Genomic DNA, 70563 nt, shown 5'->3' with positions numbered 1-70563 from the left:
AAAGTTAGACATGTAGGCCTAGCAATTTACCATGGCAATGCGTTCCTCTTCCAATCCTAACAATGTTGCCAATGAATGTAACAACATTGCCCTTGTGGGCACAAGACTGTGTTAGCCCACTGAGATAAAGCCTAGGCATTCACTCAGGAAGCTAACACAAGTCTTCAAGTCTCAGGCAGAGTTACTCATCATACAAGTGTGGTTTACAGAACCATGTCCCGTTACACCTCACTACTAGATTGCAAATTTTATGATATACAATACTGCCCCAGTGAATCTCTCTCCCTAATCACTGACTGACCACCAAGGGGTTTGTTTATGCCAGAGTCTGAGATCTCTCATGCAGAAACTTAAAAAACGCATGATTAAAAACCAAGTTCAAGGAAAGCTAAAATATCCTGTTGAGAGACTAAATCAAAATCCACAGTGAGAGAACATGGTAAGCATGCAACTTAACCTGCTGCAGTAGATTTTATTTTTGATTGCTTTGAATTAATGTGCCAAAACGCATCACCCACTTGAATTTTAAGTTTATTTCTTAAATCCTGGCCTTCCTTTCTAAGCTACCACATGAGCCTCCACATGCATGCTCATTAAAGGAGCATCTCTGGACAGTCTGCCAACTATTGAGATTATTAAGGGGATGGAGAAGGATCAACCCCCCCCATTCTACCCTAGTGCGAACTGTCCCATCATCACTGTACAGTCGTGGCCAAAAGTGTTGAGAATGACACAAATATTAATTTCCACAAAGTTTGCTGTTTCAGTGTCTTTAGATATTTTTGTCAGATGTTACTATGGAATACTGAAGTATAATTACAAGCATTTCATAAGTGTCAAAGGCTTTTATTGACAATTACATGAAATTGATGCAAAGAGTCTATATTTGCAGTGTTGACCCTTCTTTTTCAAGACCTCTGCAATCCGCCCTGGCATGCTGTCAATTAACTTCTGGGCCACATCCTGACTGATGGCAGTCCATTCTTGCATAACCAATGCTTGGAGTTTGTCAGAATTTGTGGGTTTTTGTTTGTCCACCCGCCTCTTGAGGATTGACCACAAGTTCTCAATGGGATTAAGGTCTGGGGAGTTTCCTGGCCATGGACCCAAAATATTGATGTTTTCTTGCCCGAGCCACTTAGTTTACACTTTTGCCGGAAAAGGCATTGTTCATCACCAAACTGTTCCTGGATGGTTGGGAGAAGTTGCTCTCGGAGGATGTGTTGGTACCATTCTTTATTCATGGCTGTGTTCTTAGGCAAAATGGTGAGTGAGCCCACTCCCTTGGCTGATAAGCAACCCCACACATGAATGGTCTCAGGATGCTTTACTGTTGGCATGACACAGGACTGATGGTGGTGCTCATCTTGTCTTCTCTGGACAAGCTTTTTTCCAGATAACCCAAACAATCGGAAAGGGGATTCATCAGAGAAAATGACTTTACCCCAGTCCTGAGCAGTCCAATCCCTGTACCTTTTGCAGAATATCAGTCTGTCCCTGATGTTTTTCCTGGAGAGAAGTGTCTTCTGTGCTGCCCTTCTTGACACCAGGCCATCCCGCAAAAGCCTTCGCCTCACTGTGCATGCAGATGCACTCACACCTGCCTGCTGCCATTCCTGAGCATGCTCTGTACTGGTGGTGCCCCGATCCCGCAGCTGAATCAACTTTAGGAGACGGTCCTGGCGCTTGCTGGACTTTTTTGGGCACCCTGAAGCCTTCTTCACAACAATTGAACCGCAGCAATTTAAGTTTTTAATGATCCGATAAATGGTTGATTTAGGTGCAATCTTACTGGCATCAATATCCTTGCCTGTGAAGCCCTTTTTGTGCAAAGCAATGATGATGGCACGTGTTTCCTTGCAGGTAACCATGATTGACAGAGGGACAACAATGATTCCCTGCACCACCCTCCTTTTGAAGCTTCCAGTCTGTTATTCGAACTCAATCAGCATGACAGAGTGATCTCCATCCTTATCCTTGTCAACACTCACACTTGTGTTAATGAGAGAATCACTGACATGATGTCAGCTGGTCCTTTTGTGGCTTGGCTGAAATGCAGTGGAAATGTTTTTTGTAGATTCAGTTCATTTGCATGGCAAAGAGGGACTTTGCAATTAATTGCAATTCATCTTATCACTCTTCATAACATTCTGGAGTATATGCAAATTGCCATCATACAAACTAAGGCAGCAGACTTTGTGAAAATTAATATTTGTGTCATTCTCAAAACTTTTGGCCACGACTGTACTGCCTAATACCTGTGAAATTAGCCCTCCATTCACCACTCTGACAAGAGGCAGGGCCATATCTTGCCATGTAAGACATGGCTCTTATTGCTCAAATTCGAATAATCTTGAGTAAATATTGATATGTGACATTTGTGCAATGTGCTCAATATGTTTTCAATACATCAACAGTATAATATACTGAGATATCAACCATATATCCCACCTATAGTTTACTATGGTGCACCCCACTCTATTTTAATATGAGAGCTTTCACTATGCAAACTTCAATATAAATACAATAAAACTTGAAACCATAGGAAAACACAACCCAATTCACAAATATTGACTTATAAACCACTATGAGATTGAATCAAATGTGAGTCACTGTGCCTATCAATAAACACTGTAAGGTGTTTAAATGTGGTAGGTTCTTATGACAGTCCCACTGAAATGCATGGTGCAATGATGTCTTGCAACAAATAATCCTACCACACCATAGTATGGCAGTGCAAATTCAGGGTCCTCCAAGGAAAAGGCACATTTTCTTACGGATGTCCTTGGTTCGGGCAGCTCGCCATCCTTTGTGGAACAAAATCCCCAAAACCTGACCTGTTTTACAAACAGGATCACACAATATATATACCATGAGTATCTTTTCACATAAATATTAATATAGTGCTTGGCTTTAATCTCTTACAGGAATAAGAAAATACAATTTAGTCAAAATGCTTTACACTTTAACTACAGCACCAGGCTCACGGGGACAGGACAATAGACTAGCCGGGCAAATGGTAAATACTAGTGCTTACAGCTATACACCATTTCTTATAAAGTAATTTATGATAATAGCTAATCACATTTTATAAAAGTATGAAGACTAAAATAGTTTGTCATGCATGATCAGCATGATCACTAACGTTTGCTATTTCAATTGATCGATAGCTAAGCTAGTCTAAATGTTAACAGCTTGTATTTATGCTTGGTTCAGTATGAACACGCACAAATTGCTAGCAATAGCTTAGTTAGCCGAATTGCTAGCAGCTCGTTCTCCTTATGAAAACTCACCAAATCCTGGCTTCAATCTTTCCCTCAACCCCTTCACATCATGTTCGGATAGATAAGTGAGTGTTAATATCCAGTTTTCTCTTTTTAGTTAAGTTTTATACAACTTCTCATGACGATTTGAAAGTTCGTTTTTCTTCCATAGAATGGCGGTAGCTCTTCACGTTCCGTTCCAGCTCCTTTTCAACATGTTGGCGGCCACTGGTGTAGAACGTGAGGTTAGGAGAGGGACTAACATAGAATATAAACTGCTTTTCGTGCAGCTTCTGACAACTGATTTGTAATAGCTGTCAACTTTTAAACATATCACTATATAATATAATATGATTGGTTACTGGAATCTCACTAGTAACGATTAGTATTCAACATTAGTTGACCTGCGCTACCTGCTGTTTGGGGTTGTAGGCTGGGTTTCTGTATAAGCACTTTGTGATATCTGCTGATGTAAAAAGGGCTTTATAAATAAATGTGATTTGATTTGAGAAAGAGAGACAACACTGTAAATAACCAATAATATAATATTTGAAATGTCTATATAATTTTGAAACTTTTGTGAGTGTTCTGTTTACTGTTAATTTCTGGTTGTTTATTTCTTGGCATTGCTTTGGCAATGTAAACATCCAATGAAGCTTTTTAAATTGAGAGAAGAGAAAAAGAGAGAGAGAGAGAGAGAGAGAGAGAGAGATGTTTATCTCCAGTATTATGATTGCTTGTCTGGATTCCTGGCTCCTGGCCATTGCCGATTTAAATGTGTGACCTTCTGGACAATACTTACTAAAAAAACAATATCCCACATCAGCACATCCTACGACTACGTTGGTTGGCCTAAGCACGTGACTAAGGAGGACAATATTGAAGTCACTCATCTATGTTCTAATTCTATAATTCTAAATCATAATTCCATTTTGAAATATGACGATCAGATGAGCTACATAATCATTCAGACTTGGTCATGAACATGCATAAACCCTCACACATGGACACATGGATGTCATGCACGGTCTTGCATCAACACCTTAAGCAAGGCTGTGGAATGAACCGTGTGTGTGTCTTGCTGTCTGGGTTGCAGATACGGCAGAAAGAGAAGGCTGAGATTAATGTATTTCCTTAGTTAGCCGCTGAAGGTAATGAGCCATGTGAATGACAGAGAAGAGTGGGTATATTTACAATGTTTTAGACTGGTAGGGATGGTCTCAGATTCCATGTGAGGTGAGAACGCAGCGCTGAAGCTGTCTGAATGAATCCACCTATGGAAAAACAAAGGAGATGATGACTCAACAATCAATACCCAGATGGGCTGACTAAAGAGCCTTTCAGCCTAAAAGAGACAGAACTATGGATTCAGGACCTCTGTAGCTCAGGGGTCCTCTGTAGCTCAGTTGGTAGAGCATGCCAGGATAGCGGGTATGATTCCCAGGACCACCTGTATGTAAAATGTATGCATTTATGACAGTACGTCGCTTTGGATAAAAGCATCTGCTAAATGGCACATCATATTAGGACTGAGGAGTTGGCTCATTGCCACATGCCACGCCTTCGAGATATTGGCTTGAGTCGTTCTCCACCCCAGCAGAAGCCAATTGCTTTTCTCTTTCAGTGTTGGTCAACTTATAAATTGGTTTTGTTTCAGTATCCACATCTCTTAGACTGACGTTTGTCAGTGGTGGTGAGAAGACTTGGTTTTTACAGTCTGTGTTATCTCAATACTCTGCATTTGTCATGGAAACTGTCTGATACAAGGTACATGCAGTTGAAGGCAAAGTTTACATTCACCTTAGCCAAATACATTTTAAGTTCTGCCCACAAATGTTCTATGGCATTGAGGTCAGGGCTTTGTGATGGCCACTCCAATACCTTGACTTTGTTGTCCTTAAGCCATTTTGCCACATCTTTGGAAGTATGCCTGGGTCATTGTCCATTTGGAAAACCCATTTGCGACCAAGCTTTAACTTTCTGACTGATGTCTTGAGATGTTGCTTCAATATGTCCACATAATTTTCCTTATCATGATGCCATCTAGTTTGTGAAGTGCACCATTCCCTCCTGCAGCAAAGCACCCCCACAACATGATGCTGCCACCCCCGTGCTTCACGGTTGGGATGGTATTTTTCGGCTTGCAAGCTTCCCCCTTTTTCCTCCAAACATAACAATGGTTATTATGGCCAAACAGTTCTATTTTTGTTTCATCAGACCAGACGACATTTCTCAAAAAAAGTATGATCTTTGTCCCCCTGTGCAGTTGCAAACTATCGTCTGGCTTTTTATGGCGGTTTTGGAGCAGTGGCTTCCTCCTTGCTGAGCGGCCTTTCAGGTTATGTCAATATAGGACTTGTTTTACTGTGGATATAGATACTTTTGTACCTGTTTCCTTCAGCATCTTCACAAGGTCCTTTGCTGTTGTTCTGGGATTGATTTGCACTTTTTGCACAAAAGTAATTTCATCTCTAGGTGACAGAACGCATCTCCTTCCTGAGCGGTTTGACAGCTACGTGGTCCCATGGTGTTGATACTGGCATACTATTGTTTGTACAGATGAACGTGGTACCTTCAGGCGTTTGGAAATTGCTCCCAAGGATGAACCAGACTTGTGGAGGTCTTGGCTGATTTCTTTAAAATTTCCCATAATGTCAAGCAAAGAGGTACTGAGTTTGAAGGTAGGCCTTGAAATACATCCACAGGTACACCTCCGATTGACTCAAATTATGTCAATTAGCCTATCAGAAGATTCTAAAGCCATGACATCATTTTTTGGAATTTTCCAAGCTGTTTAAAGCCACAGTCTACTTAGTGTATGTAAACTTCTGACCCACTGGAATTGTCATACAGTGAATTATAAGTTAAATAATCTGTCTGTATTCAATTGTTGGAAAAATGACTTGTGTCATGCACAAAGTAGATGTCCTAACCGACTTGCCAAAACTCTAGTTTGTTAACAAGATATTTGTGGAGTGGTTGAAAAACAAGTTTTAATGACTCCAACCTAAGTGTATGTAAACTTCCGACTTCAACTGTAAGTGAGAACTGCCTCTGTAACTACTTTAAAACCCATTACATAAGAGGTGATTATGGGAACACCCAAAACCCTGAATTGTGGCAAAATTGGCATTGGTTGACCTTTGGTATGAAACATAGTGATTTGTAAAAGAAAATCTAAAAATAAAAGCTGGACATCTGACAAGAACATTTCAGATCACTGGGGGCCTGATGGGTTAGATAAATTAGTTGTTTACCAGGCCAACTGAAGCATGCTTACTACTACAAATGTCACGACGTTATTAATGGCATTGTTCAGTGCAAGCATTCTCTCATTCCTCTTATGATGTGTGGGAATAGTTAGGCTGCCCTGCTCTTGAACCTATATAAATACAAATCTTTAACACAAAACCTTGGGAGGAAGATCCATGCATCTACTATATAAGAGTCAAGTCAACAAGAATGGCTTCTATCTTCAAGTACAATTGAGTAGTTTTGGAAATTGTTAATGCGGTGTTGGAGGTGCCAAATGGGTCATGTCTGACAAACCTCAAGCCACTTCTTATCGTGTCCCTGTGTACTCAAATATCTCTCTCATACAGACTAAAATCCCACTCATTTACCATGCCTGCTCTTTTATACCAGCTGTTTCATATATCTGAAAGGGGTAGGAGGTAAAAAAAAAAAAAACATGGTAAATTAAAAGCCACCTAAAGACCTAAACGGTCTGTGAACATTTTATATCTTCTTTTTTTGCAGGTAAATTCATTAACACTAACATTGTTTAACACCACCCTAATTTGAAATGCAAATAGCCCCCATGGTTTAAAGCTCCCCCACAACCCTCCCAGTTTGCCAGTTACCCACTGATATGTATAAAATATGACTTCCACATGTTGTTGTGTTACAGCATTAATTTAAAAATGATTAAATTGAGATTTGGTGTCACTGATCTAGACACAATAACCCATAGTGGATTTGTTTTTTGAAATGTTTTACAAATACATTTTTTTTAAAATGACTAAATAAGTACAGTTGTAAAAACTTGCTTAAGATGTCAAATAGTAGTGGTTACCATGATTTTTGAATGACTACCCGATCTCTGTACCACACACATACAATTATCTATAAGGTACCTCATTTGCGAAGTGAATTTCAAGCACAGATTCAACCAGGTAATACAGGTAATATAGCACATATAGCACATCTTCTGTCTGAAATGGGTAAAATTGTTGAAACTTTCTGTACTATTCAAAGCGTTTGCATTTTTTTAACTAAGCTATTTGTTTTGAAAGCATTTGTCTGTATTATGTCACATGTTTTGCAGTTGTATCTTTTTGAGGCATCAGTGGCTTCCTGCCCCTCAGGTGTCACGGGCCACTGGGTGTCTGTAGCCACACCATCACCCTGGTAGTAGTCTGCTCCATAGTAGTAGTTGTAATAATCAGTTTCTGATGCCTCGCGAAAGACACCTATTAGAAGATGGGTGAAGATGAAAAAAAAGCAGGCACTGAATACCCCTTTGTGCATGGCGAAGTTATCAATTAAGTTTGTGATGGTGTATCAATACACCCAGTCACCACAAAGATACTGCAAAAAAATGTGCCAAATAAATTAACTTTTTGCCCTGAATACAAAGCGTTATGTTTGGAGCAAATCTAACACAACACATCAGAGTACCACTCTTAATATTTTCAAGCATGGTGGTTGCTGCATCATGGCATGGGTATGCTTGTCATCGACAAGGACTAGTTATTTAGGATAAAAATAAATGTAATAGCGCTAAGCACAGGCAAAATCAGCTTTCCAACAGACAAATTCACCTTTCAGCAGGACAATAACCTAATACTCAAAGCCAAATGTACACTGGAGTTGCTTACCAAGACGTCATTGAATCTTCCTGAGTGGTCTAGTAACAGTTATGACTTAAATCAGCTTGAAAAATCTATGGCAAAAAAAAATTTCTCCCACTTTTGACATTACAGAGCAATGCGTGTGGATCATTGACAAAAAGGACAAATAAATCCATTTCAATCCCACTTTGCAACATAACAAAATGTGTAAAAAGTAAAGGGCCATGAATACTTTCTGAAGGCAAGAAAGTGGTAAATAAGGGGCTGTTTGAAAGGGGGTCATATGAACATTGCCTTATATGTTTTACAGGTAATATAGCACATCTTTTTTCTGCACTATTCAAAGCGTTCGCATTCTGGACTTAATATATTGTACAAGCACTGAAGTCTAACATTCAATTTCTCTCAACTTGTTCATGCGGTATTGGAGGTACCAAATTGTGTTATGGCTGACATACTGTACCTCAAGCCACTTCATATCGTGTCCCTGTGTATTCAAATAGTTTAAACTTCATTGTACAACAACAAGCACTGAAACAATATTTTTTATGTGACTCACTTTTACAGTATCCCTCCATCATCGAGGGACTGACTGTCACGACTTCCGCCAAGTCGGCTCCTCTCCTTGTTCGGGCGGCGTTCGGCGGTCGACGTCACCGGCTTTCTAGCCATCGCCGCTCCATTGTCATGTATCCATTTGTTTTGTTCCCTGCACACCTGGTTTTCATTCCCCAGTCAATCTACATGTATTTATTCCTCTGTTCCCCTTCATGTCTTTGTGTAAGATTGTTTGTGTTACGTGTGTATTGTTGGCGCGCCAAACTGGCTTGTTTTTTCACGAATATGTTTATTGTTAAACAAAATTATTGTGACTGTTTTGCACTTTTGCCTAAATAAAGTGTGCGCCTGTTCAAAAATCTCTGCTCTCCTGCACCTGATTTCGCTACCAGTACGCACACAGCTGACACTGACCCAACTCTAATTCCAGGAGGGGAGGGCTGTGATTGTTTAGACCATCATAGTCTGGCCTGGAGGAGACACTCATACACTCCATGGTCTTTTCAATCTTTCTCCAGTGGTAGCCTTTGGTCAGAGAGTTCAATAGCAACACCATCTAAAAACTAATCTTTGGAGTAATCAAGGCACTTTCTCCATCTGTTTCCTCAGATTTCCCTATTAAGTCTGGTAGAGTTCTCCTGCTCAGATTTCTCCACTTCTGCTTTGAAGGCCTGAGCACCTGGCCCCCCAGGTGTTGGCATGTGCGTCGCACACACAATCCTACACAGGCCTTAATTACAAAGACAAGTTCATGATCCAGTTGGAGCCACTTGAAATTAAAACAGTCATAAAAAAACACACCATGCCCACACAATCTGACCCATAATCACATTAACACAGAAACGCTATGTTCCTCTCTTCTCAGAGAGGCAGCGACTCAGATTTTCTGCCGTCTTTTTTTGGCAGGACACGCTCTAGGCTCTTGTCAATGTCACAAATCTAGCACAAGCCAAAAAAGATGGTGGGCTTTAAACTCTAGTGTTAATTAAGAATAAGATTTGCGTGTGCTTGTTTAAACACCAGGGGGTTGAACCTATAAAGCAAGAAAAGGACACAGGAGATCAGACTAATGTTACATTTTTAAGCTGTTATTTGTTCAAGGTGTTTTATGCTGAAATGGGATTTGGAGAAATGAGACATAGCCATTGAAATCCGACAATCAACATCAAAAACACATTTGACTTCTTGATTCTTCATATGGCAAGCTCAAATGGTCTCAGTAAAAATGAAGCACCAGCACCATCACAAGCACATTGGGCAACAAATCTGTACCAATTTGACTTACATTTAAGTTATTTTAGTATACTCTGGTACAGATTCCTTTTGATATTGTAGAGGGCCAGGTAAAAGTGATAGCATGAAGAAAGTACAAGCCAAGCACTTCAAAGGTGAGGTGGTCCTACTACTACTAAGAAGTATCCTCAAAAGAAGCATTATCTTCCTTCTCAAAGGGAGGCAGTGAAGTGTTTTGCTAGTCAAAAGTTTATGGCCTCATTATCATCTTCAGCTGAAGGAGAGTGGTTATCTTCACTTCCCAGTAGCCAAGCACAGAGACAGCATAAAACAATTAGGAGTGTATTACTAGTGTACTGAGATAGGAAAACAACTATTATGAATATGCTCATAACACTAAGGGTTTGGCCGTGAGTTTAATGCTCACTGTTAAAAAGAAACCGCCTAAGAGAACAGTCTAATGACCCACTTAAGAGCCTAGTTCTAAATCTTCATTTTAACCATGGAGTCACTCATTCAATAAAAAGTATTTTATAAATGGTCAAATTTTTCCTAACCGTACAATGAACACATAATGAGGTGAAACTATTCATGTTTAAAAAAGTTCAGAAGGAAGAAAAGCTGGACCCTCCATCTCTACTACAAGCAAGTATTTCACTGCCCTCAAGTGGCAGCAAAAGGCAACTTATTTTGAGTTCAAATCAGCTCCAGACACCTATAGAACTGCCCAAAATGAAGCTAATGAACAACATGTTACATCAGCCTAATTCAAAGTTTGAAGCCCTTATTGGGTTGGGTAGATTTGGTATTCACTACCCAAAACAGCTGGAATACAATTACACACACTGAAATGATTCAGCAATAAACCCAGCTTAGTATCAGTCCATGTCTACTGCCTGATGTAAGTTGCAAAATTCCTGAAACTTTCATTAAATTCCCTGTTACCAAAATCCCAGTTGGAGGATTTCAGGAATCAGGAGGGAATACGCAAGAAATCCGGAATCCTCCAACCAAGATTCCTAGAAAACCAGGGAAATTATTTAAAGTTCACAGAATTTTGCAGCCTTATGACTGGTCTTTGCAGTCAGATCAGTCTAGCAGTTTGTCAATAAAGTCGCACTAACATTGATGCCCGACAGATCAACCAATCTCAACTCATTAAAATGTTTCACATTACAATATTTTGAATGTGGACTGGGACATGATGTCACGTTCTGACCTTTATTTCCTTTGTTTTGTATTTATTTAGTATGGTCAGGGCGTGAGTTGGGTGGGCAGTCTATGTTTGATTTTCTATGATTTGGGGATTTCTATGTTTCGGCCTAGTATGGTTCTCAATCAGAGGCAGGTGTCATTAGTTGTCTCTGATTGAGAATCATACTTAGGTAGCCTGGGTTGCACTGTTTGTTTGTGGGTGATTGTCTATGTTAGTGGCTTGTGTCAGCACAGATCTCATTTGTAGCGTCACGGTCGTCATTGGTTTATTGTTTTTGTATAGTGTTGCAGTGTTCAGTACTTTCTCGAATTAAATATTCACTATGAACACATACCAAGCCGCATTTTGGTCCTCTGATCCTTCTCGCCTCTCCTCTTCAGATGAAGAGGAGGAAGACCGTGACACATGAAGTAATAACCATGTAGATGTAAACAGCAGGAAGTAATAACCATGTAGATACTTGTGTTTGTAATATGTAATAAAATGATTAATCATAAAAGTCAGTACCAAATCTCAGGACATAAAATGATGCCAGGAATTCACTGAATGTTTCACCTTAAACCCTAAAATATTGGGTAATAATATGAGTTTAAATCACCATACGTGATACACAGAACAAGAACAGAGTAGACAAAAGTCAGACACAGCAGAGTTAAATTCATTTTTATTGATGAATGACTTATGGCTTTCACTCCGACTTGAATAAAAAACAGTCTCCTCTCAAACTGGACTTTGTGAGTACTGCTAAATCTGTTCAACATTTTCATGAAGGAAATTTGAGTTTGGCGAGAATCGTGGGAAAGACCCCCTCCCCCACCCTCCCTTCGGAAAATCAGATCACACCTTCATTCTGCTCCCCCCCGCCTGTAGGCAGAAACGTAAAAAGGAAGCACCCGTGGTAAGGACTGTTCAACGTTGGTCTGAACAATCGGAATCAAAATTGTTTTGATCACGTGGACTGGGAAATGTTCCGGGTCGCCTCTGAGAATAGTATCGACGTATACAGACTCAGTGACAGGGTTCATCAGAATGTAGAGGATGTAGCTCTCACTGTGACGATTAGAACTTATCCAAACCAAAAACTGTGGATAGATGGCAGCTTTCACCCAAAACTGAAAGTGCGAACCGCCACATTTAAAGGTTCCGAACAGTCATTCTGATTCCCATGTAAAATAAGCCTTTTGACTGACTAAAACATCACCCATAATCATTTGGCATGTGTCTTGTGATGCAGTTCACAGCAGCACTGACGGATGTGTTGATATGAAAACAGCGCCAGAGTTTTGAACGACTCTTTCCCCCTTTTGTTCCATGCTGACTGAAGACCTATCTAGCCAGTAACTCCAAACACAGATGAATGGCGAGACATATAATTACAGAATCTTTGCCATGGATGAATAGTGTAAAATTAAAATTATATTTGTTGACACCCTACAGTGAAATTTTGGCACCCGTAGAGTAGCTATCTAGCTATATAAACCCAGACCCTCCGCAAACACGCCTTCTCTGATGTTGGTTACAAGGCGGTACTTATTTAAATTAGGTAAGGGAATATCATGTCACTATTGGTGTATTAAAATGAGAGTTAGGGTGATGTCACCCTATCCCCTTAATAATCCAGCCTCCTGAATCCAAGTGTTTGACATGGGGGAGGGGACCAGTAACTTTATGATCAAACTTTATCAATGAGGAAGCAATAGTAATTTTTCATACTTTGGTCATCATACTTTATTTGATCTGGTTTCATCCAAATATCATCAAACTTCATGAAAAACATGATTTTGACTGTTTGTGACCTTTAATCATGGCAGGGTGACTGGGAACATGGACGTGTACAAAAAGACTAACTACGAGCTCCATAAGGCAATCAAAGAGGCAAAACGACAGTACAGGGACAAAGTGGTTGCAATTCAACAGCTCAGACACGAGACGTATGTGTCAGGGACTCCAGTAAATTACGGATTCTAAAGGAAAAGGCAGCCACGTTGCGGACCCCGGCGCCTCACTCCCGGACAAGCTAAACACCTTCCCTTGCCCATTTTGAGGAAAACAACATTGAGCCACCGACGCGGGGCCCCCTGATGCTCACAAGGACAATGTGTGTTCTTAAGAGACCACTGCAAAATGATCAGTTTATCTGGTTTTACTATTTATAGGTCTGTGTTTGGGTAATATGAACATTTTTGTTTTATTCTATAAACTACTGACAGCATTTCTCCCAAATTCCAAATAAAAATATTGTCATTTAGGTCATTTATTTGCAGAAAATGACAACTGGTCAAAATAACAAAAAAGATGCAGTGTTGTCAGACCTCGAATAATGCAAAGAAAATAAGTTTATATTCATTCTTAAACAACACAATACTAATGTTTTAACTTAGGAAGAGTTCAGAAATCAATATTTGGTGGAATAACCCTGATTTTCAATCACAGCTTTCATGCAACTTGGCATGGGGTTCAGGTCTGGAGACTGGGCTGGCCATGACAGGGTCTTGATCTGGTGTTCTCCATCCACACCTTGATTGACCTGGCTGTGTGGCATGAAGCATTATCCTGCTGGATCCTCCACCAAAGTTCACAGTGAGTGCGAGACCTGGAAAGGCCTACAAGCCACAGTGTCTCGCACCCACTGTGAAATTTGGTGGAGGATCGGTGATGACCTTCAGCAAGACTGGAATCGGACAGATTTGTCTTTGTGAAGGACGCATGAGTCAAGCCACGTACAAGGTTGTCCTGGAAGAAATCTAGCTTCCTTCTGCTCTGACAATGTTCCCCAACTCTGAGGATTGTTTTTTCCAGAGAAACTGATCATTTTGCAGTGGTCTCTTAATTTTTTCCAGATCTGTATTTATATTAGGATCTCTGACATGGCTCCTTCTGATACTTTTTTATGTGTGTATCGTTGTTGTTTTTGTATTGCTAGGTATTACTGCTCTGTAGGAGATAGAAACACAAGCATTTCTCTGCACCTGCGATAACATCTTCAAATCTGTGTACTCAACCAAAAAACTTTGATTTGATTTGAGATGAATTGAACATGGCATTATCCAGGATACAATGTGCACCAGTCTGTCTATGTGGTCTAAAACTGGATTTAAAAGCTTCTGTTCCTGTTCTGGATCTGCTTCCAGCAGTTCTGACCTACATTCCTAATCTACATTTAAAGAGCTTTAATTAATGCAATTGGATTCATGCAAACCATGCAAGTCATAATTGAAATTAAATGTAAGTAATTAAAGCTTATAATGTCTCAAACATAATAATCTGATCTTCATGCACAAGTGCCATGCGTGTATAGCCGTGGTAAAAATGGTAAAAGTATGCAAGGGAGTTAATTTTTCCACAAGCCTTTTTCTCATGACAAATGAATTCAACTGTAAACACACTCGCTAGCTAGCATACTCGAGCCAGTAGCACACCGGACAACTAATTGAAATGTTTAAGCCTGTCTTCTCGTCTTAACGGAAAAACACTTAAGCCTACTTGAGTTGTAAGGTAGCCTACCTAATTTGCTGAATGAAGGACAGCAAATGCCATTTGAGTTGAGCCACGACTCGTGCCACCGAAACAGGTGTGACTTTCTCATCAATAGGCCTACAACTATTCACTGTTTACTTCCTTTTAACAGGGTGTAATTGACTTAATATTGGTATTGGTATACAGTTCAGCATTAGAAAGCTCAAATTCTTTCCCTTTTAACTATTACATCCTCTGTGTTTGATTTGTGAGCTTAAACTTGATATGATGGGCAGGCGTCTGTTAAACATGAAACAAAGTAGTAGACTAATGAATACGCTATTTGCCTTCATCAAAATATTATTTTTGTTGCATATTTTAGTCTGGATCTTGCCCAGGTTTAGGGGGGTTGTAACCAATGATGTATACAAACCCTAGATTGTTGATGCTATGTATTGGCCAGTGACATATATATATGTTTAGCTCACAAAATATAATTTAAGAGCATGCATTAAGGTGACTGTAATAGTATAAATGTGGCAAAAACAAATTTACGCAGTGGGCCTAAGACCTGATAAAGATATACCACCGTTCAAAAGTTTGGGGTCACTTAGAAATGTCCTTGTTTTGAAAGAACATTTAAATAATTGTCAATTAAAATAACATCAAATTGATCATAAATACAGTGTAGACATTGTGAAAGGTGTAAATTATTATTGTAGCTGGAAACAGATGCCTCACAAGTCCTCAACTGGCAGCTTCATTAAATAGTACCCGCAAAACACCAGTCTCAACGTCAACAGTGAAGAGGTGACTCCGGGATGCTGGCCTTCTAGGCAGAGTTCCTCTGTCCAGTGTCTGTGTTATTTTGCCCATCTTAATCTTTTATTTTTAATTGTTCAGTCTGAGATATGGCTTTTTCTTTGCAACTCTGCCTAGAAGGCCAGCATCTCGTAGTCGCCTCTTCACTGTTGACGTTGAGACTGGTGTTTTGTGGGTACTATTTAATGAAGCTGACAGTTGAGGACTTGTGAGGCGTCTGTTTCTCTAACTACACACTCTAATGTACTTGTCCTCTTGCTCAGTTGTGCACCGGGGCCTCCCACTCCTCTTTCTATTCTGGTTAGTGCCAGTTTGCGCTGTTCTGTGAAGGAAGTAGTACACAGCGCTGTACGAGATCTTCAGTTTCTTGGCAATTTCTCGCATGGAATAGCCTTCATTTCTCAGAACAAGAATAGACTGACGAGTTTCAGAAGAAAGTGCTTTGTTTCTGGCCATTTTGAGCCTGTAATCGAACCCACAAATGCTGATGCTCCAGATACTGAACTAGTCTAAAGAAGGCCAGTTTTACTGCTTCTTTAATCAGGACAATGGTTCTCAGCTATCCTAACATAATTGCAAAAGGGTTTTCTAATGATCAATTAGTCTTTTAAAATGATAAACTTGGATTAGCTAACACAATGTACCATGGGAACACAGGAGTGATGGTTGCTGATAATAGGTCTCTGTACGCCTATGTAGATATTCCATTAAAAAAAATCTGCCGTTTCCACCTACAATAGACATTGTTAATGTTGTAAATGACTACACTGTATTTCTGATCAACTTGATGTTATTTTAATTGACAATTCTTTAAATGTTCTTTCAAAACAAGGACATTTCTAAATGAACAAACCTTTGAACAGTAGTGTGTATTTTTCTGGTTGAAAGTCAGGATGTCTTATAACCAGATCACAACCAGAATAAGAGGTATTTTCTTTTATTTTGGTTGACGTCTGGTTTATGGGTCAAATCTGATGGAATTACTGACCAGTTACCTAAATGCTACACAATTTATAGACACTAATCTATATAAACATGTGCATAGTGTTTGTGGGCCATGCACCAGGGCTTCCTTTAGCCGGTAATAGCCGGCTTTTTTTTGGATTAAAAAAAGAAAAAGCCGATAAATACAATTGGCACCGACCAATTGTCCAGAAGAAAAAATTATATTGCAAAATAATGCTTTTTAGCCAATTCATTGATGGGAATACCAGTCGATGGAAATACATTTGACAGGTTATGCTTATCAGTCTATAAATTAATTAGCATATTTTCTGCTAATTAAATTGGCGCGTGTGTACAGTATATTCGTTATGTATCTTATTTATCACATGAGTAAAGCATACAGATACAGAGCCTTCGAACGAAAAATCTGTCAAGACAGCGGGAGAGCTGCTGCTTCAGCATCTCAAACAGCAAATGCACACTGAAGGCCGACTTCATCAACGTGTCACACACCACTTTGCAATGAGCCGGAGGCAGTATGCATTATGAAAACATATACTTAATTGTTTGAAACCTGACTGTTTTACTACATATTATGAGGCATGTCTTACCTTGTTTCTAAGTGGCCTAGCCAAAATCTGACCATATCTGTAAAGGCAATTATTTTATATCAACTTCATTTAATTGTCCGGTGGTCAAAGGCACAATCTAATCATATTGTCAACCCATGCTAGTTGTTGCATATTAGATCTCCCTGCTTTCTACATTTTTAACAGATATTTTCATCCCTGTCACATGAAACCGCTCGCATGTGTGGTGCACTTTTACAATGTTGTTTTCCATTAAATTGCATTATGGAATGAACATTCGTGCGTAGCCTACTGCCTTGTGCGCATTGCTGTGCTTATAATGTGAAGAAATAATAGTTAATCAACATTTTAAGCTAAATCAGACTCATTGCTTTTTAATGTTTATTTAATTATTTTTTGCTTAGGCCTACTGGTTGTATGCATTTGGGATCTATCATCTCACAACTGTCCTAGAGTCTGTTAGGAATTGGCTATTTCTTTCTCAACAAACTGACCAATAAAATAGGTCAACTTTTCTGTTGTTCTGTTGCATGTTCTGTTGATATTAATTACCATAATTGAAATGTGATTTCGGAGAACCGTGTGTGGATGCCCTGATCAGGTTACGCACCCAATGCATCTAGGTCCGGTAAATTCAAATGCTGCCGGTCTAATGTCCAGTGCCACATTTTCTTAAAGGAAACTCTGCCATGCACCCATTGGATATAAGACACTAGAACCTTTACAATTATTCAAATCTTATTTTTCAGCAGGTTTTGCATGACTCGGCTTAACACAGTTGGCAAACAATAGCTGGCAGAGTGCACCAAATTGGGTTAGGGTCTCATGGCATAGTGTACCCAGTCAACACACTGGGCTCGAGCCTATTCCGTTTGACACTCAGGGGACTAGGGATGGACTCGGACTCAAGGAGCTTCATGCGGGCCGAGCACTTCCCGATTCCGGTAGAATCATATTACTCTGGTCTCCGCATTGATGCGAGTAACCAGTCTTGTTCAGTACATTGCAATAGATCCGGATATCTCAAGCACACTGGTAAAAACACTGGAGTTGAAGTAATTAACATTTACCAACAGATGGCATCACCGTGCCATTTTACACCTATACCTTCTTCCCATTTATAAAATAGGACAGGAGCTGTCAATTCCTTAACAAAACAAACCTAGTAATAATTTCCAACATGAACAGAATACAGATTAAGTATTTTTGGTGGCTGGGACAGACACCCGTAGCTTGAAAAGACAGGGGGCTTGTCTGCGAGGACACTTGGTTCGCGCACAGGCGTGTCACCTGACTGTCTAAGGGGAGCATTGATGGGCGAGGGAGCGGCCGACCTGTGATCACCTGGCTCTTCGCCCAGTACCTCAGGCCCCATGTGACTTGCTGGGGTTCTGTCTTTTGTCATGCGACCCCTATGACCATCAGGGTTCTGAGTAGGTGTAGGCTCCGCAATCCGAAGGTCAACCCTGTTACGATGGTACAGTGATCCATTCACTTTGACCAAGTAGGAGTATGGTGCCAATTTCTGTACACAGGATCCGAGTCTCCAGAGGCCTGTCCGGTCCCCTGGTAGTGGCTTCATTCGCACCGTTTCACCCACCCTGAGCTCAGGTAAGTCTTTTGTTGATTTGTTATAGATGAACTTGGAGACCTGTCTTCTGTGAAGTAGCTTCAACAGCACATCTGTCACCACACATGGCTCCAAGAGAGTGCTGGCTACTGGCAGAGCTGCCAGCAGCCAGTGTCATGAGGCGCTGGGCCGGGCTGCTATCCATGCCTTCTGTCGGGGTATTGCGCCACTGCAGGATTGCTTTCCAGGCATCTTTGCCCTCTCGCAGAGCTTTTTTGCAGAGGTTCTTTGCGATTTTGAATGCCGACTCCGCCTTCCCATTAGGTTTTGGGTGTCGTGGTGATGAGGTGACGTGCTCGAATTCCCATTCTGCAGCAAATTCTCAGAACTCAAATTCAGAGAATTGGGGTCCATTATCTGAAATTACCCTATCTGGATGACTATAACTGGCAAACTGAGCCTTGCAGCGTTTGATCGTTGTCTCTGCTGTTGTCTCTGCTTGAGGTTGTAGTTTTGTAGGGCCAGTAGCATGCTCTGCAGTCATTTCAGGGCATTCAGGAGAGGCTTGCTGAATATAGCAATAAGGGGCTTGTGATCTGTCTCTGTGGTAATGTTGTCGCTCCCGTACAGGTAGTGGTGTAAGCGTTGGCTTGCAAACACAATGCTGAGGCACTCCTTCTCTATCTGGGCATAGTTCTGCTCTGTTGGAGTCAGTGCCCTAGGGGCGAATGCCACAGGCTGGCCATCCTGCTTGCCTCAAAATATGTAGTGAAACGTTCAGGTTCCAAACAATGAAGTATATGTTTTCATAATGCATACTGCCTCCAGCTCATTGCAAAGTGGTGTGTGACACGTTGATGAATTTGGGGCATTTCCAAGACAGCCTTCACTTTCTCAGGATCCACCTTCAATCCGGTGGAGGACAAGATGTGCCCATGAAAGCGGATCTCTGGCACTTTAAACTGAAGCTTTTTTATGCTTAGCCTTAGCTTGACCTGTCTGCATCTGTCCATCAGGGCCAGCAGCTTGGCGTCATGGTCACATTCTGCCTCCTCATCACTGTCCTCATAGCTCACTACGAGGATATCAATCTGTCATGGGTTCCACGCCACTGAGTCCCACCAACAGCTCGTGCTGTTTCCGCTGATACACCTCTGGAGCCACGGAGACACCAAACGGGAACTTCAACCACCTCTTCCAGCCCCAGGGTGTCCAAAAGGCAGTCATGTAGCTGCTGGGCTCGTTGAGCTTGTACTGCAGGAAGGCATCTCTGGCGTCCAAGAGCGTGAAGACTCTGGCCTTCGGGAGCTTGTAAAGAACATCCTCCAACGTGGGCATAATGTAATGTGAACGTTGCAGCCTGACTACCTTTTTCAGGAGTAGTGCCATTTGACCACTAACCATGATTATCTAATGGATAATCATGGTTAATGGTTCATCTATGTCTTTACAGTTCCTGAAACATGTCAATGACCTTATGCCTGGCCTCTACTGCAGTGCTTAGCCACCCACTCAGTTACCAGGGACCTATTCTGCCACATCCCAAGGAAAGGAGAGAGAACCACCCCTCCTTAAATCTATAGCCATCGACTATGATACACGCTAAGAAAAAAAGAACGTAAAATGGTTCTTCGGTAGACCCTACAGTAGAACCCTTTAAAGAATCCCTTTTTGGTTCCAGGTTATAACCCTTTTGGTTCTAGGTAGAACCCTTACCTGGAAACAAAAAGGGTTATCCAATGGAGACAGCCAAAGAACCCTTTTGGTTCTAGGTAGAACAGCCAAAGAACCCTTTTGGTTCTAGGTAGAACAGCCAAAGAACCCTTTTTGAAGCCTTTTTTCTACTGTAATCTGATCTTCAATGTGGACAGAGGAGAAAGGGCCTTTGCTATCACTCGTGTGCACACTAGTGCAGTTGCTAAGTTAAATGTGAGCAGTTGAGACATTTAACATAGACAATGAGACATTTTTTGTAGATTCTGACTGTTAAATATACAGCATTTTACCGTGCGTTACTGTTCTGTGGTGTCTTGCATGTCTACATTATGCCAATAGGTAATTTATTTTCTTCTTTTTGATGCTTACAGTAAGTGTCATGAAAAGCCAGAAAACTCAGGAGGTTGATTTGTTGTGGGCCCTCTGGACTGCCGTGATAAAGCTGATTCTCTTCACAGCAGATCTGACTCATTGCACCACTCTTGAAGAAGGCCACTACGCTCACGTTCGCCTTCTGTGCTCAGAGTTCCTTGATGAGGATCTACCCCATCATACCATTCATCATTAATACAAAAAGCAATGGGCCTTTATATACTCTGTGTCCCAGTCTTTCTATGCATGTAATGTCTGTGGGAGAATCTTGAAACAATTACTGTATGCAGATGTGCAAAATATTGTGATGTAGATTTGTTTTTGCCATTGCTTGATCTAATGGGGGTGGCAGGTAGCCTAGTGGTTAGAGCGTTGAGCCAGTAGCCAAAAGGTTGCTGGATCAAATCCCCGAGGTTACAAGGTAAAACTCTGTCTTTCTGCCCCTGAACAAAGTAGTTAACACACTGTAGGCCGTCATTGTAAATAAAAATTTGTTCTTAACTGACTTGCCTAGTTAAGAATATGTTGCAGATTTCAACTTTCATTGGTGCCTATGGAAACAAATAGAAAGGTAACAAACAATGTATTCAATTTCCAACTTTATCCTCTGCAATACTTTTTTGCAGCAGGTGGGCATTATCAGGTTATGATGAGGTCTTAACTATGACCACATAATATATAATATAGTGGTCAGAGTTGACAATTATGGAAATAATTATCGCCAACTGCTCGCATGGTGGTCAGAAAAAATATAGAATATTCTGGTCAGTAAAAAGTTGTTCAAAAAACAACGTCCATTTCAACCAGTTTGTGACCAGAAGAAGACGTCTTTTCAACCAAGTTTTGCCCACTGGGTGGTCTTTTGAACATTTTAGTGTCTATAGCTACTATGATATAAATGGAGCTATGGATTTGCTATGACAGCAAAATTCAGATTTTTTCTCTCAACTCCATAAGAGGAAAAGTGAAGTTATATTAATAAATATTCAATTAGCTACTGGGCATTGACTTGAATTTTTTTTTTACAAAACATAGAGCAACAAATTGAATTCCAGAGAATCATAGAGCTGTCACTCGCTGATCGGTTTCACCTGTCTTGTGCTTGTCTCCACCCCCCATCAAGTGTATCCCATTTTCCCCCATTATCCCATGTACCTATATTTGCGTCCACTGTTGGTCTGTTGCCAGTTCCTCTTGTCAAGTCTTACCAGCATGTTTTCCCGTATCTCTAGTTTCTGTTTTCTAGTCCTCCTGGTTCTGACCATTCTGCCTGCCCTGACCCTGAGCCTGCCTGCCATTCTGTCCCTAATTGAAGCTGCCTTGGATTACTGACCTCTGCCTGCCCTGGACCTTCCGTTTGCCTGCCCCATTTTGTAATAAACATCTGAGATTTGAACTGTCTGCATCTGGGTCTATCCTGAGTTGTGGTAGGAGCAACAAATTTAATTCCAGAGAATCATAGAGCAACAAATTTAATTCCAGAGAATCATAGAGCAACAAATTGAATTCCAGAGAATCATAGAGCAACAAATTCAATTCCAGAGAATCAGAGCAACAAATTGAATTCCAGAGAATCATAGAGCAACGAATTGAATTCCAGAGAATCATAGAGCAACGAATTGAATTCCAGAGATTCATAGAGCAACGAATTGAATTCCAGAGAATCATAGAGCAATGAATTGAATTCCAAAGAATCATAGAGCAACGAATTGAATTCCAGAGAATCATAGAGCAACAAATTGAATTCCAGAGAATCATTGAGCAACAAATTTAATTCCAGAGAATCATCGAGCAACAAATTTAATTCCAGAGAATCATAGAGCAACAAATTTAATTCCAGAGAATCATAGAGCAACAAATTGAATTCCAGAGAATCATAGAGCAACAAATTCAATTCCAGAGAATCAGAGCAACGAATTCAATTCCAGAGAATCATAGAGCAACGAATTGAATTCCAGAGAATCATAGAGCAACGAATTGAATTCCAGAGATTCATAGAGCAACGAATTGAATTCCAGAGAATCATAGAGCAATGAATTGAATTCCAAAGAATCATAGAGCAACGAATTGAATTCCAGAGAATCATAGAGCAACAAATTGAATTCCAGAGAATCATTGAGCAACAAATTGAATTCCAGAGAATCATAGAGCAACAAATTGTATTCCAGAGAATCATAGAGCAATGAATTGAATTCCAGAGAATCATAGAGCAACAAATTGAATTCCAGAGAATCATCGAGCAACGAATTCAATTCCAGAGAATCATAGAGCAACGAATTGAATTCCAGAGAATCATAGAGCAACGAATTGAATTCCAGAGAATCATAGAGCAACAAATTGAATTCCAGAGAATCATAGAGCAACGAATTGAATTCCAGAGAATCATAGAGCAACAAATTGAATTCCAGAGAATCATAGAGCAACAAATTGAATTCCAGAGAATCATAGAGCAACAAATTGAATTCCAGAGAATCATAGAGCAATGAATTGAATTCCAGAGAATCATAGAGCAACAAATTGAATTCCAGAGAATCATAGAGCAACGAATTGAATTCCAGAGAATCATAGAGCAACAAATTTAATTCCAGAGAATCATAGAGCAACGAATTGAATTCCAGAGAATCATAGAGCAACGAATTGAATTCCAGAGAATCATAGAGCAACAAATTGAATTCCAGAGAATCATAGAGCAACAAATTGAATTCCAGAGAATCATAGAGAAATAAATGTAATTCCAGAGAGAAAAAACTCCAACACTGGGAGCTGATATGCAATTGGAGTAAGCTCTAAGAGCTTCAAGCTCGAACCCAAAGCATTTATAATGGGGTCTGTAGTGCTTTAGACTAGAGACAGAGCTCAAACCAAAAGCATTTATAATGGGGTCTGTAGTTCTTTAGACTAGAGACAGTGCTCGAACCCAAAGCATTTATAATGTGGTCTGTAGTTCTTTAGACTAGAGACAGAGCTCTTGTTTTCACCTCTAAAAGGTAATTGCCACAGGCAGCTATTTTTGCTAATCCCTTACAACACATTACATTCGATAAAAGTAGTGTTTAGAGTAAGTTTCTGTAAACTAAGGCTTTTGATAATGAACAGAATTACTATTTTTGGTATTCTGAATCGTATACTGTATTCTTTCTCCAAGTAACTCAACATTTCTTCCAACTCCAAAGTTAACTTCTCTAACTGTGTATTGAGGGATACAGTACTTTTCTCTCTACCTAAACTCACCCAGACACTGACGTTTTCTTTCCGCATCTTAATCCCCACAGGGATTTGGTGAGACCTGAATCAGAGGGAGAGAAAGACAGTGAAAGAGAACAATGGTTTGGGAAGAAAACATCCTAAACTTACCCCGTAGTCCTTACAGCTGCCTCTGTCTGGGAGCCCCACCTAGCAAGTCCACATCGTGACAAGACTGGGTCGGGGCCACCTCGGACACGCACCCTGATAGATAAGCCAGGTGACAAAAGCAAGCAGTTAAAATACGATAGAGAAGTACCTACATCACTCCTCCTGGAAGTCATCTGAAATTAATCAGATTCTTTTGTTGATTCCTTTTTGTTTTTTGGAACCACAGGGTTGAGAATTAAAACGGTTTGGTCGTGAATTTCTAAAGTTAGGTGTAGCTAGTGCATTGGCACCATTTGGTTGTTGAATCTTTTGTAGCATGGTAATAATCTATTGTATTTGGCTTCTGGTTGAGTGATCATTTGGTTCTAATTGCAAAATTGCATTGCATTTCAAATTGAGCATAAAATATATATTCTGTATATCATGTTATCCAGTGTTTATCAATTAATTTGAAATTAGCAACATTCAGATCCTTATTCAGAGATAAGGGTGCTTGTGTGAGCCAAAGTTTGATGAATTTACATAGGACTTCCATTTCATAGTCATATACAGCATCAACAAGACAACTCTCAAAATCTTACATACAAGAGATAACAGGGCAAAATACATGTGGAACAATATACAGTACCAGACAAAAGTTTGGACACACCTACTCATTCAACGTTTTTTCTTTCTACATTGTAGAATAATAGTGAAGACATCAAAACAATGAAATAACTCATATGGAATCATTGCAGTAAGCAAAAAAAGTTTTCAACAAATATATTTTTGATTCTTCAAAGTAACCTTGACAACAGCTTTGCACAGTCTTGGCATTCTCTCAACCAGCTTCAAGAGGAATGCTTTTCCAAGTCTTGAAGGAGTTCTCACATATGCTGAGCACTTGTTGGCTGCTTTTCCTTCACTCTGCGGTCCAACTCATCCCAAACCATCTCAATTGGGTTGAGGTCGGGTGATTGTGGAGGCCAGATCATCTGATGCAGCACTCCATCTCTCTCCTTCTTGGTCAAATAGCCCTTACACAGCCTGGAGGTGTGTTGGATCATTTCCTGCTGAAAATCAAATGATAGTCCAACTAAACCCAAACCAGATGAGATGCCGTAGTGCTGCAGAATGCTGTGGTAGCCATGCTGGTTAGTGTGCCTTGAATTCTAAATAAATCACAGACAGTGTCACCAGCAAAGCACCTCCACGCTTCACGGTGGGAACCACACATGCGGAGATCATTGGAACCAAAAATCTCAAATTTGGACTCATCAGACCAAAGGACAGATTTCCACCGGTCTAATGTCCATTGCTCGTGTTTCTTGGTCCAAGCAAGTCTCTTGTTCTTATTGGAGTCGTTTATTAATGGTTTCTTTACAGCAATTCGACCATGAAGGCCTGATTCACTCGGTCTCCTCTGAACAGTTGATGTTGAGATGTGTCTGATACTTGAACTCTGTGAAGCATTTATTTGGGCTGCAATTTCTGAGGCTGGTAACTCTAATGAACTTATCCTATGCAGCAGAGGTAACTCTGGGTCTTCCTTTCCTGTGGTGGTCCTCATGAGAGCCAGTTTCATCATAGCACTTGATGGTTTTTGAAAAAACTTGAAGAAACTTTCAAGGTTCTTGATATTTTCCGCAATGACTGACCTTCATGTCTTAAAGTAATGATGAACTGTCGTTTCTCTTTACTTATTTGAGCTGTCCTTGCCATAATATAGACTTGGTATTTTACTAAATAGGGCTATATTTTGTATACCATGTCACAAAAAAACGAATTGGCTCAAATGCATTAAGAATGAACAATTCCATAAATTAACTTTTAACAAGTCACACTTGTTAAAATACATTTTGATTTGTTTAACACTTTTTTTGGTTACTACATGATTCCATATGTGTTATTTCATAGTGTCGATGACTTCACTATTATTCTACAATGTAGAAAACAGTAAAAATAATGAAAAACCCTTGAATGAGTGGGTGTGTCCAAACTTTTGACTGGTACTCTATAGGTATACAAATTTCACATAAAAATGCCTGGGGCCATCATGTATTTCTTTTAGCATAAGATAACACTTGCGCAGACGCACATTAGGGTACGGGTCAAAACTATACGATACGGAACGGTGGAGGGCTGATATGTCAGGAATAACACTGAGTAAAAATTCAAAGCCCACTCCAGGATATGACTCAGGATATGAGAGTAGCCTGAGATCTCCATTGAAAAGATAAATAAATAAGCATATCCAATAGATTGCCTCACAGTTGAATCAAACAGCAAAAGGTACAGCAACAGGATTTACTCTGGGGTTGGGTACGGTCAGATACTTAGCTACTTTTCATTTTACTTTTGAAATGTATTAGCATTGCTAGCTGTGAATGAGAGGACGTGAGTATCCAGCCTGGAGCGCTGTAAGCTGGATAATCAATTATAATAAATGTATTATGTAATATATAATACATTTCATTTTTGAACATTCAACTCTATATTAATAATGAACAGAATGTGATTATATTATCACAGTTGTCTCTCTTATAAAAGTCGACCATCAACTGTATTAGGAGAGAAAAAACTCATACCAGACGCCATTGTATTGAAAACACTAACACATCAAATATCACTATTCACTAAACTCCAACATGGTGATAAACACTAGACAAGTGGTCCTATTCTAAACAAAACCTGTTCTGTCTATAATACACCAGTAACTGGCTTTATTCCGTCCAGCTAAATCAGCATGGAACTCTGTGCCCGATAGTCTGTCAGAAAACAGCTATCCTATCAGGGAAGTAATGTGAGTGTATAAACAGATGACTTAGTTCTTGGTTGTTGGTTCAACTCCAAGGCGAATTGTAATTTCTGTGCCCTTAAACTGATTATGTTTGGCAAATTTGAATAGATGTATATCTGAATAAGCCCGAGACAGGGTGCCAGAGTAGAGACAATGAACAGTGATCATGAAGTCCATATGTACTTCCAAAGATCCATTATGGGGCAACAGTATCCAATCTGTCAGTACAAACAGACTAGCCAATCGTGTGGTCCTTCCACGAGACGTTCAGTAGACATAAGATTCCAATTGCATTAGTCCTCCAGATTCCAAATGGTGAGCAGGAAAACATTTATCTCTATCTTCAGATTTGTTTTGCCAAATTTAGACATGAGCATTTGGAACATGAGGCCATGATAGGTCTATAAAGCAGGATTGTCCCAAGTGCAGGAACGTAGTTGAATGTTGGCTTTAATTCACTCTTTTCAGGTGAACCCAAACAAAAGAAATGGCTGACGCAGCACTTACACATTATCACAGGATAGTCTGTCTTTTTCATCTGCCCTCTTCTATGAATCTCATTCAGGATGGCAGTGAGCTTTTGACGTTCAACAATCAAGTGATATGCTAATACAGCATATACACACAGACTGATCCTTTTTCATCTGCCCCCTTTTTGTTTTTATTAAGGACAGCAGTGAACTTTTGACTTTCAACAAAAGGTGACACCTAATCTGCATAACCTGTACCTACAATATGTCTTTGGTCTCTGGCAAGGTAGCCTAATAAAGGCAGCGCTAGTTTGGGGAAGCTTTGTGACTGTAGTCCTCATACGAGGAGAGCTCTATTTTCTATGTTCTGCTCAGTAAACACACCACTGCATTATCTGTGTTCACGCATAAACCTCTAAGTATTTTCCATTTACCTTACCACAATTTATTTTACTAGAGGTGTTTAACAGAAAACTAATTTAGTCATTTTCAACATGAGTTAACATCAGATACCAGCTGATGTAATAAAACGGGTGCATTATTTTACTGAGCAAAACAAGTGAAGTGGGCTGAGGCCCCTCAGCAGAGGAGAGTAGCGCCAGTTTAGCGGTGAAGAGGTAAACCAGGCTCACCCTTCTTTGGGGAAGAACACAGCAGAGAATAGATGTGTTCCTCACTCACTCAACCCGCTGCCGTTCTCGCGTCTTCACCTGGGGTAGTTCGGAATAAAAGGAGAAACTTAAACAAACAAAACACAAAATAAAACTGTTAAGTTGTAATAAAATGGGAGAGTAGCTAAATAAGAAATCAAAAGGATAAAAAAAATATCTGAAAAATATGCTGTACTATTTACATTGCCGGGAAATGGAGGGGCCAGGAAATAGCACATTTGCGTGAATTGCCAGGTGTACTGTGTAAATGTTTTGATGTCACTTTACACTATTTGGTGTAAAGATGCCCAAATTGGAATAGCAAAACATCAGTCAAATAATTATATGATCTTAATAAAAGCAGTTGCTTTGTGTCTTTCATAAAAAAAATCAGATCACTCACATTCAAGGCCAAACATGGAGGTCAAAATTAGTCTAATCATGACACGACTTGACACAACTGAATTTGAAATTGCTGATAATTGAATGAAGTATGGTTGAGTTTTATTGAAATGTAACAAGAACATTTTTATAAATACAAACACATCAAAGAGCAAATTGTCTTGGCGATTAAGGTTTTGCCAGACCCATTATCTAAAAGGGCAAATTTGAGAGAGCTGTAGTAATACGTTTAGAAAAACACAGTTTGTCTACTTCTACGAATGCTTAACATACAACTTTTACGTAACTATTCCGGTACATGAAAAAGTGCAATTTTCCTCTCCTTTTTCCCCCACCTCTGCAACAAAACTGAAAATAAAGCTTTCAGTTTAAAGCCTTTATGTACAAGCAAAGTCCTATGCCTACCTATCAGAAATCTGGGAGGGAAAATGTCCAATGGGGAGAGGGGTCTGGGAATGGGTTGCTGGCCAATCACTGAACGATTCTCATGATTGCAAATGCTTTCTCAAAGAATTTTTCTCTTCTTTTTTTTTATGATCGTCCAATTTTTCCTGTAAATGCCAGCTTAAAAAAACTAAACAAAAAAATCTTAAATTTAAAAAAATAATAAAATAATGGTTAAAAAATGTCCCAAGTAGCCACAAGCAAAGCAAAAAAGGATTAGCACAAATTATTAAGCAAGCTTATGTATGTACATTCATATTTTGCTCCATATTGGTACTGTAGTGCAACAAATCCATATTTCTAATGTTATTTATGCATTTTGATTCATTTTTTATTTGGTTTCTATTTCTTTTGAATGTGAAGGGTGATATATACACACAGCCAATCAAAGGTTGCTGTCAAAGCCCAATCCGTTCATGTTTTGTCTACTTCCATTGGTGCCCATAAGAATCTTGGTAAAACTCCTGGTTGTCATTATTGTAACCATAGTTACCAGAGTAGTCGCCACCTTGTTGCAGGGGTTGCTGGGCAATGGGTTGGGAGCCCCAGTTCTGGTTGTTGGTCTGCCGGCGCTTGGAGTCCGGTTGGTTGTAACCGTCAGCCTTCCTCTTCCCGCCCAAGTTGTCCCCGCGGTTTCCCCTGGCCCCTCTGATGCCGCGGCCCCTCTGCTGGGGCGGACCTCCCCGGCTCCCACGGCTTCCCCTCGGTACACCCATAGGAGCCCCCCTTTGGACGTAGCCACCTCTGCCACGAGGGGGTGGTGCTCCTCGGCCTCTAGGGGGAGGGGGGGCACCTCGACTCACCCTGCCCCCCCTTCCTCTCGGCACGTAGACATCATCGTATCCCCCGTAGTAAGGGTCGTCGTAGCCACCTCGGTAGTCATGGTAGTCGTAACCACCCCCGTAGTAATCATCGTAGTAGTCCTCGTAACCGTAGTAGTCTGGAGGGTAGGCATAGCCACCTCTCCCACCTCGGCCCCTGCCTCGCATGGGAGGCGGCATGCGTGGAGCAGGATAATAGTAGTAATCATCATATCTGTGACAACAACAAAGCAAACAGGGACATACGAAATAAGACAAATGGCAAAAAAATATCATAATACAGTCATACCAGCCACTCCAAGCGGACTGGGCGTGGCTAGGTGCGGTCAACCTCTACTCACCCTGTGGTCCTAGTTGGCTGTCTCTGGGCCTGCCGCTCTTTCCTCTTCCTGTCCGGAGGCTTTGCCAGAACAATCTCTATCTCCTCGCCTTCCAATTCTTTGCCATTCATTTGTTGCATTGCCTAAACAGTGATGGGTTTCCCCAAGTGAATATCCCAGAGATTCTCTACAAGCACAAGGCAAACACATAGCATGCATACTCCAAGGAGGTGTAGAAGACGCCAGTACTCACCTTCACGGCAGCATCTCTGTCCTCAAAGTGCACAAAGGCATAGTCTTTCAGCTTCTTGACCCGCTCCAACTTCCCAAACTGGGAGAACGTTTTCTCTAGGAGCTCCTCTGTCACCGGTGTGGCCAAGTTCCTCACAAACAGCACCTTTACCTGGTGGAAGACCAACACAGTGAGTTTAGAAGTTGTTCTCTGGCATAGAATGGCCAGTTCTCTCAGTGTAATGTTTCTACATGAAAGATATCTGGGTATTTCCTCTACTCCCCAGTATCTGTGATTTAACATCCTTTGCTGTAGTCAGACACTAGCTTGACGGGGGGGGGGGGGGACGGGGGGGGGGGATCTTCAGGACTTTACCTTTGCCATAATCTCTGGGTCCGGTTCGTCTACTGGATCCGCCCACTCAACAGTAACAGGGTTCCCCCACACCTTCACCTTGCCACTCATGAGGCGGCGACGGGCCTGGGCCGCAGTTTTGTGGTCCTCGTATTCTAAGAAGCAGAAGCCTCTGTTCTTCTTTTTATCATCTGGCTGGTGGTAGAGTATCACCTCCACGAGGCCCTCTGGTGGAGGCACACATACGTGCATGGTCAAAAAGAATCACAGGAAAGGCCTCCATTACACTGATTATATAATATGAGTGTAATATGATAGACAAGGACATGAGGTCACCGGTAAGAATAGATTCATGAAATCATTTGGGATGAATGTCAGAACACACAGGGCTGCACCAACTAATATACGGTATGAAGATAGGGAAAGAATAGCAGATCTTTATATCTAGGTGGGGTAGCCAGGTATTCAAGCATGAATCAGATAACTTAAAAACTTGTTGAAAATCTCTATGAAAGTATGTAAGAATCTCCAATTTCCTTGTACTTGTCAGCCGATGTTTCAAATATAAAACCGTATTTAAATTGAGGGCACCAAAAAATATGATATAACAATGGTAATGATTTTCTCTAACCTGTGACTTTGCTGAAATCTTCCAATATGCTTTCTCTTGTCTTGTTCTTTGGAATTGACCCAACAAACAGCCGATTGTTTGCGACAGAGATGCAGACACCCAGGTATTTGCCCGACCGGATTTCATAATTATCACACTAGAACAAAAAGATAAACAAAAAGTGTTCTCCAAATTGACCCCCACACAGATAAGTCATGCCGTTACACTTCCCAGATAACTCTGGCATGATGAGACACAGTGACCGACCTGTCTACAACGTTCATGGCTAGCGAAGCAAACACCATAAATTACCAAGTCATGCTCTTTACTTGTGGCGATTAAAAGGGGAAATCTTACAAGCTTGACGGCCTCTAGGGCAGCATCTTTATTGCAGAAGGTGATGAAGGCATATCCTCTGTTCTGACCCGAAAGGAGGGGGTCCATCATTAGACGCAGGTCCCAAATGGGCCCGGCTTTCTCAAACAGAGGCACCAGCTCATCCTCATACAAGTCTCTGGGGATCTTGCCAACAAATACCTGCATTGATAAGATCAAATTGGCAAATTACAAGCATACTGTGTAGCTTTGATTGTATTCAATGCATTTTTGACTTGGACAAGATGGAGCACTCTAGGAACTTAAGAGGTCGATTTGTGAAAAGGCATATTAGATAATATCATAACTTTAAAGGCTGAGTTAGATGTTTCAGAAGCTTGTAGATTCATTACTTACCAACAACAGCTGCAAATCCCAATAAAACTACATCACGTTTTAAAGTTGACTTTCCTTCCTTTGTCTACCTATACTAAAAATGTTGTGGTTCAAAGTGAGGTATTTATTTAGTTCCAATAGCACCAATGTTTGCTAGCAAGTTTCTAACTGCATTGTGGCATTAACTAACCATTAATTATTTACATATAACAGATTTTAATTTGCATATATTTGTGGACGAAAATCTGACTTATTGCACCTTAAAAGTATTGAACCATAATAAAATTGCATTCATTTCCATAAGGTTGCGAATGTTTTTTTCAACAGCCCAAAATTGAGAGGAGGACACCTCCTTAACAGCCAATAACCTGCATGAGAAGACTGACAGACAATAGAAAATAGGTTGTGCTTCTTGCCTCTGTTCCGATTCCAGGCTGGGCCCCTGAGTACACCTCGTCAGGTGGAGGCCCCCCATACTTCCTCTGTCCTGTGGTGACGTCCAAAGTGTAACCTGTTCTTTCCAGAAGAGCCTAAACAGTATCAACGACAGATACATTCTCTCAGAGACCTTTAGAGCCTAAACAGTATCAACCACAGATACATTCACTCAGAGACCTTTAGAGCCTAAACAGTATCAACCACAGATACATTCACTCAGAGACCTTTAGAGCCTAAACAGTATCAACCACAGATACATTCACTCAGAGACCTTTAGTCCATATGTCCATCATTGTTAAAACATAAGCTTATGGAACTTAATGAGAAAAGAAGAAACAATTTGTTCACCTTTATCTTAGTCTCATCAGGACCCTTTGTGGATTCTTGAACTTTACTTCCTTGCTTTTCTCGCTGTCGGTATGTCTTCATCACACCACAGAGAAATGCACTTTTGTTCTGAGAGAGGACCAATAGCGTTTAGTGTAAATCACTTGTATACCTTGTTGTGTCTTTGTATGACTACTCTTGAGCGACAGTGTGGACAGGACCACTCACCTGCACATGTGACAGGTCACTCTCCCTGAACTGCTGTAACACTGACAGGGCTCCCTCCTCATTGAACTCCCTCAGGGCGTCGATGGCTCTCTCATCCAGGTCAGCGTAAGCCACCAGTCCTGGGATGCATACACACAACCATACAACACACAGACAGAGAGACAGAGACAGAGTGAGACAGAGAGAGAGAGAATTCTATTTAGGCGGAGTCTGCGGATCCGTAGGTAATCACCATGCCCCCTTGTTTTTTTTGCCCTGAGAGCTGAAGATCCAATTTACGTTCTTTCGCATGTATTAATTTACGGACACATTTTTTTTTTAACAGTTGCTGCTCAACCTCAACCTTCAAATTTCTCTCTTTACCCACCCTCTTATGAACCCTCAACCAATTGTATCTACATGATCATGTAGGCTACGTCTATGCCTCATATTTCTGAACATGCGGCTATTAGAATGAACATAAAAAAAAATAATAAAAAGTAGGCTAATTTAGGGTGTAGGCTACAACCTTCTCTGTCTGTTGAAACTAAGGATAATGCCGTAGCACAAGCAGGGGCGCAGTTTACACAACGCATTGGGGCAAAACAATCTGCGTTTTAGTCACGCGTGTACATTTCTGATAATGTCATCTTTATAGTTATGCTTCCATAATGTAGCCTGAGAAGCTAAACAAAAATAACACTGCTACTTTGACTGCTTGTCTGCCCCCTGCTTTGCAAATGTTTGCAGTGATGGTGAAAAAAATAACATTAAATCGCTATATTGACTGCGTGTCTGTGTCTTGCTCCTGGTTGAGATGCTGTCTAAATTGTCGCATGTACAGCCTCCTGAAAAAAGAACATAAAATCGTTACTTAGACTGCCTTTTTGTGTTGTGCTTATGTTTGCAATAACCTACTGTTACAACAGACAAAATGTTTTGTTGTACAATAAGTCAATCATGTCTATTGTACAACATGTCCAAGTCTGTAGACTACACCAGGCAAAGATGTCCGATCATCGACGCGGAGAGGAAGGGGCAGCGGCAACATAAAATAAATCTACATAGAGCATCCTGTACATGCGCAGGCCCTCTCTGACCTTTAGTTGTCGGGAAGAACGGTTCAGGAAAAGTCGGATCGGCAGCCACTCCGTTCTATTTATAGGGTCACAACTAAGTCACACATTCCTGGTGAGAGTCACTGAAACATGATGATGACGCCCGGGGGAGAGGGCTGTCTCTGTAAGTCACCATTACACTGCTATGAGCTCAACGCTCACTGGCTCCTTCACTCTACGTGATTTACATCCTACCTCTGACCAAGATGGAATCTTTTGGTTGATAGTCTTCTTGAGCTTGCAGAAATATACATTATGATGTCTTAAGAAATAGCATGCAATGCAATCAAGAAGTAGTGAGAACAACCCCCGCCCTTTGCACTTACCAGTCTGAAATATCTTATCCAGGCTCTCCGCCACTTTCTGTGGAAGGCCTGCGTCTATGAGTGTCTGGTAGTTCTCTGTGTGTGCTACAGTTATGTCCATTGGTTCGTCTTCCTCCTTAACTGGAGCAGAACTGCCATTCACTTCAGCTGCCATTCTCCTTTGGGTCAAATGATGTGAATCAAAAGAGATACCAGGGGACTTAGACACCACATGAAGAAGCAGGCCTATACATCACCTATGCTGCGCATTCACAAACAATATGTAAGACATGATAATACAATACCAGCTACTCTACAATGAGTAGAATACTATTTACTGCCCAATTATGGATATGAACATGTTAGGTATTGGGTAAAATGCAACTGTAATGCAATAGGCCTATTTATTTGCCATTGCCACCTGACCCACCGTTAGCTAGCTAATGTCATCGTCATGCAAGAGTCCAATAAACCTCCACAGCAGGGGAAGAATTATCAAGCCTACGTCGACAGAAATTCAGTGGATACGTTTTTAAATGTGAATAACAGAAATAGGGAAAGTTCAGCTTGGTAAGTTAGCTAGCTAGCTGGCTATCTATCTACAGAGCATTGTTATAGAGCCAACCACTGATGTCTGACAGGGGGCACAGTACTGAAAAGCCACCAAGCAGCCATTCATACTCCTCCATTGTAAAATGTTTGTTTTTTTAAATAATAGATTTTGGAAGCTATAAAGACGTGTTTATTAATGTCTACAGTCGTTTTTGCAAAGTATATTCTATTACAGACACCTTAATGCATATTTTTGTATTATATTATGTGAACTAAACAAATAAGTAAAAATAAAAAATATATATTTCAAGTAGGTTACTTTTAGTCAGTAGTTCTGAAAGTAGCACTCACGAGCCAAAAGTGGTCACCAAAATTGTGTACTACATCACATATGTGCACCGCAATATGTGCACCATGTCATTGCTCTCTCACTCACTCTGATGTATGTGCATCTTGCTAGATGGCACTCAAATGGCGAGGGGCTGAAGCTCATTGGCTAGAACTCGAATTGCTAGGGGGCTGGCACACGTGGGGGGAAATGTAGGGGAAATGGTGCAGAGATTTTGTGGCTAATGGGGAACATGCAAAAAGATGGCAAAATTCAGATATGACGTCATTGGCCTTGTTCGAGAAGACCAAAACTGTAATGTATCATGGGCAAATTGTGATTGACTGACCTACAAATAACAATGTGTCATTATTTATGGTTCAAGGTTCTTTGTAGATCAGTCAGTCGAACAAGCTCATTGTCTTAGCACTATCTACTGAGTTTTTAAACTACTGCACACGATATGGTTCAACGTGCCAATAAATCAGCACAATCTACATTTTAGTTTTTCCAAATTGCTGGTGTCTTGAAGCTAAAATTGAGATCATGTATACTCTAATGACCATACAAAAAAAAGCGCAATGGAGAGAGCTATGTACAATACTGCTAATTTAGCAAAACGAGGAATTTGTGGTAAGTACATGGGAAACACCATCTTTATGCAACTCCGCTATTGAGGTAAAACAGTAATTCTGCTCATAGATTATGCACGCATTTGTTATATAAATATTCATACACATAGCTCATATAAACAAAGACATTCCGTCGTAAGAACACATACACCCAGCCATAAGACTGACCCCCTCTTCCTTATATAAACACACATCTCATCTCCCTCTAACTGGCCGGTCCCAAGAGCAAAGAACTTTTGCTGTGCACCAATGGGGCCCGCTCTGGCTAGAGCAAGGCCCGCCTCCAACCCTCCGACCAGTCAAGAAGACCGAAACGACAAGACTCCACCTACTTTATTCTATGTATAAAAATGTATGTAACCATTGTATAGGCCTCTTTTTCACCTGGCTCCTTGCCGAGTTATGTGAACTAGGTCCGTGCACGTAAAACTGCGGGACAAGATATCCCTGACTCATTAAAACTGTCTTTCGTTACAACTGAAATCCACTCTGTCCAGCGTCCGTGATTTGGTCTCAACTCTCCAGTATTTGAACACTAACAGAATTGGTAGCAGAGGATGGTTGTTCTCGAATTCGATCTATTATAAGTTAGTGTGAGAGGACGAGACTGATCACGGCTAAAAAATCAGACGGAAGAGTGACTTCCCCAGCCATTCATCTTGCCTCAGGAAATCTGATCGGAGCGCTCTATATAAAGGTGAGCAGAGCCCGTTATATCGAAATCTGCATATTGTATTATAGCCTAAACCAAATTTTGATCAGAAAGTACTGGGCGTGAGTATGAATCGGTGCCCAAATTTTTTACATAAGAACCTAAGACATTGATCGGGGAGATCTTGTTTTGCTCGTTTTTATTTTTTATTTGTATTTTTATTTTTTATCAATTGGCCTATTATTAGAAGTGTAGTATGCACGTAAAAGTTCCTATTGAATAAGTTCTAAACTGTTTAATTGGTTGTGTTTAGAGATTTAGTTAATTAATAGATCGACTGAATCTGCATGTAAAAGTTCCTATTAAATAAGTGCTTACTGTTTAATTGGTTTTGTGTAGAAGTGTAGTATGCACGTAAAAGTTCCTATTGAATAAGTTCTAAACTGTTTAATTGGTTGTGTTTAGAGATTTAGTTAATTAATAGATCGACTGAATCTGCATGTAAAAGATCCTATTGAATGAGTTGTAAACTGTTTAATTGGTTATGTTAGAGGTGTAGTCGAATAGATATAGGATATGTAAGTTTGGCCTTCCACTAGACAGAGATCGGGAATGATGTGGCTATTGCACATCAAACAATAAACATAAGATGAACCAGAGTTGACATTCCATGATTTGGAGATGGGGGAAATTAAATTGAAAGAAACGTTTGTCGCGGAGTAGGTTGGGATACGTAACTGGGCTATTATGCACACGTGCTGGTAGACAAAGCCACCTTAGTATCGAATGGAATACTGATTTTCGTTTTTTTCATTCCTGTTGATATTGCCTAAAGTTTAAAATTATTCTGACAATTGCTATAGAATCGCTCGAATTTACTGATATAAGTTCATAAAGGAATTTACTGAATTGTTTACAGAAAGTATTTAAATAATTCACTGAACAACTCTTGGTTGTCTAGACATTCTATCTATATTTCCTAAAGAGCTAGAATTACTCTGAAAATTGTTATAGAACCGCATATATTCACTGATATATTGTTCCAAAAGGAAATCGCATAATCATTTATAGAAAATACCTAAACGAATCGCTGAACAAATTCAAATAAAATACCGGTGAAATACACACGTGGCGGGCGTCACATACTGATAACCCCCTTTGTCTCGACCAGGGACAGGCTACGCATACAACGATAGAAATAAACACCACATAGTAAGGATTGAATATACCTAAATAACGCAGTATACACATTATCAGACGAACTAGATAAAATGTCTGCAGCTACCACGCCCAAACTAAAATTCTATGATTATTTAGATCAGAGTATGATTGATAGAGCGGGAGGTAAAAAACAGTATGGGAAAGTGGAGAAAGTGTGGAAAGGATTACGGATAAGATGGACACAAGCAGGTTATTTTAGCGGAGGACCACCTACAGGGGGGAAACTCCAAGATATGCAGACAGAATTAGAGGACGCAGTAGAGCATGCAAAAGCGAGTGAGGCGGAGAGAAACAACATACACAGGTTCAAAAAAGTAGGTACAAGAGAGAGAGAGAGAGCAGAGGGGGAGCTCAAGATAGGTACATGGGCCATACAGGAGAGTAGGAGGGTGCTGCCCAAAAACACACCAGACATGATGGGCGTGGCTATTGTGGCGTCGGGGGATGTTAAAGCTCTGCCTGAGAACTTGCCCACGGCTCCCCCTGTGGCCGTTTCTCCCTCACTATATCCACAATTGACAATGGAGGCAGTTCAGCCCCAGCCATACTCAAAGGGACAAAATCACCGGAGCCCGTCACACAACCCATTCCTACCCAGGGCACCTCCCACAATACAGGCTCCAGTTCTGAGAATAGACCAAGGGGAGTTAAAAGGGGAAATTACCCTGGGGATAACGGCTGGCCATATGGTATGTGAACAGTTCGAAACTGGGATTCCAGGAGCAGGAGACCTCCCCCAGGAACGGAGGCCGCAATGCTCCTCTGTGAACTCTCTCACCTCTGAAACCAGAGGACACTTACAAACAAGATTGGATTCAAACCACTTCTATCAGACGGATAGGGAGGACTGTCATCAGAACATGGATATCGAAAACGAAGAAGAAATTGACATGGTGCTCACCCCAGCTCCGATGGGAGCTCCAAACGTGACTAAGATGCAGGAGCTGCTGAAATCATCAATAGCTCGAGCTAAGGAACTCAGGGAGCTAATAGCTAACCAAGATAACAACAGAGAGGGAGCCTACCGTGTGGAAGGCATAATGAGAGGAACAGTAACCAAAGTTACCGAATCAATGGGGTCCGAAACACTCCGTCGGTCCTCCAGAATTGCTGATAGAAGAGAGCGAGAGCAGGAGATGGCAGGACAGTACCCCCTGCGACCGACACCAGGTGATGCACACACTGTGGAGTACCAGCCCTGGAAAATGACTGATTTAACAACACTGATGGGACAGATGCCTAGCCTACATGGAGGAGCTTCAGCGTGGCTACTTCAACTGCAGACACTTACGTCAGGCCTGCAACTCTGCCTAGGAGACATGAAAGCACTTCTAGCAAGAGCCACCGACCACGGAACCATGGAGGCCCTCATGACAGCAGCTGACCTTGGATGGCGGGCCCCAACACTGCCCATAGACCACTTCCGTACCAGATTATGGGAAGTTCTACGGAGAGCATACCCTACAGAAAGAAACCATGCCACCTTATCCTCCTTTACAATCAACCCAGGTGAGCAACCTGCAGCATACCTGGACAGGGCTAAGACCACATGGAGATCGGTCCACGAAGAACCATTCGATCACACTGATACCACACTCAGCATGTGGAAGGAAATGGTGGTCAACGGGTGTCCCGGAGATGTTAAAACCAAACTCAGAGGAACGGTAGGGTTGTTTGCACTTCCTCTGACCCAATTCAACACTCATGTGCACCACCATGTGACCCAGCACAACAAGGAAAGAGGGGGTGCTGAGAGCCAGGTGCAGTCCCTCCAGGTACAACTCCTGAAACTCCAATTGAAGGAAGCACAACAAGGAGAAAAACCTAAGAAACAGATGGTGGCGGAAGAAACGAAGGAGACGGGCACCAAAACAGACATCTCTCAAATAGTGGCCCAGACTATCTCCCAGATGATTCAACAGCAGGCCGGTCCTCAACCAGCCAACCCGGGGCCTTGGTATCCCCCGCAACCACAATTTGCATACCAGCCGCAATGGATACCAGGCCATCCAAAAAGAGGGGTTTGTTTCAACTGTAGAACTCCAGGGCACTACTCACGAGAGTGTCCATACCCACTCACACCACAACAACGCCAGTGGAACTCTACGAGAGGTCCATATGGGAAGGAAAGGGGTGGAAATAGACCTCAACAGTACGAACATCAGCAACCAGGACCCACACCCATGCATCAGCAACCCGCATACAACCAACCGCAGTTCCAGGGAATGACTGGGAGCACCATCCCCTGGTCATAGAAATGCCAACCACCCACGGCAGAAGAAGGAAACAGCAACTCCCAGACGGTTCACATGTCACCCTTCAATCAGCCATCAACCCTCAACCAGCATCGGCCAAATTAGCTGAAATCATCGGATTGACGCAGGTCCTCATCAGAGGAAAAGGAAAGACTGAATATCTATACAGACTCAGCCCATGCCCATGAAGCAGGCCACACTGATGGACCCAGAACTTTTATGAGAAACACATGGCCCCACACACGAAGGCAAACTAAAGACCCTCCAAAAAGGCCTCGCACATCTGGTGGCACCCTCACATAAAAAATATGACTGACTTATTTTATGACGATTATTTATTTTGTGACGAATGCAATGGTTGTGACAGACACAACCCAAAGAAACCATATCAAACACCAATGGGCTCATACGTAATACCTAATGCATGTTTTCAGGATATTAGGATAGACTACACCGACATGGGCCCCAAAAATTTATCTAAAGGCAAACTCTATCTCCTAGTCATAGTAGATAGGTTCTCCAAATGGGTAGAGGCAATACTAACAAAAGGGGAGGATGCTAGGTCAGTCTTTTAAGTGGCTACAAACCAAACTAATACCCAGGTATGGCATCCCAAGACAAATCAAATTTGACCAATGGCTCACATTTAACAAACACCTGAGACAGGTGGAAGAAAGATTTGGCATAACCCACAGATTTGGATCTGTGTACAGGCCCCAATCCCAAAATCTGGTGGAACGTCAAACCAAAAGCAAAAGCTAAGATAGCTAAAGTATGTGCCTCATGGGATAATGACTGGTAGAGTCATGCATGGTCCACCAAGGGAGGGAGGTCATATGCCCGCCCTTGATGTACAACAAATTGTAATGTCTAATTATGTGAAAAAACTGACGGTTCTCTCTGCAGCACTCTCTACCCAGGTTCACAAGGTCCAGGAGGGGGAGCTGCCGGGGGACACGCCACTACTGAAGGTAAAGGTTGGTGACGGGTTGAGGGTTACAGTCCACAAGAGAAAGTGGCTGGAACCCAGGTGGACTGGACCGTACGAAGTGAAGGAGGTTACTTCACACTCAGTCCAGGTCAAAGGTAAATCAGGCACACCTTGACACCGCCTTACACATTGCACCCCAGCCCCAATTCCTTCTAGAACACTGACTGAAGTCAGAGCTGATTTGAGCGGCCTAAATTCGATTCCAAATGAAGACACTCCTTCCTCAGGTGATGCGGCATCAAACTCCGCCTCCCCTGAGAAGGGAACCTCGCCCAGTTAGAGGGAAATTTCTCCCTCTCTGGGTGAGGCTGGGGATATCTGGTCCCTTATTTGTGATATTCATACTGATATTTGGAGTAACCCTAGGACTTTCACATGGTTAATTGAACAACTATTTCACCCTGCCACATCACATACACCAACCCCTACACATGTCCCTAACTCCTTTCCTGATATCACTCCCTCCAATCACTCCCGTCCCAAACGTAGCACTACACCTACAGACCCACCATGCAAACCAGACAAGGTTAGGAGCACCACCTTATGTATACCCACGATTGCAACCGCCACCTTTCTGCTATAGTTTTCACGTCTAATAGACGTGAAGAGGGGGATTTGTTATATAAATATTCATACACATAGCTCATATAAACAAAGACATTCCGTCGTAAGAACACATACACCCAGCCATAAGACTGACCCCCTCTTCCTTATATAAACACACATCTCATCTCCCTCTAACTGGCCGGTCCCAAGAGCAAAGAACTTTTGCTGTGCACCAATGGGGCCCGCTCTGGCTAGAGCAAGGCCCGCCTCCAACCCTCCGACCAGTCAAGAAGACCGAAACGACAAGACTCCACCTACTTTATTCTATGTATAAAAATGTATGTAACCATTGTATAGGCCTCTTTTTCACCTGGCTCCTTGCCGAGTTATGTGAACTAGGTCCGTGCACGTAAAACTGCGGGACAAGATATCCCTGACTCATTAAAACTGTCTTTCGTTACAACTGAAATCCACTCTGTCCAGCGTCCGTGATTTGGTCTCAACTCTCCAGTATTTGAACACTAACACATGAACTACACATTGACACATCCAGACCAAAGCGGGTGGTTTAAAAAATACTTAGTAGTCGCCAAAGTTCCGGAGGATGTCTTTAAAACTTCTTTGTGATCGGTGTCCAGTCCAGGGAACAGTTGAGCTAATGTAGGCTAATGTGATTAGCATGAGGTTGTAATAACAAGAACATTTCCCAGGACATAGACATATCTGATATTGGCAGAAAGCTTAAATTATTGTTATTCTAATTGCACTGTCCAATTTACAGTAGCTATTACAGTGAAAGAATACCATGCTATTGTTTGAGGCGAGTGCACAGTTTTGAACATGAAAGCACATTTGGGCAATCTTGATACAAAATTTTGAACAGAAATGCAATGGTTTATTGGATCAGTCTAAAACTTTGCACATACATTGCTACATTGCTAGTGGCCAAAATATAAATTGCAGCTGTGCTGGAATAACACATGGATTTTCTATGCATTATCTTTTACCAGATCTATTGTGTTATATTCTCCTACATTCCTTTCACATTTCGACAAATTTCAAAGTGTTCCCGTTCTAATGGTTACAAGAATATGCATATCCCTGCTTCAGGGCCTGAGTTACAGGCAGTTAGATTTGGGTATGTAATTTTAGGCAAAAAATGTATCCTTAAGAGATTATAGTATTTTTTTAAGGAGTACTAATGTTACTGTACCCAGAACAACAAATACTTAAATACATGTAATTTTGTCCTTGTAACATCTTACTGAACTACTGTGGAACTCAATTCATTCCTGTGGATGACTGCTGCTGAGGAGTACCAATATGGCAACCGGTGGCGTCAAAGCCTCTCATTGGCTATTACATTGCATCCGCAATACAGACTTTACACATCATTGGAGCCAACCAAGCAGGAGTTAAGTGCCAGTGTAATGTGATGTGTTATTTTACCCCCTAGCCAAACTGTCCATTGTATACTCTTTATATACACACACGTGTTCACCATGTACCTTTGTATTGATTTGCCAATAACGGTTGCATACTGTAAAACCACACACAAAAATGAGTGCCAGTGTCGACCAGACAGCCACCTGGATACTTTTTCGCGCGCTATATTACAAGTATGAGGTAATACACCATTCACGTGCTAGATTGCTAACCGAGATGCACTTCAATCTATGAAATTCAAGCACGATATTACAATAACGTTACTTTTAACTGAAAAGTGCGACAAGTAGCTAAGCTAGTCGGTTGAAATATATTTTGCATGTGGGAGGTACATCTGGCTAACGTTACTACTAAGCTGGGTTGCACGATGCATGTCTGGCTGGTATGTCTGGGACGTGGGCTCGTCTGTAGTACACAAAGCTAAGCAGACCCGCCCCCCTCGACTGAGCATAATTGTCCATTCGCTTACATTAATACCAGTACATATGCAATTACAAATGAAGATCAAAAGGCATCGATTACATTCCATTTGATTTCAGGTGTTTCCCCCCCATGATTAACTAGTGTCCAACACTGGGGCCTAATCGCTCTAGCTAGTTGCTACAGTATCGCAATTTCAACAGCCCATTTTGCTAATCCTTCCCGATCACGAATAACAAAACCTGGAAGCACTTACCGCTCCACAAATCCCAGTATTTAAAAAAAAAAAAAAGTTACAATTGTCACGAAATGCCAAATGTGAACAAAAGTGTCCCGAGAAATGTGATTCTTGTTTATTTGGGTTTGCACATCGGAAAATGACCGCTCTGGCGCTCGTTCACGCCCCCTTCTCGCGGTCAACCCGACCCTGCCAGCCGCGCGCACGCATTTGATCCACGGGGTTTCCGACAGCATTTCACAAGGCGTTGAACAGGATTAACGCCATATAAATATATTGTTACATTATTAACGCATTTAGCACTGATTAACAAGCACTTGTTACACACAAAATGTGTCAGTTTTGACAAATATACAACCTGGATGTTGCTTCAATTGTAAATATAAACCGCATTTTGACGAGGAGTGCTTTCATTGTTTTCTAACTTTGATTGGAAGTAATACTGTTCATCTCTAGCAGTAGAGCGGCATCTCAAGATTCACTCATTTTTTTTCACCTTTATTTAACCAGGTAGGCTAGTTGAGAACAAGTTCATTTACAACTGCGACCTGGCCAAGATAAAGCATAGCAGTGCTTGCACTCTACTTACATTTCCTTCTCAACTTCATGCAACTCAAACAAAAAAAATGAATCAAGCGAGTCAAACATTCTATAAACATTTATTTATCTTTATTGGCCACCACGATCTAGCTCAGACAAGGACCCCATATTGTTTCAGGACAGCAGTGTACTTTGAAATCTTGCTCTCCACGTTCTTCTCTGCCAGCTTTGACAGCTTGGTCACGGTCTTTTTCTTGGTGTACCGGATCTTGGCCTTCTCCTTCCTCTTCTCCTCCAAGGTGGCTGTGATGGCCTGGTACTTCCAGCCAACCTCGTGGGCCAGACGCCCGAGGAGGGCAAACTGGGGAAGGCAGGTTCACACAAAGTAGAAACAATGTCACAAATCAATCATTAGCCCAACAACCCATATAAAAGGTCATAAGAAAAGTTTCCACTACTTAGGGTTCTAATTATTCTTTGGCTGTTGTCTCAGATGGTAGTGCATGTAAAGTATTCTCATGGTCGTTAAACTCGAATATTTACTGACGTAAACATCACTGACAATAAGAATAGATGGGTACCTGGCTAAATACATTTTGGCCAATGTCTGGCTAGCAAGAATGTGGCTAAGCATTAGCTCAACTACAGTGCTTGCCTGCAACTTTTGACAACTACCTACTAGTCAATGAACAGTTAATCAATTCAGTGGTGTTATTTGCTAAACTGATTTTAGGCTTACCTTGCGAGTGGGCTTCAGACGGACAATTTTCAGGGCAGCAGGTACGACCATGCGCTTCCTCTGTGGAACAAAATAAACGTCAGCTCCAAAAGCAACAGCAAGTCTGTTAGAAGTGGAAGACATTCACTTCTCATATTCTCAGTCAATACTCAAAAATATTTTTAAAAAAAAGGTAGCATCACTGACAGCACAAGATCAGAGTTATGCTGGATGATTGAGACACTCACCTTGTCATAAGGAGGTGGGATACCATCGAACACCTTCAGCCTCTCCAGTGCAGCTTGTCCCCTCTTGGTTTTGTGAGGCAGCATGCCTGTTGGGTTCCAAGGGGGATCAATGAAGTTAGGATGTTACTAGGCAATTAGGTCAACCCACATAGGCAATACTCTAGCACAAGGGAAGCCAAGGGAGAAAAAAAATCTATATATACACTTATGGAGATTGTGTCGCACACATAGGTTCCATGCCATTTTTAGATTGTAAATATGAAATAGGTATAAATCCCAAATGTGCAGAAACTTCCCTGTAACTGTTGACACCAGCACAACATTGTGGCCCTGACTAAACTCAGCAGTCAGATCCGAAAGTTTGTCTCATCAAAATGATCAGCTTCGGGATAAGTGTTCATCACAGTCAAGTAGGAACCATATGTTGTGCAAGGTGGAGTTCAGAATGTGCATACTCCATGCCACTGATTCACCCCATATGGATCATTTAAATCAATGTCCATAAAGGTGAGGTCCAAGCAAGCCCCAGGACTAGTAAAACATGCAGCTGAAAAAAATCCCAGTTTAAAAGAAGCGACTGTGATCTTACCCCTTACGGTCCTCCAGAAGATTCTGCTGGGCGCTCTGAAGTGATAGGGTCCACGTGAGGGGTTGGTGTTCATCCTCTTACGCAGGAAAGCCAGGTACTTCACTATTCATAAATATAGGCGCAATACATTCAAGCTATACCCGTGTCTAAACCGTTTCACAACTCTGGTCATACCATATTGCTTTATGTCTCAGATGGTAGTGCATGTAAAGTATTCTCATGGTCGTTAAACTCGAATATTTACTGTGGTAAACATCACTGACAACAAGCAAATCTTAAGATTTAGCTCAAAATAGTTACCATGAATCAAATGTAGGACATCAGAATCACACAACACATTACAATTACATCAAATGGGTTAACCTGAATATATACAAAGTGCCAATAACTTACATTTGTTACGGTAGAAGTTTCCAGAGATGTTGATACCCTCACATCTCACAACTACCACCTTGTGGCCTGAAACGGGAGAAATCATGACTTACATATTGAAATAAGTACAGGCCCATTGTATAATATCCACTGTTTCGGATGATAATGCGAGTTATCGTTGTAGTTACTCGAGCAATGTAGGTTAAAAAGCATCACTGACCGTTGTAGCAAGCTAGTCAAACATTACAAGGACCAAATCGAGGTGCAATTACACATCAAGCAACATGAAATTCTTGGATTGGATATTGATCAGTCACAAGATGGGTATTCATTTATTGTGACATGACTCACCAAGCAGAACTTGCTTCGCCACAATGGCAGCGAGACGACCAAGTAGATGGCCTCTGCCATCAAGCAGCAGAACCTGGAAAGGTAAGAAGCACATCAAGTAAATGAGAATAGTTGCGCCCCCCCCACCTGTGGTTCAAATGATTCAACAAAGTTGCCTACGTCTCAGATAGTAGTGCATGTACAGTATTCTCATGGTCGTTAAACTGACAAGCAAAACAAATTAACTTGGATAAATACATTATAGCTAAGGTTTAGGGCAAATATGACCAAATCTGGCTAGCAAAAGCATCCTTCAAGTGAAGATATAACATTCAAAATGGGTATTATTTTTGTGCATCTTTGTGCAGCGTTCCAGCGACTCCTTGACAAATTTAATGTTCACGTGAATCTGAGTTACTGCCATTCAAGCAGGGAGAAATTAGGCTCGTATGACGTAGCTATGAGATGAAGCCACTCACTAAACTGTTAATAGGAAAACAACGTTTAGATCTAAAATGTCCATCATACATGTCAGATTTCAATATTGGCATGTCATAATGCAGGAGGTTGTTCTCGAATGGGCCATTATTCATATTTTTGTTGCATTCCTACCTCGAAACGTCTAATTCAATATGGGGTTTAAAACATTTCTACCATTTGTTTGCATTCTCAGTTCCGGTTGCGAATGCCAGACTCCACTCTGAGGCACATCGATCTTCATGCTGAAAATCGTGAAATTGTAGAATCCTAAATTGACAGTAGTTTGAACTATTTTACAGTTAACTACTCCACAGCACGCTGATAATGACTTGGGTATTATAGTGTGTTGCTACGTTTGCTAGCTAGCCCATAGAGAGCATTGCATTGTGGGGTTAGTAGTCGATTTGAGCTGCAACAGATATCCACATGTTGCTACCAACCGTATCACGACAAAATGAAACGTTTGTTCACAAAAAAAATTATGGTTCACACAGTGTTAAGTGACCCTTTAAATTATAGGAATGAGTGGTTTTGGGTGGATTTCATTTTAACTGGGTCTAAACATTAACTTGCGCAAACGTGGCCTGTAGCTTACCCAACTAATGTTCTATAGTTAACGTTAAATAGTAAATTCAGTGTTAAGAAATCTTCAAAAATACTCATTTGACCTCAACACTTCGCCAAAAATGCCAACGAACCAAGGATTTATTCTGAAGGGTTTTTGTAGCTAACTATCCAGCCAAGTCGGAGTTAACTAGATAGCCGCGTCGCATTCATTTAGCTAAGTTGAGTTAGCCAACACATGACATCCTGGTTGTGTCAAATAATACGAAAAATGCTACGAAATGATCTCCACTGGTCTTCATTTACAATGCACAGAGATATATTTATCAGGAGTCAAATTAATCTATATGGACGTATTATTTACAAATATAGATATGTTGGTTCTTCCGCGCTTACACACCTTATTGAACCGGTCCGCCATGATGTGCGAAAAGAAAGACAGACGGGTTGTCCCGCTGTAAAAGACAGGGGTTTCTAGGCGGAGCTAAAGTTTTAGAGGAAATGACGAAATGTTTATTCTTCTTTACGGTATTTATACAGGGCTTTATACGCAGTGTACAATGTGCTAATTGCCACCCTCTGGACAGCGTGAGGATTACAGAAATCATTGCTCTCCCTAGACATTCAATGGCCCCTCTTTATCTGGGTCCATTGGACACTCTTACTGACTGTTGTGGCTGCTTTGCTTGATGTATTGTCTCTACCTTTTTGCCCTTTGTGCTGTCTGTGCCCAATAATGTTTGTACCCTGTTTTGTGCTGCTACCATTTTGTCATGTTGCTCCCATGCTGTGTTGCTGCCATGCTATGTCTTAGGTCTCTCTTTATGTAGTGTTGTCTCTTGTCATGTGTTTTGTCCCATATTTTAATTTGATTTATTTTTAATCTCAGCCCCATCCCCCCAGGAGGCTTTTCGGTAGGCCGCCATAGTTAGATTTTTTTTAACTGACTTGTTAAATAAATCCATGCATGTCAATATCAGAAATAGACACGTCTCAAATGTATAATACTCCACAACAAGCATCTCCTTCACGACTGTTTTTACAAGTGTCAGCTTCATGGTTTCATAGATTAACACGACTATTGTGTGTCTCTTTCAGGAAATGTCTTGCATAGCAACAGCACAGCGTCAATACAATGAAAATCAAACAATATTACAACATGTGGATAAGGTTAATGGGGGGGGGGGGGGGGGGGGGATTTCTGTGCTCTGGTGGATTTGTGTACATGAGATCTGTATCTGCGGCCTGATGGTAATAGCTGGTATCACCTTCAATTAGCAATGTTGCATGATTGTTTCTTCAATGGAGGATGTTATGGCACTGGCAAAACAGAGAGTTGTGTACGGACACCAATTCATGGGATAAGTTTTAATAAAAGACATGGCACCAAATTGTCCTCTTTGCCATTCATATTGCCGGAATCCATTTAGACAGTACAACTACACTAGCTGTAATCATCCTTCTGTAATGTGGCAAACAGTCATCCTCCATAATGGCACCCCACATATCAAATCTTAATTTTACCACAAACAATAATTGAAAGCAATAGCCATGACAAAACAATAACCATTTCAAATAAATGTTTAATAACCTCAAGCATATACAGAACAATCAATCACATGTACACAGAGCTGCCCAGAGACAGTGCAGGTGATGACTAGGATTTGGCAATAGAGAATCCCTGGCCTTTATTCTAATGGAGTGAGTCTCAGTCATCATGCTTCAGTTTCCTAATTTTTCCCTTGTGACGGTCAATCTCACTCTGCAGCCTCGATATCTCCTTCTTGTGGTGGTCAATCTCCTCTTGGTGATGCTGCTTTAGTGCAGCCAACTGTTCTTGCTCTTTACGCCTGTAGAGGGAGATTGGAAAGTGTTAGGTACAGTGAGGACACAGTATGAATACAGGCCAGGCAGACTGCCACAAAGCCTCAATAAATAAATATACAGTGTCAATTTAGGCAAACAAATAGGTCTACCACCTTTTGGTCGTACAGTACACTGTAAGTCACAACTAACCGGAAGTACATTTCCTCCTCTGCTGCCTGTTTCTTTCCGAGGGCTCCTCCTGCCTCTCTGACAGATCCTCCGCCACCACCTCCTTTCCCTGCACCTTTGCCCAACTCACCCAGCTGGTACATGGAGAAGATTAATCAACAGGTGAACATATAAGAACAACAAGATATGCACAGTCCTACTAAGGAACGAGATTGGTGTTGTGTTATGCACAACTTTTGTTAGAGAAAAAAACATGACCTTCACATTGCATAAAGCTTTCATTTTACAATGGTAAAGGCTAGGCTGTTATCAGCATACAGTATATAGAAGTAAAGGGTTCTCACAGAGATAGAAAGAGGTATAATCTTGGCATCTGTGCCATTATGGCATCTGACAGCATGGGCAGTGACAATGAGCTATCTCCATTTTAAAGTAGTCAATTATTTTTCTGTTTGAAAAAAAGTGCAAAGCTAATATTAGTGATTAACCGCCACCTGCAGTGCTGGAGTCCTGAACCAAATCTTGTCATTCATATGTTGTGGCCACTAGATGCTGGTATCATAGTGGAGATCATTTCATAGCACCCCATTTGAAGAAGACAACGCTCTGATCATTGACTCTCTGCTCCCAAACCATATAAATCCCAGCCCAGTTTACTACTTTAAAATGGTGGAAGCCTTCAATGGCAATGTCCATGCTAAAACTGTTATTTCCAAGTTGAGTCCTTTATACATCTCTATGGATTATCCTCACGTGACATGCAGCTGAACTAGCTAAAGCACATATTGAAGTGGGGAGCTTTAGGCACGAGGAACACTGTAATCTATGTCAATGCATTGAAAAGTGTTAGGCTATGTAGCCTCAAATCATTCGTACACTAAATTCTCATGTTCCAATGAAAAACTTCCCCGCTTTAATGTTGACTGAAAAGACCAACAGAATTGACCAGCGAATCTAAACAGCCTTTAAAAAATAAAAACTCTGACCATTGTGGGCAACAACTGTAGCGTCAGAGACTGGCTTCAATAACCATTCATAGATGTAAGCATTCAACCAAATTCCACACACACATTAGACCAAAGTGTATGATTGAGCTGCTTACAAAGCCATTTCATCTTCATAGAACGGCGTCAGTAGAGTCGTTTGTTACAATTTGTATCAGAACGTTCCAAATACCAGCTAAACATTGTAACATACTGACTGACATAGTAACAAGAGCATTACAAATTGTCCAAGGCCATCGCGAAATCACTTGACAATTGAATACCACTCGTTTCATTTTAACTTTGGACTGTATTAGCAGCTAAACGTGGTGGTCTAATCATATGTGGTGCGTTTTTACCTGGTCAGATGCCATCCTTAGCTGTGTGGTGAGGAGACTCCTAACATCAGCTCTCAAAAACCTTGCCATTTCGTCCCAAAAACAACTAAAACTAGACCGTTTGCCCTTGTCTACCAAAATAAACCAAATTAGGGCCTAACCATTTAATACAATGGGGGTGTTTGTGGATGAGTATGAACTGAGTCTTTATTATTTTTCTATGAAGGATCAATAAGATACAGCGAAATAGATGATCATCTGTGAAAAGTGGGGTTTTATCAGTACGAACGTTTTAATAAATGGTGATCGGTCTCAAACAACAATTATTTTTGAAAAAACGTTCACCCCTATGCGTAATGGTACGGTCTCATAACGGACAGTATACCAAAGATGTTTTATCATATTGACAAGATAGAGGAGTGACCGCTTTTACAAGGGAAAAACATGTCCTCAAAATGGAAGGACGTCTGAATGACGCAAGATCAGTTGGGACCATTTTATAAAGTCGTTTTTTATCAAAGTTGCCGAAATGCCACGTGCGTCTACTTACACGTGCATTCATAACAACCTAACCAATACACAACTTATATTCGATAAAATAAGCTTCACTTAGAAAATGAGCAATTGCATGTTTTGTTGACCAAATTCGACACCCATTGATCTCCATACAAAAATGATTTACTTTCAGGGCGGAGTAAACTCCTTCGCTTTGCCTTTCTGATGACACCGCTATAGCTAGACCGTTTGATATCGATGGACTGCGCACTACGTAGTGGCGTCTGGAGTGGCCTTTTGTTGATTGTATTCGTCTACCGTGAGCACTTCTGCTAAATTATGGCTTTGATGACAACATATGCATGTTGTCAAACACACAGTAGGCCTACACCACAACTATTTGACATTTCAAAATTACATTTTCTATTTCGAAATTAAGGGATTGTATTTATAGCCTACTATTATACAAATTCAGTCATCAGAAAGCAAGCAGGAAAGCCATGCATGACTCTTTACCCAGTAGTAAATCATTTGGGTAACTGACATTTTCCATGGCCAACATTCCAAGTATCACACCTTAGAGGCAGTGTAAAAACAAAACGTTTGTTTTATGCTGTAAGAAGTGGTCAGTTAAAAGGGCAATCAGCAGGTGCTACAGCAATTTTGGGCCTTAAGTATATTAAGGATGTACCCATTGATTCTTAAATAATTAACTTGTGCCTCATTAGCTTAGTTCAACTGTTGTACTGCATCCGAACCCAACATTTAAGTTTGTTTTATTCCAATGTTTGTAAACAAACTAAATGTAACACTATGTAGCCTCAAAACTGTACATGTAATATAATGTATGGCCAGTCCTTTGAGAGTGGTTACATTTCTCCAGCCCCATCCCTCAGCTTTTTACCGAAAGAGATGTGGGGATTGAGAACACTTTGTTTCAGGTGCTGACTGCCACTTTAAAGTCAGTAATGAGATTATGTGGTCTGTAATTTACTGTAATTGGTCCCTTATTATGTGTAGACATAATTATTGTTTTGATAGCCATAATCTACTTCGCTATACAAAATATTGGGCTAAAATATGTACCCTCAGCCTGGTCTCATAGACTAGACGTAACATAGTAAATGTAAATCCAGGATACTCATTAGTATGATATGTTACGTTTGGCATGATGGTCACTAACAAAAGTAGGGTGGTTGGTCAGGGTGGGCATAAAATGCGAATGTCTAGCAACCCAAAAGTTTCGAGTTCAAATCATCACCGCTAACCCTTCCCCCAACTCCTAAACTTAACCCCAAACGTAGCTAACGTTAGCCACCTAGGTAGAATTCATAACATATCACATGGTTTGAAAATTCATAACATACGAAATGTAATTCGTAACATATCACACAAAATGGGTGATGGACATCCACAAATAAATACCAACGAAACACCAAACTAAATGAGTGTCTCAAATTTACATACACAATAATATGAAAAGCTCAGACGAAGTTGGCAGCGATATGACTATACAAAATGGGCTATATTACAGTTAGTGCATCTGTCACTATATGTGACTCTCGCTACCCATAAAAAGGCTGAGACACAAATAGGAAAAGGCAGCTGCTGTGAGGGACTTTATTCACAATGCTGCAAGAAAAGTATGTCCTTCTATAACAAACCAAACACTTGATTAATCTGATGTAGCCCCCCCCCCCCTTCTTCAGTCAAAACTGGGTTCACTATCACACACACAGGCACCAGAAGAGAAAAAACAAAACACAATAACAGGAGTCCAAACCACATTCATATATTACAAATGTATTCACTTTTTCTCCCTTTGCCATTAAGCTATTCAATGATTTACAAGTATAGTATGCTCAGACCATTAAAAGTGCATTAAAAAATAGAAAATGTGTTGTAAAAAGAAATTAGGAAATTTAACCTAAATTGAAAATTCCTTTGGTCCATCATTGGCCCAAGTATTACTTAAAAACTATCACCACAAGTGACAGATCCCTGGGAAGTCACATGCACTCAAACCTTAATACAGGTAACTGCCAAAATATAGGAAACCCCAACAAAGTGTCTTAATAGGTTAATAGGGTGTTGGGCTACAATGAGCTGCCAGAACAGCTTAAATTCACTTTGGCATAGCTTCTACAAGTATCTGGAACTCTATTGGAGGGACGCAATACCATTATTCCACAAGAAATTCCATAATTTGGGTGTTTCAATGGTGGTGGAAAACGCTGTCTCAGGCACCTGATCCAGAATCTGCCACAAGTGTTCAATTGGGTTGAGATCTGGTGACAGACGGCCGTGGCATATGGTTTACATAGTTCATGCTCATCAAGCCAAGTCTAGGTCCAAAAGGCTCCTTAACAGCTTCTACACCTAAGCCATAAAACTACTGAACAGTTAATCAAAAGGCTACCTGGACATTTGTAATTGAGCCCCTTTTTTACGCTACTGCTACTCGCTGTTTATTATCTATGCAGTCACTTTACCCTTACGTAAACTCAGCAAAAAAACAAGTCCCTTTTTCAGGACCCTGTCTTTCAAAGGTAATTCGTAAAAATCCAGATCTTCATTGTAAAGGGTTTAAACACTGTTTCCCATGCTTGTTCAATGAACCATAAACAATTAATGAACATGCACCTGTGGAACGGTCGTTAAGAGAGTAACAGCTTACAGACGGTAGGCAATTAAGGTCACAGTTATGAAAACGTAGGCTACTAAAAAGGCCTTTCTACTGACTCTGAAAAACACCAAAAGAAAGACGCCCAGGGTCCCTGCTCATCTGCGTAAACGTGCCTTTGGCATGCTGCAAGGAGGCATGAGGACTGCAGATGTGGCCAGGGCAATAAATTGCAATGTACGTACTGTGAGACGCCTAAGACAGTGCCACAGGGAAACATGACGGACAGCTGATCGTCCTCGCAGTGACAGACCACGTGTAACAACTGCACAGGATCAGTACATACGAACATCACACCATCACAAACCCAACGTCGCTGGACCAGACAGGAATGGCAAAAAGTGCTCTTCACTGACAAATCGTGGTTTTGTCTCACCAGGGGTGATGGTCGGATTCGCGTTTATCGTCGAAGGAATGAGCGTTACACCGAGGCCTATACCCTGGAGTGGAATCGATTTGGAGGTGGAGGGTCTGTCATGGGGCGGCAGGTAGCCTAGTGGTTAAAGCGTTGGACTAGGAACCGAAAGTTTGCAAGATCGAATCCCCGAGCTGACAAGGCAAAAATCTGTAATTCTGCCCCTGAACAAGGCAGTTAACCCACTGTTCCTAGGCCGTCATTGAAAACAAGAATTTGTTCTTAACTGACTTGCCTAGTAAAATAAAGGTCAAATAAATGTTCTGGGGCGGTGTGTCACAGCATCATCGGACTGAGCTTGTTGTCATTGCAGGCAATCTCAACACTGTGCGTTACAGGGAAGACATCCGCCTTCCTCATGTAGTACCCTTCCTGCAGGCTCATCCTGACATGACCCTTCAGCGTGACAATGCCACCAGCCATACTGGTCGTTCTGTGCATGATATCCTGCAAGACAGGAATATCAGTGTTCTGCCATGGCCAGCGAAGAGCCCGGATCTCAATCCCATTTAGCATGTCTGGGACCTGTTGGATCGGAGGGCGAGGGCCATTCCCCCCCAGAAATGTCCGGGAACTTGCAGGTGCCTTGGTGGAAGAGTGGGATAACATCTCACAGCAAGAACTGACAAATCTGGTGCAGTCCATGAGGAGATGCACTGCAGTACTTAATGCAGCTGGTGGCCACACCAGATACTGACTGTTACTTTTGATTTTGACCCCCTCCCTTTGTTCAGGAACACATTATTCCATTTCTGTTAGTCACATGTCTGTGGAACTTGTTCAGTTTATGTCTCAGTTGTTGAATCTTGTTCATACAAATATTTACACATGTTAAGTTTTCTGAAAATAAACACAGTTGACAGTGAGAGGACGTTTCTTTTTTTTTCTGAGTTTACATATTACATCAAACACGGTCCAAGCACACCAAGACAGTTGTGAAGAGGGCACGGAGAAACCTATTCCCCCCTCAGGAGACCGAGAAGATTTGGCATGGGGTCCTAATATCCTCAAAAGGTTCTACAGCTGCCCCATCGAGAGCATCCTGACTGTTTGCATCACTGTCTGGTATGGTAACTGCTCGGCTTCCGACCGCAAGGCACTACAGAGGGTTGTGCGATTGGCCAAGCTTCCTGCCATCCAGGACCTCTATACCAGGCGGTGTCAGAGGAAGGCCCTAAAAATTGTCAAAGACTCTAGCCACCCTAGTCACAGACTGTTCTCTCTGTTACAGTACGGCAAGCGGTACCGGAGCGCCAAGTCTAAGTCCAAGAGGCTTTTAAACAGCTTCTACCCCCAAGCCATAAGACTCCTGGACATCTAATCAAATGGCTACCCAGACTACTTGCATTGTCCCCCCCTCTTAATCTGCATTGTTGGTTAGGGGCTTGTAAATAAGCATTTCATGGTAACGTCTACACCTGTTGTATTCGGCGCATGTGTCAAATACAATTTTATTTGACCACTCTGTGGATAGGGGCATTGTCATCCATTGTCATGGTAGCCAAAATAATGGCCTGTATTTTTATACATGACCCTAAGCACGATGGGATGTTAATTGCTTAATTAACTTAGAAACCACACCAGTGTGGAAGCACGCGCTTTCAATATACTTTGTATGCCTAATTTCCTCAAGTGTTTCATTACTTTGGCAGTTACCTGTATAACTTCAACAACGATCCATCTTAAGCATAGTCTTGACTAAATATGAAATGGTGTGTATCTTTTAAAGTTCTAGTGTTCACACACACACCTCTCATAATAAACAGTTGTAGATGGAGCCAATCGACCAGCAGGATATACTACTAATAATAAATTGATGGCCCATTCGCTGTACATCCTATTGACACTCTTGATATTTTTTTCTCAACCCCCCCCTAAAATGGATTGGATAGGGATAGTTCCACCCCTACTGGCCAGGGATAGTTCCACCCCTACTGGCCAGGGATAGTTCCACCCCTACTGGCCAGGGATAGTTCCACCCCTACTGGCCAGGGATAGTTCCACCCCTACTGGCCAGGGATAGTTCCACCCCTACTGGCCAGGGATAGTTCCACTACTGTACAACAAGGTTTTATGAGAAAACATTTGGAATGACAAATTCTTAGGGGAGTAAATGAAATTCAAATAAAACTTCAGTAAAAATGTAAACCTTGCTGAAATATGATAAATCCTTGATCAATGTGACCTGTACTAGTGGCAAGTGCTTAAACTAAAAATGTTTGGGTAATTATTTATGCACACAATGGTATTGCATGTTCATGTTTGCCTATGTTACGGATGTCACGCTGCTTGCTTAGTGAGTACAGGTTCCTCCCGATTCGGCTCGCACTGAGCTCCGAACTCAGGACCTATGCCTGGCTAGCACACGTGACCGCTCTCCTTGACAACTTACCAACTGTTTGAGCTATCGGGAAAATGTATATATCGATAGCTCCATCGGCGACATGTCAAGCTAGCTGTGAGCTTATGGTACATTCTTAACTCCATTACACCTAGAATAAGCATAGCCGATAGATCTGGTCTCACACTAGATTTCTGAAAACTTTTGGTATTGTGCAAGTTTGAAACTGGGGAAAAAAATTTAACCAAAAAAGGAACATAATGGCAGGGATAAAGGAGAACAAAAATAGGGAAACAGAGAGGAAAATAGGGGAGACTACATCAGAGTGCCAGAAGAGGCATGTGGAGACCCTTTGGGAGAGGCAGCGGGCGTGGCTCTCCTTTTGGGACTCATCAGTCCTGCTTGGTGCTTCCCAGGGCCCGTAGGCGCTCCAGGAGGGGAGGGTGGGAGTAGTGCCACATGGAAAAGAGCCAGTCAGCCACAGGGAAGCCCAGGTTGTCTTTGTTGAGCTTGATGAGTGCAGAGCAGAGCTCCGAGGCTCGACCCATGCCCCGCGCAAAGGAGTCCGCCTGGAACTCAAACCTGCGGCTCAGGACAGTCAGACAGAAGGACAGGACCTGGAGGTAAGAATGGGAGAAATGTCAGTTTTCCTCAGCGGGCTGTAGCAGGTACTCATCTGCTAAATCGCCATCTCAAAAACACTTTCTGTTTAAGCGGAGTTAAGAAATATATTGTAGCTTTAGATCTATATTTCTTTGGCCAATATTTACTACTAGTATGCTCAAGGTATTTTCGCCAAACAAACACTGGACACAATGAGAATAGCTGCCACAGCACTTGTAGGGCCAACAGATAAGGCCTCCACTGAAGTGTATTAAGAGGTCACATATACACAAGGTCTACAAAACATTAAGAACACATGCTCTTTCCATGACAGACTGGCCAGGTGAAAGCAATAATCCCTTATTGATGTCACTTGTTAAATCCACATCAAAATCAGTGTAGATGAAGGGGAGGAGACAGGTTAAATAATTATTTTTAAGCCTTAAGACATGGATTGTGTCTTTGTGCCATTCAGAGGGTGTATGGGGAAGACAAAACACTTAAATGCCTTTGAAAGGGGTACGGTAGTAGGGGCCAGATGCACCGGTATGAGTCAAGAACTGCAACGCTGCTGGGTTTTTCACTCTCAACAATTTCCTGTGTGTATCAATGATCTACCACCCAAAGGACATTCAGCCAACTTGACAACTGTGGGAAGCATTGGAGTCATCATGGGCCAGCATTCCTGTGGAATGCTTTCGACACCTTGTAGAGCATGCCCTGACGAATTGAGTCTGTTCTGAAGACAGAAGGGGGATGCAACTGAGTATTAGGAAGATGGTCTTAATGTTTTGTCCACTTAAGTGTAAATGCATTGTTTAGGAGATGGAGTCACTCACCTCATTGTATGGGGAGAAGATGAACTGGAATATGATCATCAACCCAATCAAAGTGGGCTGGCTGTTATAGAAACCAAAGGCCATGAACAGCTCCTTCTGTCCAATTAGCACAGCAAAGAGGAAGAAGCACAGGAAGGAGTTCATCTGCAAGGACAGAGGCAGGGGAGAAAATTGTATCGATGACATTTCTGCATCAACATGAAAGTGGCCTATTGGTATAGAGGTGACGTGCAGATGCATATCAAGGGAATTCCCAAACAAACCTGACTGATTACTATGTTTTTCACAGTGTGGCCCAACTTCCAATGGCCAAGCTCGTGGCCCAACACCGCCAAGACCTCTGGATTGTTGCAGCCTTGCTTCTTGTTCTGAAAAAAAATAAAAATTACATAACTGGTTTGATTTTTAAAATAATTATGCATGAAATATTGACTACAACTTCTAGTACACCATGTTAAGTTTCTATGATAGGACCACCACAACAAATTAGATGTATAACATGAAAGTTGTTATGTGCTGGCAGTGCTCTAACCAAGACTACAGGAATGGTATGTATGGCCGAAGTGGTGCTCAGTAATACTGGAGACCTTTGAAGAAGAAGCTTGCTTCAGCAATAAATATTATTGAATGGAATCAAGTTGCCTTCCTGAATCTTTTTTCAATATTGTATAACATTTTGACACCCAGTTCTCTGCGTAACCGAGTAAGTCTGACCTTGAGCTTGGATTTGTCCTCGGTTAGTGTGTCAGTCTCTGGCTCGCCGTCCTTGTTGAGGGGAGAGTAGTCCTCCAGCAGGGTGTCGAACAACACTATGCGCTTGTTCTTGAAGAACCCATAGAAGTAAGCGTTACTGTGAGAGGAACGCTTGGAACCTGGAAGAGTAGGTCAAAATGGATCATTACAATACAACTTTATAGTCCATAAGTAACAGCGAACATCGGAAAGGTGTTTCTGCTATGTTTTCAACCCCCACACATCACCACACACAGTTGAGACGAACACAGGGTCAAGCTGCAGAGTAGCGCCCATTATGCCTTGCTCTCCTCTGATGTTAAACAATTATAGATACAGTCTAAGGTGTTACATCTTTGGGACAAAACAAGTTATTACCTTCTACAACATAGACCTTAGTGAGAGGGAAACTGATAGACTTCGACATGCTTTCAATCTCTTCCTTCAGCTCACCCTCTGGCAAAGGGGTGAACTTGTCAAATAGGGGCGCAATGTAGTCCGCATAGATGGTCACCAGAACCTAGCAGAGAGAAGGAACGACCAGAAAGAAATACATTTGGAATCTATTAGGATATATTGGAAATTAGTTAAGCTCCATTAATTCCTCCCCAGAGCCTAAACAACTGTTGTTTGAATATTCCCATCCAGCCAGTTACGAGGTGAAAGGACTGACAAGCGAGACACCCAGTGTGAAGAGCCAGGCGTAGATGAAGAAGAAGTCTCCACCAATCTTGATGATGTAGAGGAGCAGTGAGGTCACAGGCAACAAGATACACTGGGTCACAATAAACTTCTTTACAGCATCCTTTAGGAAGAACCCCAGCGTCTGGAAGGAGGACCATAGACAACAACAAAAACAAATAAACGGTGTTACAAACCATGCCAGTGAAAAAAAAAGTGTAATTGATTCAATCTAGGAAACTGTCTGTATAATAAGAATGTCCTCAGAGAGTTGACAGTCTACCTGCTGGTTGAAGCCATGCTTCTCCTCAATAACAAAGGTGTTGTAGATACTCCAGGGAAGGCCAGTGAATGCACTGAACAGGGTTGCTAGTATCAGAAACGAAAGAGACTGGAAGATCTAAAAGAAAAGACAGAGCCATGGAATGATTCAAGAAAATTGCCAAAACATTTGTAATACTGGACTGCCTATTTTAACCGTGGACCATGCACACACCTCATACTCTGGACCCAATCCAAAACGAGCAGTCACTGTCCCAGCAACTTTCCAAACGAAAGGGATTCCACCAAACAGCAGGATCAGCTATGAGAGAACACAGCAGTGTTATATCGGGGAAAAATGAAATTCCCTCTGTGTGGAGGTGATACTCTCTGTCAGCAGATAAATTGAGGTAGACAACTAGGTTGTAATATAGCAAAGTAGGTCCTAACAAATCAATGGATATTTTAGTTGTACCCACCGTCCCCTCAGTTTCTGAATACAGTCCAGACCAGAAACTGAAGTTGCTCTTGTCCAGTTGATAAAGGCGTGACTTCTCAAAGGTATCTGTGTCCATGATCTTTCCCAACTCTTGTGGTACGTGCATGGTCAACCTGTATATTCTCCGCTGGGTGTTAGAAGAGACACTTAAACATATTTTTATATTCAACATAGCTAATCAAAAAAAAGAACTGTCCATGTTACAGAATGATTAGTGGGGCCTCGAGTTGCAGTAGGGCAATTCCATGTTTGCGGAATTACACCAAACAAAAACTATTGATTTCAAAGTTTAACAAACCATATACCATACTCTACTCACAATGAGTACTTTAAACAATTGACACAGTAAATAAAATAACATTTACTGGAAAAACTGCAGATGCAAAGTTTGGTAACAGAATTAAGGTAACATCTCCCTCAGTTGTATTATGTTACCAAAACTTGTATGTGCAAAGTTCTTTCTGTAAAAAAAATAAAAAATCTGTGGAAAAGTTAAAAGTAGTTATTGTGGATAGAATTGATAGATTGAAACAAAAACCATTGATTTCAATTCTATGTTTTATTTTATTTAACTAGGCAGTTAATTCTTATGACGGGCTACACCAGTCAAACCCGGCCGACGCTGGGCCAATTGTGTGCTGCCCTATGGGACTCCAAACCACGGCCGGCTGTGATACAGTCTGGATTCGAACCAGGGTGTCTGTAGTGACGCCTCAAGCACTGAGATGCAGTGCGTTAGATCGCTGCGCCACTAGCGAGCCCAGTTTAGAATACATTTTAGAGCGAAAAACCTGTCTCAGCGTAATTCTGTTACCATGGAATTACAGTACAAAAACGACGTCACTCCCAAAATTAGCTTTGTTCTTGGTAAAAATATTGTAGACAAACAACAATGAAAAGAGTCAGCATGCGGCTAGCTAGCAAGCATTGAAATGCAGTAAAGAAAGCCTTCTTATTGACAAAGATGACCGTTACGAAACAAAGTAAAGTTCAACAAATACCTGTCTGTAGGCAAGGTAGGCCTCCCATAGATACACCGTCCATGAGAACACCAGAACAGCATAAAATATCTTATTTTCGATTGGTAGGTCAAGTATTGTTTCCATCTTTATTCTGGCCTTGGTCTCTATTTAAAGTTAGCAAGCTAGCATGTGTTGCTAGTTGGACTCACTGGTTGAACAGCCGCCCGTTCACACGCCTTCCAGGCTTTATTCAGAAGATACAACTGTTTATATTTAAATAACTTAGTATGGTTTATATCCCCAGATTAAATTGACTAGCATTCACCGGTCCACTCAAAATGATAGCAAGCTCATTCGCATCCAGTTTCCATTCATACTAAATGTTCTTCTTCGATAACGTTCAACGGCGGTTGCCATGCTAAATGTCAGTGCAGCAGTTAATTTTGTTCCCAGTGAAACTGAACCAGTCGTCTAAATAACTAAGGTTCCATGGTCACTGTATTATCTCTCAAAATATACTGAACAAAAATATAAACGCAACAATTTAAAAGATTTGACTGAGTTACAGTTCATATAAGGAAATCAGACCATTTAAATAAATTAGGCCCTAACCTATGGATTTCACATGACTGGTCAGGGGTGCAGCCATGGGTGGGCCTGGGAGGGCATATGCCCACCCACTTGGCAGCCAGGCCCAACCACTGGTGGGCCAGGCCCAGGCAAACATAATTCGTTTTTCCCCACTAAAGGGCTTTATTACAGACATAAATACTCCTCAAAATGCATGTGTGTGTGTGTTTTGTGTGTGTGGGTGGGTGTGTGGGAGTGTCAGTGTAGTATGTGTGAGTGTGTGGTTAGAGTCCAGTGACTATACATCGAGCCTGTGCAAGAGAGTCAGTGCAAGAAATAAGAATAAATTATAATAAAATAAGGGGGTCAATGCAAATAGTAATTTGATTAACCGTTCAGCAGTCTTATGGCTTGGGTGTAGAAGCTGTTAAGAAGCCTTTTGGTTCCAGACTTGGCACTCCAGTACTGCTTGCCGTGCGGTAGCAGAGAGAACAGTCTATGGGTGGCTGGAGTCTTTGACAATTTTTAGGGCCTTCCTCTGACACCACCTGATATAGAGGTACTGGATGGCAGGAAGATCGGCCACAGTGATGTAATGGGCCGTACCCACTATCCTCTGTAGCGCCTTGCGGTCGGATGCCAAGTAGTTACCATACCAAGCGGTGATGCAACCACTCAGGATGCTCTCGATGGTACAGATGTATAACGTTTGAGGTCCCATGACAAATCTTTATAGCCTCCTGAGGAGGAATAGGCATTGCCATGCCCTCTTCATGACTGTCTTGGTGTGTTTGGACTATGATAGGTCCTTAGTAATGTTGACACCAAGGAACTTGAAGCTCTCGACCCGCTCCACTACAGCCCCGTAGATGTGAATGGTGGCATGCTCGGCCCTCCTTTCCTGTAGTCCACGTTCAGCTCCTTTGTCTTGCTCACGTTGAGGGAGAGGTTGTTGCCCTGCACCACATTGCCAGACCTCTGACCTCCTCCCTATCGGCAGTGTTGTTGATCAGTCTTACCACCATAGTTTCGTCTGCAAACGTAATGATGGTGTTGGAGTTGTGCGTGGCCACGCAGTCGTAGGTGAACAGGGAGAACAGGAGGGGATTAAGCACGCACCCCTGAGGGGCCACCATGTTGAGGGTCAGCGTGGCAGATGTGTTGATGCCTACCCTTACCACCTGAGGGAGGCCCTTCCGGAAGTCCAGGATCCAGTTGCAGAGGGAGATGTTCAGTCCCACGGTCCTTAGCATAGTGATGAGCTTGGAGGGCACTATGGTGTTGAACGCTAAGCTATAGTCAATGAACAGTATTCTCATGTAGGTGTACCTTTTGTCCAAGTGTGAAAGGGCAGTGTGGAGTGCAATAGAGACCGCTTCATCTGTGGATCTGTTGGGGCGGTATGCGAATTGGAGTGGGTCCAGGGTTTCTGAGATGATGGTGTTGATGTGAGCCATGACCAGCCTTTGAAATCATTTCAAGGCTACAGATGTAAGTGCTACGGGGAAGTAGTCAATTAGGCAGTTTACCTTGGAATTCTTGGGCACAGGGACTATGGTGGTCTGCTTGAAACAGGGTCCGGGAGTTGTTGAAAATGTCAGTGCAGGGCCTTCGAAGTGGCGCAGCGGTCTAAGGCACTGCATCGCATCACTACAGACCCGGGTTCGATCCCGGGCTATATCACAACCGGCCGTGATCGGGAGTCCCATAGGGCGGCACATAATTGGCCCAGCATCATCCAGGTTAGGGGATGGTTTGGCCGGGTGGGCTTTACTTGGCTCATCGAGCTCTAGTGATTCCTTGTGGTGTGCTGGGCGCCTGCAAGCTGACCTCGGTCATCAGTTGAACAGTCTTTCCTCCGACACATTGGTGCGGCTGGCTTCCGGGTTTAGCGGGCGGGTGTTAAGAAGTGCGGTTTGGCGGATCATGTTTCAGCGGACACATGACTTGACCTTCGCCCCCCGAGCTCGTTAGGGAGTTGCAGCAATGAGGGAAGATCCAAATTGGGGAGAAAAAGGGGGTCAAACACAAAAAAATAAAAAATACCATACTTGCCAGCTGGTCAGCGTATGCTCTGAGTATGTGTCCTGGTAATCCGTCAGGCCCTGCAGCCTTATGAATGTTAACGTGGTTAAAGGTCTTACTCACATCGGCTACAGAGACCGTGATCAGACAGTCATTCGGAATTACTGGTGCTCTCATGCATGGTTCAGGGTTGGTTGCTTCAAAGCAAGTATAGAAGACATTTAGCTGGTCTGGTAGACTCGCATCACTGGGCAGCTCGTGGCTGGGTTTCCCTTTGTGATCTGTGATAGTTTGCAAGCCCTGCCACATCCGAGCAGAGCCAGAGCCAGTGCTGAAGGATTCAATCTTAGTCTTGTATTGACGCTTGCCTGTTTGATGGTTCGTCGGTGGGCTTAGCTGGATTTCTGATGAGTCCGGATTTGTGTTCCACTCCTTGAAAGCAGCACCTCTAGCCTTTAGCTCAGTGCGGATGTTGCCTGTAATCCATGGCTTCCTGTTGGGATATGTACATACAGTCAATGTGGGAACAACATTGTCGATGCACTTATTAATGAAGCCAGTGACTGATGTGGTATACCCCTCAACGCCATTGGATGAATCTCTGAGTATATTCCAGTCTGTGCTAGCGAAACAGTCCTCATAATAATGAGTGACATGTTTATATGTTTGTCAGATTTTTTCCCTGTATGCATTGCTGTACCTTTTTTGGTACTGTACATGTGTATATACAACTCATGGGGAGGGCGGCAAAAGTGTATTATTAAAGCAACTAATGGCGTTGTGATGATATTTTATCTTCTTACTTTACACATGCTAATAAATACATTTATATAAATATATATATATATATATATATAATAATACCATGAATGTAAAATGACTGAAAACAAAGTCATTTGGAAAGTAACATGATTATGAGCTTGATAAACCAAGTCAACTGAGTAGGTAAACCTATTTTGGATTTATTCCATGCTATGAACATTACAGATAATCAGTAATAATCTCATGTGGGAAGGCATTGATTTCAAGCAATTAGAGATTTATCCGATGTATTTGTTGTAGTACGGCTGTATGATCGATTACTTAGCCCTTTTAAGTGGTTCCTATCATTTTGTTAGTCCAAGAATGAAAGAGACAGCAGAGATATTATTGAAAGAAAATATATTTAGAAAACAAGTGTTTTCTCATGCCAATGAAATGCTGTATACACATAAGTGTCCTGCAGTCTAAACTGCAGAGTCAATGAAATAACCATTTAAATTTCTCCTTTGGAGTAGAGTCCATGTTATCTTTATGACCTATGCAGCACTCTCCCAGTGTGAAGAGCTGTTGGCGTGTACAGAGCCCTTGGTCTGGAGAACGTGTTGAGAGCAGTGTGGGGAGGAACAAGATGGGGAGGTTCGATGTGAACCATGCTTCATCAAGGTTCTCTTCATAGCAGTCACTTTCAATTCTAGCCGCTTGACTTTGATCAGCAGAGGGCTTTGCTGCCTTTTACAGGACCTTCGCTGCTCCATCTTCTCCCCTGAGTTCTTCCAGCTAGCTGGACATTTGGTCACCCAAGTCCAGGCAGCCTTAATGAAAACATTGAGAATGTAATACATCAGTAGCCTATAAAAGGATAATTACATTTTAAATTAACACATAACTATTAATGGACAAAACATGAACATGGGATAACGAATGGCTGAATCAAATATTTGGTTACAGGAAATGAGTTTGTGGCCTCCTTTCATGATCATTTGACTGCTAAATAATTCAATAATGGTAATTCATTTTGATTAAACATAGCATCAAGCTGCTTGAAGTAGTCAACTGCCACTCTGATGGTGGTGGTGATGCCCACTGGTTGAATCAACGTTGTTTCCACGTCATTTCAAGGAAATTCCGTTGAACCAACCGCTGAATAGATATTGAATTGTCTTCTGTGCTGTGGGTGATGATGATGGATGAGACAGGAGTTAGAACCACACTTACCTGTGAAGCAAGTTCTATTCTGTCCCAGTAGATATAACACAGGTAGGAGAGAGCAGCCACAAATAAAGCTGTGAAGCATTTCCATCCTTCAAAGACAGTCTGCGGCGACGGGACAACCGTATTGAAAGTTGCATGTCTGAATCTGTTGCTACCAGTGAAGCCTGTCGTTAATGCACAACGTATCCTTGACCACTCAGATGATTGGGGTTCAGCTCCTTCAATCCAATCCATTTCAATCAATGTTTTGACATTTTAAATGGCTAGATGGATGAAATGCATTGATAAAACGTGTTGTGGCGCAATTGAATTTCCCACAAATTGGTCGACATTCTAGCATCTAAAATGAGATTCTAGTAATTCTATAGCATGACTTCACAAACGCTGCAGATAATTATGACAGGGCCTTATTAGGCGTCTTTCTCCACAACATTCCATCCATTATTTCCATTGAATGTGTTTTTCTTAACATCATGTCCACACATTTGTGCTTAAGGCCTATGTTATCCAGAAATAAATGAAAATATCTGACATCTTAAAACGTCCCGTTTCTGAATATTCGGGATATGGCATAGACATAAAAGAAAGAAATGGGTATTGAAAATAAAATCCAACTGACACTATAGGCGGAAATAATAGCCTAAACTTGAAACCAAATCATCTCAGAATTTCTGTTGCACAGATTCAGGTCCCCGTGATTTGACGTTGACATATTTGTTTGGAGGTCCCTATAGCAACCATCTAAAACGTTCGTACGCCACAGGACCATGGACGAATTTCAATTATCTGAAGAGGTAGGTTTAAAGAAAAAACGCGACATTAAATTATCTTCGGGAAACATTTGAGTTCTTTCCCGGCCTATATTGTTGCATTGTATCTTTTTTTTTGTTGCATTATATCACATTTCCTACATTATGTTGCTGTGACGTTATGTCTATTATTTGAGCGGGCCAGATAAATTGACCTCTAAAATCCGGTGGCTATATACTGTATGTGGGAAATAAAACAAGAGACAAAAACACCAAATGTCGTGCTGCAAATGTTACTTTCCTAGCTAGAAAAAAATGATATTTTCACTCCCTTTTTAGACTGCATTTGTCGTTGATGATATAACTACAATCATAAAAGATGTAAGTATTTGCGCAATTGGTGATATTACTACAATCCTAAAATGTATTTGCAGTTTCCAAAACAAGTGGTGATTGACATGTCAAATAAATACTTAGACTGTGGAGACAACTATTGGAAGCAGTGCCTATCAACAAAATCGAATTAACCAATGGACATCCAGTGTGGTGGAAACAAGTCTGAATCAACTGTCCAAACTAGGAAAACCGTTTAAATACATAGGTAACCCTTCTTGTTATGTTGTGTACAGTACATTTGTAAAATTTAAAAGTATGGCAATGAAAGGACCCAACAAAATCAAGTAATGATTTACGCATCTTTACTGTGTTCATCATTAGTGACTTGCATCATACTGCAGAAAAATGGAGCAGGCCTGCACACTGCCAGCTCTTGCTTCTGGGACAACACTATGGACAGTAAGCAACATAACAATGTTTTGCAGACAGTGTCTACAAAGCTAAGTAACAGCAGAGGCCCACAATGGTTTTTCATAATCTGTAGAATGTTGTAATGGGAACTATCACAATCTGTGTTTGTTTCTCTTCCAGGAAGCTGTACGGTGAGATGGGAGAACAAAACCACGTACTGTATAGTCTGTGTCTTTGGGCTGGCTGTCTGACTTGAACAACCACCATCTTCTATCTTCCCCTGTTTTGTAATCAGACATTTTCCCAACCCCAGTGAAACCAGTCTAATAAATGTAGCCCTTGGTTTTGAACACAACTGGTCAATCATTGAATACACCTGTCTTATTCCTTATCACGTTAAGCGGTTTAGCTAAATTCAACAAACAGTTAAAAAGACATTGAAATTATTTTTTCTCCTTTCTTCCCAAATGATGACTGCACATTATTGCAAACTGATCATTGCAGATTTAAAATCACTGAATATATATGCCTTTTTATAAATATACCATAAAAGATAGTCTCAGCGATTATGACGTAGATGCAGAAAATAAACAGCATAGTGGGTCAATTTACACATCAACTAAGAGCATTGACGTGTAAGGCTCAACTTCTCCCTTGTTTTGGTCCTGTTCCTACCACACTAACCAGTGTTTGTGCATCTGAAAACATAGTTGAAAAAGTTTTTTTAACTAGGCAAGTCACTTAAGAACAAATTCTTATTTACAATGACGGCCTACCCCGGATAACCCTGGGCCAATTGTGCGCCGCCCTATGGAACTCCCAATCACGGCTGGATGCGATCCAGCCTGGATTCAAACCAGGGACTGTAGTGACGCCTCTTACACGGAGATGCGGCGTCTTAGACCGCTGCGCCACTCGGGAGCCCAGTTTACCAAGCCACCAATTACTTCAACCTGGAAAAGTTAAGCTATCCTTAAGAAACATAGTTTACTTAAAGTTATTTTGAAAAAGTATACTTTACAAAATATAAATGCAACATGCATCAATTTCAAAGATTTTACTGAGTTACAGTTCAAATAAGGAAATCAGTCTATTGAAATAAATAAAGATTTCACATGACTGGGCAGGGGTGCAGACAATCATAATTAGTTTTCCCCCACAAGAGGACTTTTATTACAGACGTGCTCCCTCAAAACATCTGTTGCATTGTGTTGCGTGACAAAACGTTTGTCCCCAGCACAAAGTGCACCTGTGTAATGAGCATGCTGCTTAATCAGCTTTTTGATATGCTACACCTGTCAGACGGATGGATTATTTTGGCAAAGAAAACTTTCTCGTTAACCTGGATGTAAACAAATTTGTGCACAACATTTGAGAGAAACAAGCCTTTTGTGCATATGGAACATTTCTGAGATCTTTAATTTCAGTATATGAAACCAACACTTTACATGTTGTGTTTATATTTTTGTTCAGTGTAGTTCACTACAACCAAACTGCTTTGTTAAAAATTATCATTCCTAAATCTGAAAAGTCAAACCAGGTTTTCATTCAACCATATGCAAGTAAAGTATCTCATGACAGGCCTGACAGAAACAGACATGGTCGCTAAACTTTCCAAATGTGAAGAAAACCCAACTGGTGTCGATAAAATGAATTATGTGAGAGAAGTCGGTGGAAACGCTTTTATGCACAAATATTGATATAACCATAACATTGAAGAAAACTTGGGAGTATCGCGATGACTTGTGGTCCTTCCACTACGACTGGTCGGGAAATCATGCAGTTTATTAGGCTACAGATTAAATAAATTACAATAAACTTCACAGGGCGGTGAAAGTGCAAGCTTGATGCTCATTTCCAATAAATAGAGGGTCTTATTCTGGAGACATTATCATTGGATGCTTAGCTGCCATTTGACAAATAAAAATAATCTTGATCTTTTGTCCATAATAATCTCACCATATGCGCTATACGTGCTTTCTAGTCAACAGTGTGAATGGTACAGAACTTTACCTGCACTCTTTTTGCTAGAGCGCACGTGCCACTTTGCTAGTGGGAACACTTGTTATTGAAACACTTTGTGAGAAAAGCCACTCTATAAAGTAAAATGTGTTTATTTTCATAGATAGTATTAAATAGTCCACTATATTTTTCACTGACTAGTTCCCTGAAGAGTTTAAAGACTAATCAATGTAAAGGCATGACAAGGAAAATAAAGATAGACAATGCAATTTCATATTTTTGAAAGGGCCTATTCAAACATTTATTATTCTTATAAAGCATTACACATCTGCCCACTGCATTGAAAAAAAGAAAGGGGTCTTAATATTCAGAGGGGACAACATTTTTCCTCAAGTTATTAGTGGGCAAATGAGATGTTTCTGTCCCATGAAAGCTATTTTTCAGACAAATTAATAGCATTGAAATGGTACAATGAGCTACACCGTTCTAAATAATATTTGAAAATGTTTTATAAAACTTCATTTTGTAGTGAGAAGACGCATATATATATACACATTAGAACGTTCATCACCTGACAAAAATGTAATACAAATACTCTAAAGAAGTTTTAAAAAATCAGGGGAAGGATCATTTTACACACGTATCTGTTGTATGTCAATTAAGGTACTTGAGCTAATCAGTTTGGCAACTTAAAAAGATACTGATAACATCAGAGTAGTAATTACATTAGAAAAAAAACACTGGGATAGTCTTTATATTGGACACAAAGGTACTCAGTTCTACGAACAGTCGAGAAGTAGCTTATCATTAGTTTTTGTGGGGAAGAGGTCAAGCAAGGAGGTGGAAAACCTTGGCCTCTCAAGAACTACCACGGGCCTGAGGTACTGCAGCTGCTTAATGGCTAGGTCACCACAACCCGTCAGAGCCTTGTCCAAGATGAGGCGCAAGTTCTGGACTGATGTGTATTCCCCTGTCCTGGGAAGAGGCTGAAGTGGGGAAGATCGAGCCCGCCTGCTACGGGTAGTAGAGAGGCCCATCTCGCTGTTCTCCTTTACAGAACAGTTCCGTCTGTAGGAATCCCGCCGCCGAGCAGACACCACAGGTGGTTCAGGCCTGTGGCTGTTGCAGTGAGAAGCCCTGGGCCTCACATCATCCTTAGTGCTCTCCTGTATGAACTTCAGGAAAGATGACTCGAATCCCATAGGTTTATAAGCAGCCAGGTCAAATGTGCGAAGGGGGGGGCTGTGAGGCTGGGAGTCCTTTGGAATGGGAAGGAGCTCAGAGAGCTCGTTCTTACGTTTAAGTGGCTGGCGGGCTTGAGGGGAGGGCAATGGCACAGAAATTGTTGGTTTGACACCATCTTTGTCTGAACTGTCCATGAAGCCCTCATCAACACTGAATCGGAGGGAGGATGGTGGAGAGAGATCAAGAGCGGGCGGGTTTGAGGATTT

General features: G+C 41.4%; 6 protein-coding genes and 3 non-coding genes across 12 annotated transcripts in view; 1 reads left to right on the top strand and 8 right to left on the bottom strand.

Annotated features, from left to right (window-relative positions):
* Nucleotides 1-23231: 23231 nt before the first annotated feature.
* Nucleotides 23232-43611, bottom strand: LOC139375384 (heterogeneous nuclear ribonucleoprotein R). 3 transcript variants are annotated; one of them, XM_071117110.1, is made up of 13 exons: nt 43436-43575; nt 34158-34315; nt 32735-32853; nt 32528-32635; nt 32158-32271; nt 31388-31567; nt 31052-31187; nt 30442-30647; nt 30088-30237; nt 29856-29977; nt 29187-29728; nt 27830-27907; nt 23232-24041 (listed from the first exon to the last, which is right to left on the bottom strand). In XM_071117110.1, the coding sequence occupies exons 2-12, from the start codon at nt 34309-34311 to the stop codon at nt 27879-27881; spliced, it is 1860 nt and encodes a 619-aa protein (XP_070973211.1). In that variant the 5' UTR covers nt 34312-34315; nt 43436-43575; the 3' UTR covers nt 23232-24041; nt 27830-27878. The 3 variants fall into 3 exon arrangements, with proteins under 3 accessions (XP_070973211.1, XP_070973212.1, XP_070973210.1); XM_071117111.1 differs by lacking the exon at nt 23232-24041 and having other exon boundaries at nt 26769-27907; XM_071117109.1 differs by lacking the exons at nt 23232-24041; nt 27830-27907 and having other exon boundaries at nt 28330-29728; nt 43436-43611.
* A 449-nt stretch (nt 43612-44060) lies between these two features.
* On the bottom strand, nt 44061-47754 carry LOC139375383 (ribosomal protein L13a). Its single transcript, XM_071117108.1, has 7 exons — nt 47659-47754; nt 46236-46308; nt 45906-45971; nt 45513-45614; nt 44924-45009; nt 44697-44756; nt 44061-44318 (listed from the first exon to the last, which is right to left on the bottom strand). The coding sequence occupies exons 1-7, from the start codon at nt 47677-47679 to the stop codon at nt 44109-44111; spliced, it is 618 nt and encodes a 205-aa protein (XP_070973209.1). The 5' UTR covers nt 47680-47754; the 3' UTR covers nt 44061-44108.
* On the bottom strand, nt 44441-44522 carry LOC139375562 (small nucleolar RNA Z195/SNORD33/SNORD32 family). The gene has a single exon (XR_011627815.1). It is a non-coding gene; the product is annotated as a small nucleolar RNA Z195/SNORD33/SNORD32 family (small nucleolar RNA).
* LOC139375568 (small nucleolar RNA SNORD50) lies at nt 45261-45332 on the bottom strand. The gene has a single exon (XR_011627820.1). It is a non-coding gene; the product is annotated as a small nucleolar RNA SNORD50 (small nucleolar RNA).
* Nucleotides 45697-45778, bottom strand: LOC139375563 (small nucleolar RNA Z195/SNORD33/SNORD32 family). Its single transcript, XR_011627816.1, has one exon. It is a non-coding gene; the product is annotated as a small nucleolar RNA Z195/SNORD33/SNORD32 family (small nucleolar RNA).
* Nucleotides 47755-48823: 1069 nt separating the features above from the next.
* Nucleotides 48824-50793, bottom strand: LOC139375382 (ATP synthase inhibitory factor subunit 1b). Its single transcript, XM_071117107.1, has 3 exons — nt 50596-50793; nt 49275-49387; nt 48824-49108 (listed from the first exon to the last, which is right to left on the bottom strand). The coding sequence occupies exons 1-3, from the start codon at nt 50662-50664 to the stop codon at nt 48967-48969; spliced, it is 324 nt and encodes a 107-aa protein (XP_070973208.1). The 5' UTR covers nt 50665-50793; the 3' UTR covers nt 48824-48966.
* Nucleotides 50794-52675: 1882 nt separating this feature from the next.
* Nucleotides 52676-61536, bottom strand: LOC139375381 (zinc metallopeptidase, STE24 homolog). 2 transcript variants are annotated; one of them, XM_071117104.1, is made up of 10 exons: nt 61125-61536; nt 60104-60250; nt 59860-59946; nt 59647-59763; nt 59356-59508; nt 59061-59202; nt 58665-58822; nt 58214-58318; nt 57951-58094; nt 52676-57125 (listed from the first exon to the last, which is right to left on the bottom strand). In XM_071117104.1, the coding sequence occupies exons 1-10, from the start codon at nt 61227-61229 to the stop codon at nt 56901-56903; spliced, it is 1383 nt and encodes a 460-aa protein (XP_070973205.1). In that variant the 5' UTR covers nt 61230-61536; the 3' UTR covers nt 52676-56900. The 2 variants fall into 2 exon arrangements, with proteins under 2 accessions (XP_070973205.1, XP_070973207.1); XM_071117106.1 differs by having other exon boundaries at nt 59136-59202; nt 61125-61524.
* Nucleotides 61537-66412: 4876 nt separating this feature from the next.
* LOC139374344 (dynein light chain Tctex-type 1a) lies at nt 66413-67474 on the top strand. Its single transcript, XM_071115385.1, has 5 exons — nt 66413-66448; nt 66743-66784; nt 66881-67004; nt 67121-67198; nt 67331-67474. Exons 1-5 carry the CDS (start codon nt 66422-66424, stop codon nt 67399-67401), a joined length of 342 nt encoding a protein of 113 aa, XP_070971486.1. The 5' UTR covers nt 66413-66421; the 3' UTR covers nt 67402-67474.
* Nucleotides 67475-69388: 1914 nt separating this feature from the next.
* The window catches only part of LOC139375380 (RLF zinc finger), a 13697-nt gene continuing 12522 nt past the window's right edge, over nt 69389-70563 (bottom strand). The window contains exon 8 of the mRNA XM_071117103.1: nt 69389-70563. This exon is cut by the window's right edge and continues 4122 nt beyond it. Within this exon, the coding sequence (XP_070973204.1) occupies nt 69892-70563 (672 nt within the window). The 3' untranslated portion in view covers nt 69389-69891.

Source organism: Oncorhynchus clarkii, chromosome 19 (assembly GCF_045791955.1).
Source record: "Oncorhynchus clarkii lewisi isolate Uvic-CL-2024 chromosome 19, UVic_Ocla_1.0, whole genome shotgun sequence".
Classification (NCBI taxonomy): Eukaryota; Metazoa; Chordata; class Actinopteri; order Salmoniformes; family Salmonidae; genus Oncorhynchus; species Oncorhynchus clarkii.
This window is presented reverse-complemented; position numbering and strand designations above follow the sequence as displayed.

Coding starts and splice junctions, on each gene's coding strand:
- LOC139375381 (XM_071117104.1), bottom strand. CDS start 61,229: ATGGAAACAATACTTGACCTACCAATCGAAAATAAGATATTTTATGCT. Junction 59,203..59,355: donor TCACACTGGGTGTCTCGCTT/GTCAGTCCTTTC, acceptor TCTCTCTGCTAG/GTTCTGGTGACCATCTATGC. Junction 57,126..57,950: donor TCTTCTCCCCATACAATGAG/GTGAGTGACTCC, acceptor TCTTACCTCCAG/GTCCTGTCCTTCTGTCTGAC.
- LOC139374344 (XM_071115385.1), top strand. CDS start 66,422: ATGGACGAATTTCAATTATCTGAAGAG. Junction 67,005..67,120: donor AAAACCGTTTAAATACATAG/GTAACCCTTCTT, acceptor GTTCATCATTAG/TGACTTGCATCATACTGCAG. Junction 67,199..67,330: donor CTGGGACAACACTATGGACA/GTAAGCAACATA, acceptor TTTCTCTTCCAG/GAAGCTGTACGGTGAGATGG.
- LOC139375384 (XM_071117109.1), bottom strand. CDS start 34,311: ATGGCAGCTGAAGTGAATGGCAGTTCTGCTCCAGTTAAGGAGGAAGAC. Junction 32,854..34,157: donor GGATAAGATATTTCAGACTG/GTAAGTGCAAAG, acceptor TATGCATCCCAG/GACTGGTGGCTTACGCTGAC. Junction 30,238..30,441: donor ACCCAGAGATTATGGCAAAG/GTAAAGTCCTGA, acceptor GTCTTCCACCAG/GTAAAGGTGCTGTTTGTGAG.
- LOC139375382 (XM_071117107.1), bottom strand. CDS start 50,664: ATGGCAAGGTTTTTGAGAGCTGATGTTAGGAGTCTCCTCACCACACAG. Junction 49,388..50,595: donor TAAGGATGGCATCTGACCAG/GTAAAAACGCAC, acceptor TCCATGTACCAG/CTGGGTGAGTTGGGCAAAGG. Junction 49,109..49,274: donor GAGGAGGAAATGTACTTCCG/GTTAGTTGTGAC, acceptor CTCCCTCTACAG/GCGTAAAGAGCAAGAACAGT.
- LOC139375383 (XM_071117108.1), bottom strand. CDS start 47,679: ATGGCGGACCGGTTCAATAAG. Junction 45,972..46,235: donor GGCGAAGCAAGTTCTGCTTG/GTGAGTCATGTC, acceptor CTCCCGTTTCAG/GCCACAAGGTGGTAGTTGTG. Junction 44,757..44,923: donor TCCCACCTCCTTATGACAAG/GTGAGTGTCTCA, acceptor TTTGTTCCACAG/AGGAAGCGCATGGTCGTACC.